This window comes from Melozone crissalis, unplaced genomic scaffold, assembly GCF_028551555.1.
Source record: "Melozone crissalis strain CALT ecotype California unplaced genomic scaffold, PUWL_Pcris_2 ptg000172l_1, whole genome shotgun sequence".
NCBI lineage: Eukaryota > Metazoa > Chordata > Aves > Passeriformes > Passerellidae > Melozone > Melozone crissalis.
Genome location: NW_026535940.1, coordinates 182,538 through 254,388, shown reverse-complemented (window position 1 = coordinate 254,388; position 71,851 = coordinate 182,538).

Sequence of the window (71,851 nt, the reverse complement as noted above, 5' to 3'; positions counted from 1 at the left end):
AACTAACTACAACACATAATTGGAGGCCATGACTGCACAAAGCTGTCAGAGACTCCAAAGCAAAAGCAAAACTCCAAGTCCTTTGAAAAGCCTGAAGTCCCTGCAGGGAGCATTCAGGAGCCCCCAGGGCCATTGCTGAGCAAGGCTCCCCAGGGACTCCTTCCAGCAGATCCTTGAGGCCACTGGGATGTGGGCTAGGGGGAGATGCTGAGGACAGGACAAGGGGGTGACAGTGCCCAGCCTGGCTGGGGCTGTGCCAGGAGGCCCCAGTGCCTCAGGACAAGGTGTCTCCTCCCAGCCCTTGGTGACACAGACCCTGCTGCTGTGCCCCAGGGCACCAAGACTTGGCTTCTCTTTGTCCGCAGCTGCCATCAGTGCCTGCAGTTCTCTGCTCTGCCTGGGGCCTGGGGACACTTTCCCTGTCGTGTCCCTTACAGGGATCTCTTCAAAGTACAAGAAACTTCAGTGTTTCAATAGAACTGAGTTCTTGAGGGTTCTTGAAGGTTCTGTGACATCCCAGAGCTGGCTGTGACATCACAGAGTAGGGTCTGAGGCCATAGAACACAGTCTGCCATCATAGAGGGTGGCTCTGTGGCATCAGAGAGTGGGTTGTGACATCACCTGGTGGCTGTGGAACATCATAGAGCAGGCTGTGACATCACAGAACAGATTGTGACATCAGAGGGTGACTTTGTGACATCAGTCTTTTGTGATGTCACAGCACTGCTGTATGACATCGCAAGGTGACATCGAGTTGGCTCTGTGACATCAAAGGGGCAGTGTCACATCACAGAGAAGGCTGTGTGACATAACAGGGGCTCTGTGACATCACAGGGGCAGTGTGACATCACGGGGGCTGTGTGACATCACGGGAGCTGTGTGAGGTCACTGGGAAGGTCACTCTGCCCCGGCCCCCCTCACAGCTCCCCCCAGAGCAGTCCAACCCTGCTCGTGCACAGCGGGGTCCCCTGTCCTCCCGGGTCCCCCCACCCCTGGCCCTGCAGCCTCCCCCAGAGGATGTTCCACGAGATCGACCCCAGAGCCTGACACGGGGATGGGGGCCGGGGCCCTGGGGGTGGCACAGGGGGACAGGGACCTCCCGGCAGGGTCCCTGTGTCCCCCAGAGCCAGAGCCTGGGCCAGGGCTCCTTCACCCTGTTACGAACGAGGGCTTGAGAGCGCTAAAAAAATCCCCAGCAAGGGATCAGCAAAAATCAGATTTAATATTAACCAACAGCAGCACAAAGTTCCTTGGCAAGAGTCGCTCTGCTCCTGACTGGACTCTTCAGGCACACCAGGGAAACAAAGCAACAACAAAACCAAACAGAATCCAGGAAATCAAACCAGAAATTAACTCAGAACTGTCCCTCTGTGTGTGTGTGTGTGTGACACAAGGACAGCAAGGGCAAGGATAAAAGGAACACAGCCTGAAAGCTTAACAGAGCTCAAACTTAACCGGACATTACTTATACATTAACCTTAACTGATAGTTTCAACCTCACAATTTAGCAAAAGAGCAGAGCGTAACAGCATGTAACCTAACTTAAACCTATGACTTCACAATTTAACAGAGGAATAACATTTAACAATATTGAACTTAACATAAAACTTATATTAAAGGTAACCACTTAGCAAAAGAAAAACTCTCAGCAGCATTTAATTTAACTTTGGCCTTGTGATTTAACCTTCCCTACAGGCCTGACTGACTCAGCTATCCAAGGCACAACAACCCCTCAGACAGCAGCATTTCTGCCACATTTCCCCAGCACAGGCACTCCTGTGTGCACACAGACAGCAAGAGTCAGTGCAAGGCACCTGTGAGAAATTCCCCTGAGGGCAGGAAATGCTCACTGTGGATGCTTTGGCATCTTCCCAGTGGGCAGAGTGCTGAGCCTGGAGGAGTTGGGGGATCGGCCCAGGCTCTGTCATTGTTCAGGATCCCCGAGTGCAGCAAACAGGAGAGTTCCCGGCTGGGAAAGGCCCCACCCAGAGGGAGTCGCTGGCCCAGGAGAGCTCCAAGGGCTCCTTTTGGAGCGCTGTTTGCAGGGCCCCAAGAGAGAGGCTTCAGTCCCAGCAATGGTTCATCCTGGCCGCACTTGGCATCAACAGCTTTCTTTGGCAGTGTGAGAACAGGGATGTTGTGCCACTGAGGGAACAAAAACAGTTCCCAGGGCTGCTGCTAAAGGAACCAGGAGCTGGTTGGGCAGCAGCAGTGGCTGGAGCAGTGTTTGTGATGAGCTGCAGAGGAGCTGAGCCCAGGGGCTGTTGGCCAAGGTTGAGGCCCACGGAGCATTTCTCAGCTGGCAGGGCGGCCTGAGAAGGGGAGGGGGGAATGCAGCAGCACAGGGCCATGGAACCAAGGGACCATTGTGACACTGTGGAGCCTTGTGAGACCAAGGGACCATTGTGACACTGTGGGGCCCTGTGACACCAAGGGACCATTGTGACACTGTGGGGCCCTGTGAGACCAAGGGACCATTTTGGCAATGTGAGGCCTCATGGTGTCAAGGAGACCACTTTGACATTGCTGGGCCTCATGGAACCAAGGGGACTGTACTGACGCTGTGTGACTCCATGGAATGTAGGGATCATCGTGACATTGAGAGGCCCCATCGGACCAAGGGTTCGTTGTGACACCACCGGGCCTCATGGAACCATGGAGACCATTATGACACTTTGTGGTGTCATGGAACCAGGCAGCCATTGTGACACTGTGGGACTCCATGGAACCAAAGGTTCACTTTGACATTGCAAGGCCTCGTGGAACCATGAAAAGACAATTAAGACACTTTACAGCCTCATGGAACCAAAGGGCTATTGTGACACTGAGGGGCCCATGGAATCACAGAGACCATTGTGACACTCAGGGGACTCATGGAGACCATTGTGACACTATGAGGCCCCATGGAATAAGCAAAGCATTGTGAGACTGTGAAGCCTCATGGAACCAGTGAGACCATTGTGACCCTGGGAGGAGCATTGTGATATTGTGGGGCCACGTGAAACCAAGACGCCTTTGTGACACTGCAGGGCTGCATGGAACCAAAGGTCCATTGTGACACTGCATGGTCTCATGTCATCAGTGGTCCTTTGTGACACTGGGCAACCAAAGGAGACCATTGTGACACTGCAGGGCTGCATGGAACCAAAGCTCCAGGGCGACACAGAGTGGCCTCCTGTCATCAATGGTCCATTGTGACACTGTGGAGCCAGAGGAGACCATTGTGACACAGCAAAGCCCCAGGGTCCAAAGGTTCATTGAGACATTGCAGACTTCATGGAACAGAGGAGTCACATGACATTGTGGGGCCTGGGGAACCACGGAGACCATTGTGACATTGCAAGGGCTCATGGAATCCTTGGGACCATTGTGACACTGCGGGGTCTTATGACACCTGGGGGCCAGTGACACTGCAGGTCTTCTTGCAATCAAGGGGCCATTGTGACACTGCTGGAACCCATGGAATCAAGTCACCATTATGACACTGCGGGGCCCCATGGATCCAAGGAACCATTTTGACAATATGGAGCCCCATAAAACCAAGGGAAAACAGAACAGGTCTGGCTGCTTTGGCTTCCAATGGACTGCCTGACTGGTCCAACTGACCTTTGCATGTTGAGTGTCACTTCTCATCTGCTGCTGAAACACTGGGGCTCTGTGCTTTCCTTCCCAATGGAAAAGAACTATCCTTCTGCTCCAGACACCCATGGCCAGAATTGGGATTTCACCTCCAAAGTTCCTTATATCCAGAGATTGTTCCCATAGGCATATTGCCAGGATAAGTCTGGCTGGCAGTAGTTTCACAAGGGTCACCTCTCATCCGTCCCCAAAACATTGGGAAAGGCTCCATGCTCTCCTTCCTAAGGAAAGAACTGTCCTGCTTCTCCAGGTGCCCATGGCCGAGATTGGGTTTCCACCTGCAAATTCCCTAAATCCAAACTCTGCAATTACTGACAAGTCTAGCTGGCCTTGGCCTACTGCGGCTCTCACCTGCCTTCCAAATCTTGGGGCTCTGTGCTTTCCTTCCCATGGAAAGAACTGTCCTTCTCAGCCAGGTGCTTGTGGGCACAATTGGGATTTCACCTCCAGCATTGCCTGTTGTGATAGACTGGAGGAGATTGTTGGCTCTAAACATTTTGTGTGGGGGGGGGGGAGGGGCAGGTCCAGCCTTGCCCTGCCCTGTAAGCCCAGCCCTGCCCTGCCCTGCGACCCCAATCCCCCCAGGGACCTCCAGTGGGTTTATGGTTTCTACCTGACCTGCGGCACACTGAACCCCCAGCACCGCCGTTCCACCCTGGGCACTGGGGCCCTCTTGGCTCTACTCAGTGCTGCTGCTGTACTCAGGGCACCCTAAACCCCGCTAGGGACCCGTGTCCCTGCACTCCAGGGATTGTGTGCGACTCACACTGCCCCGATCCTCCACGCACCCAGAGCTCCGTTTGGGGTTTGCGTGCCAATTCACCAATTCATCTGCCACCTTTACTCGAGTTTGGTGCACAGGAAAAACACCAAGCAGATATTCGTAAGAGGTCAAAATGACACAAAATTCTACTGACAAAGTGCAAAAAATCAAGAACTTTGGAAGAGGATTTAACGCAACATCAAATTACACATAAAACACTTATCATAGCAGTAACTTCATTAACTTAGCCCATTTATCCTGGAAACATTAAAACACGCAAGCTGTTAGGGTATCCAAAAATGTTCCATATAAAGAGCATTAGAAGGAGAAGAAAGAGAGAGAGACAGAAAGACAGAAGCTCTATAGAAAGACACACATATGACTAACAGCTCCTAGGGTTCCAGTGTGGGTGAGACACAAACCCCAGGAGAAGGCAGAGTCCATGCCAGGGGCTGACCTTGCACTCCATGTTTTTAAGCCTCCAGGCCTTTGTGGGCCTCCCCCCAGGTGGGATTTCTGATCACACAGGCAATCAGGGCTGGGTTAGCACTGTACCCACTGTGTGACTGATTGACAGCTCATCCCAGGGTGTCTCAGGACATTGATCTCATCCATCCTCTGATAGTGACTATTGTGACACTGGGGAACCTCATGGAACCATGGGTCAGTTGTGACCAGGTGTGTCCAAGGACACCATGGTGACATCAGGGAATCTCGTGGGAACAAGTGGCCATTGTGATGCTGTGGATCCCCATGGAACCAAGGGAACATGGAACAGGCTGATGCCTTCAGTTTTAGCTGTCATATTTCCAGATTCTCTACTGCATTAGTCTGTAACTCTGGACTTCATACACAGTGTTAGCAAGTTCTCTTCACAGTGTAGTCAGACAAAACAATCCTTTTCCAGCCCCAGAACCGGACACTGTTGCAGCTTCAGGCACAAAAAGTGCAAATAACAGCGAATTGAGGAAAGCAAACTGGGAGGATGGGACTGCATAATCTGAGGCTGTAACTGGACAACTAACTCCAATATTTAAATGGACCAAACCTTATAAAAGTGTGAAAACTCCTGACCAGTCATCCATTTTGAGTGTAGCCTCAACTGGGATCTTGTCCTGCTCAAGGTGAATCCTTTGAAGGCCTTTTAATAAATCCCAGCAAGAGGAAGAAGCCATGAGAAAGCTGACAACTCTTTGTGAGAACCGAGTTGTGGAGCAGTGAAAAACAACTTGTTTTTCCTGAGAAAGAGCTCTAGGACTGTAGAAAACAACCTATTTTCCCTGAAAAAGAGCTGTAAGACTGTGATAAACACCAGCCACCCGTATAAACTGTATTTTCCCTCTTAGACAGAAAAATGAAAACTATCTCTCACAAACAACTTTTCTTGCACATACACACCAGGGGTTTGAGTGACCAATCAATACTGGGTAACAACTTGTTGCTGACCAACTGGGGATAGACACGGGATGTTCTTAAAACCCTACGAAAAGGCCTATAAAAAGACCGTATAAAAATAGCACAGGATCGATCCTTTCTTTTTGCACCATAAAACATGTCCTGCATCCCTCTATATCGGGCGCTGTTGCAGTGCCCTTTTATTTCATAGCTTTTTGGATGGTCTGTTCCAGTTCACCCCCTGTGTGTTGTCTTTCCCCAAGCTGGGATATTCCCAGGTTATATCCCTCCCCTTTTACCCTTCAATCATTATAATCCCCACCTTGTATTCCAGTGCCTTCCCTATCCATCCCTGTAAACTCTGCCCCTGTTCTGGACCCTTCCCTGTCAGTCTCCTGTAAACCCCTCCCCTGCAGGTTCCGCCCCTCGGGAATTCCCCTCATGGATGATGCCCCATTGGCCCATGTGACCTGCCCTCTCCACCCCCTTATCCCATTGGTCCCTGAGATGTATTCCCCTCCTTTTGCTCCTCCCTCCCTGATTCCCTATTGGCTCAGCGATCATGCCCACCCACAGTTCTAGTGCTCTATAAAATCCTGAGCACACTGGTGCTTGAAGCTCTTTGGTGCCTGTTCCCCCTGATGAGTAAAGCTTCCTCAGAATCTCACACCAAAGGCCTCCCTCTCCTCTTTAGTCTGCTCCCTGACGCTGACACCATTCCAGCTGTGGAGCAGGTGGCTCCAAGGTTCAGCTCTCCCTGTTTCAGGGGAAGCTGTTCCCCACTCATGGCACACGGCACCCCTGAGCCAGCTGTGTAGTCCATCGCGGTGTCAGTCCGGGGCTCCTGCTGGGCTGAGTCTGCCCTCAGGCAGGGCTCAGCTCCCCCACAGCATCTCGGTGTCACCTGTGAGCCCCGAGGAGAAGACACCTCTGTGCCCTCTGCTCAGAATTTCACTGCCAGGACAGCAGGAATGCAACCCAAACCTGCCTTCAATCTGCTGGGGTGGGCAACTCCTGCACCAGCAGCTTTCTGGCCATTCTGCTGCTCATGGCCAAGACATTTTCCCTGCCCCTCTGCCAGGGGAATGCCCTGTGCCAGTTCTGCTGTGAGGCTTCCTTGGGGCGATGCTGGCACCAGTGGTTTCTTTCAGTATTGGAACTGGAGTCAGCGAACATGACTGGTGAGCTCTCAGGATGGCCGGGGACAACTGATCCACCTGGCCCACCCTAAAATTCACCCAAGTCCTGCTGGAGCCGATGGACCCAGCGGCCAAGAACGACCCAAGAGCCAGGTAGAACCACTCACCCTTTTCCAGGACACTGCGGTGGCTCTACCCCACCGTGGCCAGGCATTACAGGTGACCGTGTAGGGCCCCTCACCCAGGAAACCCCAGAGCCCCACAGTGCCCCGTAGACAGGTAGACCCAGCAGCCCCATCCCGCCAGGAAACCAAATTTCAAGACCAATAAATAATTTCAACATACTTTTGACATAGAAAGATTTTTTTTTGGCATTTAAATTCTTTTGAGTAAATCAAGAATTTTGGGGGTGTAATATTCTATTTGCAGGGTTGCCCAACAAAGGCAGGAATGATGCATTTAACTCCATGTTCTCAGAAGGCTAATTTATTACTTTATAATACTATCTTATAATAAAGTATACTATACTATACTATACTATACTATACTATACTGAAGAACAGAGAAAGGATTCTTAGTGAATGTTCAAAAGATAATGATGAAAACTCGTGACTCTTTCCAGAGTCTCGACACAGCTTGGCCATAATTGGCCAATGAGTCAAAATAACTCACACCAGAATCCAGTTAAACAATCACCTGTGGGTAAACAATCTCCAAACACATTCTGCACATGAGCACAACACAGGAAAAGCAAATGAGATAAGAATTGTTTTCCTTTTTCTCTGAGGCTTCTCAGCTTCCCAGGAGAAAAATCCTGGGCAAAGGGATTTTTTCAGAGAATGTGAATGCCACAATGTTTGAGATGAGTAATGAGATGGTTGGCTCTCCCAGTTAAAGGGTGAACATGATAAGTATGTTAAGAGAAGTTGTACAGATGTATAGTTATGTTACTGCAATGTGTCCTCCCCACCCAGCATTGTTATCCCGGGCTGATATTGGTAGTCCGGGCATTTGGGGAGGGGCAGATTGTTCCTAAGAGGCACGGCCTAGCAACACCTGCCCTCCAATGCAGTTCCACGAAAGCAGTCTACACCAATGGATAGTGACCAAGAGTCAACAGACAGCCTTTGGAAGGAGCTAGGGCTGCCTGTTGCAGCAGCAAGGATATAAAAGGGAGAGCAGCCATTGTGTGGATGAGCCAGCCACGTGGTTACCAGCCACCAAGTGGGGGAGGCTCCCAGCGCTGTAACTTTTTCCTTATTTAGTCCTTTTGTTGTAAGTTTTATTAAGTTTTTAATAGACCTTTCAAAATATTGAGAAGTAAATGGTGATTTCTCACGGGGAGAAAAAGTTGTGAAAGAAAGTTTCTTTGAAATTACTTCTTTTTCTTTTAAACCCAGGTCATTCCTACCATGCTGACAGTGAACCACTGCCTTTCTCACCACTTGGACATCCACCCCCCCCATCAACCCACTCCCCCTGGACTCTGCACAACTCCCAACACACCATTTGTCTGGGGGAAGGCACAGACTGTGTAAAGGCAGCAAAGCCCAGACCTGGCCTGACTTCCCTGGACCACTGGAAAGGAGGAAATCCAGATCCATGGACACACATGGACACAGAGCAAAGCTTTGCTCAAAGGATTTATTGATTCTTGATGATTGATTCTTCAGGGGAAATGGCCCAGGGCTCAAAGAGTTCAGGGGTTTCCTCCAGCGATGATCATTTCCTCATGCCACTGGAGGAAAAAGTACACTGGTCCTTCACACCCTAAAAGACAAACCCCAGAACGTGACCTCTGGAGCCCACTGGGACATGGATGGGCTTTGTCTCCAGCCCTGTCCCTGCAGGCACGGCTCACCTAGGCATCCAGAGAGGCAGCCAGGCGCTTCTGCCGCAGGAGAGCCCGCAGCTCTTCAGCCACAGGGGCTGGGGAAAAGGCAGCGTTAGAGACACAATGGGGGCAGCGGGCTGCACTGGGAGGCAGGGGAGAGCAGGGGGGCCTTGGGGAAGGGGCTGTGGCAGCAATGGGGTGCAGGAGCTGCTGTGCTGCTGCCCAGAAGCACTGGGCTCCTGGCCAAGAGCCACAGCTGGGGCAGGGGCTGCGTCCTGGCTCATCCAGGGGGTCCTGGGGTGACAGGGGTGGAATGCAGCAGGGCCCTGGGCAAAGGCTTCACTGGGGAGGAGCCCTGGGGCAGGGCATTGTCTGGGCTGTCAGGAGGGGTGCACTGGGCTGTGCTGGGACACACTGGGATGGCCTGGGCTGTGGTGGCCATGCAATGGGAGGGTCTGGCACCGGCAGAACTCGTGGTACCCACCAGAGGTGTCTCCAGGACTGCAACATTGTCTAAATCCAACTGCAGAGAGACCAGGTGACCTCGCTGGTCACTGGGATGTCCCCGGTGCCAGCAAGGGATGGGGGGACAGCACTGCCCCCCAATTCCCTGAGGGGATGTCCTCCAATGCCAGCAGCCCACTCACCTCCCGCAGATCATCTTGGGTTCCTTCCAGGAGTGCCTGGAAAGGAGAACAAAGGCTGGGTCCGGACTGGAGCTTGTGGGGCTGGGGTGACACACGGGTGCAGGGAGCAGGGTGCAGGCAGAGGGATGGGAATTCAGGGCCTCCAAAAAGATCTGTTTGAGGTGGGGGGAGACCCAAAAACATTGAGAGTCCAAGAGACAGGGCTGGGGGTGTGGAAGGAGCAGCGTGTGAGGTACAGGGGAGGAGAAAGGAATTGAGGTGTAGGGACATGGGAGTGCAAGGGAGGGGCTTGGTGGGGACAGGAGAATGAGGACAGGTGGGGACAAAACCAACAGGACTGGGAGATGGTGTGGGATTGGGGAGTGAGTCAGGGAATTGTACAAGGGGACCCCTCTGCAGTGGCCAGGAAGAAAGGCGAAGGATTGAGGGGGGACATGAAAAGAAAGGCCTCAGGAATGGTCAGTGGGAGGGCAGCTGGGGACCCTGAATGGGACACAGAGGAGGGACCAAAAGGGTGGGATGGGAGGCCAGAAAGGGCAGGATGTGGGGACAGCGTTTGGCTGGTGCCTTACCTTGGCCTGTGGATGGAGGAGGATGGAGAAGAGCAGGGCCAAGCTGAGTACAGCCACCTTCATCTTCCTCTCGCTCAGGGCAGCGCTGCCTGAGGCTGCAGCAGGTGAGGAGCACCTTTATCCCTGCCGGGACTCCTCCCCGCACCCTCCCTGCCAGCCCCCAGGCCAAAGCCCAGCTTGGCACAGCCCCCAGCCCTGGCCACAAGCCCAGCCCTGGCACAGAGTCCATCCCACCCCACCCGTGGCACGGATCCAGCCCCCTTGCTCGGCATCCCTCCAGCTTCCTGCACGGGGCAGCTGCCCCTGGAAGGGCCCAGGCACCTGGGGGGCCAAGGGGGGCAGGCAGGGAGCCAAAGGCACCTGGGGACCCTGTGGGGACAACCCCCAGTCCAACACAATCCATCCTCCAACAGCCCCCAGTGCCAGATCCCCCATCTCCTGCTGCCCCTCCCCTCCCAGAGCTTTCCCTGGGGGACACCCCAGAGCTGAGCCCGGCCGCAAACCCAACACGTGGGAGAACAAGGGGAACAAGGGACATGTGATCAGATGGCTGATTGGCATCTCAGGCACTGCAGACACTGGGGAGCACTGGGCAATGCTGATCACCTGCAGACAAGGCTGAGGGCTGGGGAATGCCTCAGCAGTGACAATGCCCACATCCACACAACCCGATACCCCTTTCCCCGCAGATGCCAAACCCGACCAAGCTCCATGCCCAGAGCACTGTCCAGAGGAGAATATGCCCTTCCCTGCCCCTCATCCTGTCACACCCGCAGCCACGGAGCCCTTCAGAGCACCTGGGTCATGGCCCTGGCTCTGGGCCCAGGCCAGCACTGGCCCCGAGCAGGATGTGCCCATCCCAGGCACATGGGGAAGTGGGCGCCTGTCCCCAGGCAGCCACTCGGAGCTAATTGGGGTAACAGAGGTGCCCTGTGAGGAGGAGCCCTGTTGAGCCTGGTGCACACTGGGCAGTGTGGGGTGATCCCCTGCTGGTGTCCCAGCTCTCAGTGCAATACCACCGCTCTGATGGACTGGATCCTTAAGAAACAAAAGACGTGATCAAGCTCAGGGGAGGAGGGGATCTGGTCGCACTTCTCTTGTCTGGGAGTTTCTCTGCGAGGGGGGACATTCCATGAGAATTGGGATGCGGTAAAGGACAGGGCTGAGGGCAGCTGCTCCCTCTCTCTCTGGGCTTCGGAGGAGGACGCTGGGAGCTGCTGCTTGGAAAAAGGAATTGGTTGCTGCGGGTGGCCAGAGCAGCTTCCCCAGGCAGGTGCTGTCAGGTGCCTGCAGCACCGAAAGCGTCTCCACTTGGGGCTGCCTTGACAACTCCCCCAGCCCAGCAGACCCTGAGCCCGGATGGTGCAATCAAAGCCTCAGCAGAGGGACGAGAGGACTCCTCGCAGAGCAGATCCAGCTGGGTTTATTAAGGGAAAATCCAAGGGTCCAGGGGAAGTGAGGGTGCAGAGGGAAACAGGAGCAAGCAGGAGCACAACATCTGCTGAAGGGAACCAGAGGCGAAGAGCCAGGAGCAGGACTGGGACCAGGGTATATAACTGGAGGAAGGCAGGAGGGGTCAGGGTACAAATGATCCAATGGAGAAGGGAGCCAGAGCTGGAGATAAGGTGGGGTGCCACAGGATGCACCAATAGGGGAGCAGCAATTTTTTGGAAAAAGAAGACAAAACACAGCAATTTCCAAGTCTGTCACCACCCAGACCTTGTATTTGATGGCACCGCCCATGCCCAGATCTGGACATTTCCCTGTGCCACCACAGCCCAAGTGCAGCAATTTGCTGGCAATGAAAGCCAAACCAGGCAAATACCTGGTGCCTACACCAGCCCAATCTTGTGTTTGCTGACACCACCAGTGCCCAGATCTGGATTTTTTCAGATGCCTGCACAGCATAATTCCAGCAGTTTGCTGGCACAGAAACATTTGACAATTTCTCAGTGTCAGCACATTCCCTTCCAAGATCTGGTGTGCACTGGTGTTGAAGATTGCAATGCAAGATGTTTTCCATTACCATCTGTATGGCAGATTACCTTTGTCAAGTAGGCAGTTTGCTTTATCTCTCTCTTTGAGTGACCACATTCACACCTCCCTCGAGAGGGGACATCTGCTGATAACAGACTATTGAATGTCACTGCATGACTGATAAGAACTATAACATCCCATTGTGAGATGTTCCGCCCAGAGGGAGGAGCCAAGCATTGCTACCCAGATATAATCCAGAGGTTTTTGAGACACCGGCACGGCTTTCTCCACGGGATTCCCCAGAGGAACAGCAGTTGTCTCTTCTCCCACTGGGTTTTCAGAGGAAGAACACATCCTTCTCTACAGATCCCCCCCCCGCTCCAGCAGAAGCACATCTGACGCTTCAGGAGGGCGTCAGCCACATTTCCAATTGGACTGCCACCAACACCCTGACCCACAGGGTGTCAGGTTGGGTTCTGACTCTGTCAGTGTTGTTCTAGTGTACTGCATTGTTAATTTTATATTTTTTTTTTCCTATTAAAGAACTGTTATTTCCTGCTCCCATATTTTTGCCTGAGAGCCCCTTAATTTAAAATTGATAGCAATTCGGAGTAGTGGGGAGGGTTTACATTCTCCATTTCAGGGGAAGCTCTTGCCTTCCTTAGCAGGCTCCTGTCTTTCCAAACCAAGACAGATTTTGGCGCCTAACGTGCGGCTGGAGGGCACAGAAACAAAAAAGGAATAACAGTTCTTGAGTAATCTAATTTTTGTGTGTAGCTATAGAAACCTCATTATGCGACGCCATGTGGTCCAGCTGGCCCTGGTTTGGGTGGCACGTGATCATGGCTGTATTTCTCCCATTTATAGGCCCTTATCTAAACATTGGTCCTATAACCAAGGCTGCTGTGTCTGTTATCCGGTTTGTTTTATGGGTGAAAAAGGTGAGGAATTAATGGATTTTTAACTTCCTCTGGAAAGCAGGCACACAGATTCACAGCTATCAAACACTAACAGTATGTTTTTGAGGTTACTTTAATAATGGCACCTGCTATAAGGAAATGACACCAGGTGAAATCTTCTCCAAACCCTTTAGCCATCTCTTTGGGTCCGCCCCACCAGTTTTTGAAGGGTTCAGATCCACTCTAAATATTAATGATATCATACAGTGGCTGGTGTTGCTGATAGGCCTGCTCTATTTAGCATTTAGAGAGAAGGGGTGACTAACCCGGATAAGCACCCTGACACCAACCCCAGAATCTAATACGCCACCAGAGTCTAGGGATGCTGCTGCCCCAGAGCCTGACCCTGCCCCACATCCCACCCCAGATGTGAACTACCCAGATTGGCGGGGGGTCTGGTGAAGGAGATACGTGAGATGGGCCGGATGCTGAAGGAATACACTTCCCCAGCTGGTGAGAAGCCCTTCCTCTGCCTTGAAGAGGGAAAGTCTAATAGTGCGGCAGCAGAACCCACAGATGTTACAACTGTCCAGGTTCCAGCTGAATTGCAAAGGCAGACACAGCCAGCAGCAGTTGCCCCTCTAGAAACAAAGAGATCTAAGACAAAATCAGAGCACCCAGATAAAAGAAGGCCCTCACAACCCACAGGGGAGCCAGAGGTTGCGATCATCACCGAGTCCCTGACGTACAAAAGTCTCTGTAATCTGCGCAAAGACATTGTATGACAGGGACGTGAGGCTTATACAACCTGGCTACTTCGCATCTGAGATCTTATGAGTACAAGCGTCCAGCTGGATGATGGTGAGGCAAGGAATTTGGGACCCTTGACCCACGACTCAGGTATCAATCAGATTGTTGTAAAGGAGCCAGGGTCTCTTTCCCTCTGGGAGTGGCTTTTAATGAGTGTCAGAGAGAGGTTTGTTCACAGGGAGAGAATGCAGGACCAGCACCATAGAATGTGCTGGAAGACCCTTGAGGAAGGGATTCAACAGCTGAGAGAAGTGGCAGTATTGGAGGGACTCTTTGGAAGGGATGGACAGCATGATAATGACCCCAACAAAGTCAGGTGCACAGGGCAAATGTTGTGGAGACTGGCAAACCTGGGACCATCCCAATACACCACCTTTATTGCAACAATTAATGCTGATAACAACCAAGAGACAGTGGGTTCTGTAGCTAACAAGCTTAAGAATTATGAAAGTATGATCAATGGACTGATGCAGGCTCATATCTCTGCTGTGATTAAGGATATCAAAGAGGAGATGAGGGAGGTGGTGAGGGAAGAGGTGAGGAGGAGCAATTCCCACATTGCACCGCTGTGAGTCACAGGCCCCAGAGTCAGAGCCCAACGTTCCCCAGCTAGAGAGACGGGGGGTACACCCCACGGGCTGACCTGTGGTTTTTTCTGTGTGACCATGGGGAAGACATGGGAAGGTGGGATGGAAAACGCACTTCTGTCCTGGCAGCACGGGTGCGTCAGCTCAAGGAGGGGAACACAAATCAAGGGAACTCCAGTAAAGCGAAGGTAGCCTCAACCTCCCATGACCGAGCTGCTGAGTATGATCTGTCAGATCCCCTGGAAGGTACCTCTACCATGAATACCCAGGGTTAGAGGGATCCTGCCTCCAGCCAGTGAGAGGCACGGGAAAACTGGATTTTCTGGATGGTGTGGATCCGATGGCCGGGCACATCAGAACCACAAAAGTACAATGCTTTAGTTGATACTGGTGCACAGTGTACCCTAATACCATTGGGACATGTGGCGGCAGAACCTATTTCCATTGCCAGGGTGACGGGGGGATCACAGCAATTGACCCTGTTAGAAGCTGAGGTGAGCCTGACTGGGAAAGAGTGGATAAAACATCCTATTGTGACTGGCCCAGAGGCCCCGTGTATTCTGGGCATAGGTTTCCTCCTGAACGGCTATTACAAAGACCAAAGGGACTCAGATGGGCTTTTGGCATAGCTGCTGTGGAGGCAGAAAACACCAAGCAGTTGAACACTTTGCCTGGACTATCAGAAAACCCGTCTGCAGTAGGACTCCTGAAGGTGGAAGAGCAAAGACCACCAATTGCCACCTAGACAGTGCATCGCCGGCAGTATCAGATGAATCAAGATGCCATGATCCCCATCCACAAAATGATCCGTGAGCTGGAGAGCCAAGGGGTGGTCAGCAAGACCCACTCACCCTTCAACAGCGCCACTTGGCCTGTGCACAAGTCTGACAAAGAATGGAGATTGACAGTGGACTATCGTGGCTTGAATGAAGTGACTCCACCACTGAGCGCTGCTGTGCCGGACATGCTGGAACTCCAGTACGAGCTTGAGTCCAAGGCAGCAAAGTGCTTTGCCACCATTGACATTGCTAACACATTTTTCTCCATTCCTTTGGCAGCAGAATGCAGGCCTCAGTTTGCTTTCACCGTGAGGGGAGTGCAGTATACCTGGAACCGACTGCCCCAGGGGTGGAAGCACAGCCCCACCATCTGCCATGGACTGATCCAGGCTGCACTGGAAAAGGGTGAGGCTCCAGAGCACCTGCAGTACATCGATGACATCATTGTGTGGGGGAACACGGCAATGGAAGTATTTGAGAAAGGAGAGAGGATCATCAGGATTCTGCTAGAAGCCAGCTTTGCTATCAAGAAGAACAAAGTCAAGGGATGGGCCTGAGAGACCCAGTTCCTGGGAGTAAAGTGCCAAGACGGACTGCATCAGATTCCCACTGAGGTCATCAACAAAATCACCGCGATGTCTCCACCAACTAGCAAGATGGAAACACAAGCTTTCCTGGGTGCCATAGGTTTTGGAGAATGCACATTCCTGAATACAGTCAGATTGTGAGCCCTCTTTACCTGCAAGAGGAACGAGTTCCACTGGGGTCCTGAACAGCAACAAGCCTTTGCCCAGATCAAGCAGGAGATCGCTCATGTGATTGCCCTTGGCCCAGTCAGGACAGGAGCAGAGGTGAAGAACGTGCTCTACTCTGCAGCTGGGAACCATGGCTTGTCCTGGAGCCTTTGGCAGAAGGTGCCTGGGGAGACTCGAGGCCAACCACTGGGATTTTGGAGTCAAAGATACAGAGGGTCTGAAGCCAACTCCACTCCCACAGAGAAGGAAATCTTGGCTGCCTATGAAGGAGTCCAGGCTGCCTCAGAGGTGACTGGTACAGAAGCACAACTCCTCCTGGCACCCTGACTACTGGGGCTGGGGTGGATGTTCAAAGGCGAGGTTCCTTCCACCCACCACGCCACTGACACGACATGGAGTAAATGAATTGCTGTTATCACACAGTGCTCCTGTGTTGGAAACCTGAATCGCCCTGGGATTCTGGAAATAATTACAAACTAGCCCAAAGGTGAGAACTTTTGTCTGACTGATGAAGAGGAACAAGGACCAGTGACACGTGCTGAAGAAGCTCCTCCCTAAAACCAACTGCCACAAGAGGAAACACGCTACGCTCTTTTCACTGATGGTTCCTGTCTCATCACAGGCATGAACCAGAAGTGGAAAGCAGCCGTATGGAGCCCCACCCGACAGGTTGCACAAGCTACCAAAGGAGAGGGTGGATCAAGTCAACTTGCAGAACTCAAAGCTCTTCAGCTGGCCCTGGACATTGCTGAGAGAGAGAAATGGCCAAAGCTCTACCTTTATACTGATCCATGGATGGTAGCCAATGCTCTTTGGGGCTGGTTGGAAAGGTGAAAAAAAGCCAACTGGCAGCCTAGGGGAAAACCCATCTGAGCTGCTGATGAGTGGAGAGACGTTGCCGCTCGGTTAGAGAAGCTACCTGTGAAAGTCCACCATGTGGATGCTCATGTTCCCAAGAGTCGGGCTAATGAGGAACACCGAAACAACGAGCAGGTAAATCAGGCAGCAAAGATAGAGGTGTCAAAGATAGACTTAGATTGGCAACATAAGGGGGAGTTGTTCTTAGCTCAATGGGCCCATGATGCCTCAGGTCATCAGGGTAGAGATGCCACCTATATGTGGGCACGAGACCAAGGGGTGGATCTAACCGTGGACAGTATTTCTCAGGTTATCCATGACTGAGACGTGTGCTGCCATCAAGCAGGCCAAGCGAGTGAAGCTGCTCTGGTAAGGTGGGCGGTGGTCCAAGTACAAGTATGGGGAGGCCTGGCAGATTGACTCCATCACACTGCCCCAGACACGCTAGGGCAAGCGCTACGTGCTGACCATGGTGCAAGCCACCACTGGATGGTTGGAAACCTACCCTGTGCTTCACGCCACTGCATGGAACACCATCCTGGGCCTGGAAAAGCAAATCCTGTTGAGACATGTCACCCCTGAGTGAATTGAGTCAGAAAATGAGACCCATTTCAAGAATGGCCTTATCAATGCTTGGGCCAGGGTACATGGTATTGAATATATCATATTCCTTATCATGCACCAGCTGCCAGGAAAGTTGAACAGTGTAACAGACTACTTCAAACAACCCTGAAGGCACTCGGGGGGGGACTTTTAGAAATTGGGAAATGAACTCAGCAAAAGCCAGCTGGACGGTCAACACCAGAAGCTCCAGAAATCAAGCTGGTCCTGCCCAGTCTGAACCCCTGCACACAGTGGATGGAAATAAAGTCCCTGTTGTACACATGAAAGGTATTTTAGGAAGGACTGTTTGGATTGATCCCATCTCAGGCAAAGACAAAACCATCCATGGAATTGTTTTTGCTCAATGACCTGTTTACACATGGTGGGTAATGCAGAAAGATGGAGAAAGCCATTGTGTACAACAGGGAGACCTAGTCTTAAGTGAGAACTGTGTGAAATTTTTTTGTTGTTGTTGTTTTTGTTTTTGTTTTTGTGGTGCAGATGGAAATAGAAAAAGGGGTGGATAATGTTGAAGATTGCATGCAAGATGTTTTCCATTACCATCTGTATGGCAGATTACCTTTGTCAAGTAGGCAGTTTGCTTTATCTTTCTCTTTGAGTGACCACATTCACACCTCCCTCGGGAGGGGACATCTGCTGATAACAGACTATTGAATGTCACTGCAGGACTAATAAGAACTATAACATCCCATTGTGAGATGTTGCGCCCAGAGCGAGGAGCCAAGCATTGCTACCCAGATATAATCCAGAGGTTTTTGAGACACCGGCATGGCTTTCTCCATGGGATTCCCCAGAGGAACAGCAGTTGTCTCTTCTCCCACTGGGTCTTCAGAGGAAGAACACATCCTTCTCTACAGATCCCCCCTGCTCCAGCAGAACCACAAATGATACTTCAGGAAGTCTGCGGTCACATTTTCAATTGGACTGTCACCAACACTGTGACCCACAGGGCGTCAGGTTGGGTTCTGACTCTGTCAGTGTTGTTCTGGTGTACTGCATTGTTTTATTTCATCCTTTAATTTTTTTCTTTTCCCCCTTAAAGAACTGTTATTTCCTGCTCCCATATTTTTGCCTGAGAGCCCCTTAATTTAAAATTGATAGCAATTCGGAGGGGTGGGTAGGATTTACATTCTCCATTTCAGGGGAGGCTCCTGCCTTCCTTAGCAGACTCCTGTCTTTCCAAACCAAGTCACCAATGAACTCCTACCAAATTCGGTGAAACAAATTCCTTGGTAAAGGCCGCCTGGCTTATTGCTTGAAACCTGGCTCCCCGGTTGCAGACGGGGCAAAGAGCTCCGGAGTGGAGTGACCACCCACTCCGTTCTCGCCGTAAATGTGGCCCCAATTCAATGGCTCAAAATCCGGATTTTGTCCTTAGGGGGGCAGGGGTGGGTGGTCTGGGGGCTGCCAGTACGCCTGTCCAGGGTATCGGTGGGCACTCAGACTTAGATCCTAGCCTCCCACGAGACACTGAACCGTTTGTGCTTGGTGAGGGAAGCAGCAAAAAGGTGAGTGAAGGCACACCAGAGGCATTGCCTCCAGTGCCTGGGGAACACGGAGGGCAATCACCGGATAACATGGTGAAGGTGACTGTTCCTGACAAAAATCCACCTTGTCCCTGTTGTGTGGTACCCGGGTAAACTCTGTGTTAAGCCTGATTGAACATCTAAAGGAGTCGCACTGGAAAAGGAGGGTTTGCTTTCGGTGTGCCAAGTGTGTAAAGGAAAATATTAACTATCATAGTGTTATTTGTCATTTTGCAAAATGCAGAGGTCCAGAAACTGAAAGGGTTCCAGCTGCAGAGTGGATCTGTGAAGTATGCGTCAGAGACTTCAGAACCAAAATTGGCCTGGGACAACACAAAAGATTGGCACATCCATTGATAAGAAACCAAGAAAGGATCATTACTTCCCAACTGAAAGAAACATCAAATCCAGGAGCCCACAAAAGATGCTGGACAAAAGAGGAGGAAGAACTGCTGATAAGACTGGAGGCACAGTTCGAGGGAAACAAAAACATTAATAAACCTATCGCCGAACACGTAACAACAGAAACAGCTAAGCAAATTAGTTACAAAAGAAGATTGCTGCCTAGGAAACCAACAGATGGAGCTGACAGAGGAACTGAGGTGAGTCATCACACCAGGAGAGCAGCTGAGGGCATGGGAATGGAACCTGGGTTGAGTCAGCAATCCCAGGCAAGAACCGTGGACAATGGACCTGGGGAGAACCATCCGCCAGGGAGGCCAGCTGCCAGAGAGAAAACAATGGATAAATTAAGACGACGCCCTGATAAGGACAACCACCGCCAGAAACCAGCAGAGGGACGGGCAGCTGCAGGCTCATTACCAAAAGACAGTCAAGGAACGCTTATCAGCTGGAGCAATTAACCACTTCCCCAGAGCATTCAAGCAATTGATGGACGGCCAGGAGATGCTGACAATGATTAATCAGGCAGTGCAGGACTGCTTTGGATGCCTAGAATCAATAAGCCAGATAAGAACTGCTACACGTGGTAAAATGGGAAGGAGACCCAGGAGAAGCAACCAAGAAAGCCATTTCAGAAGTGGATGAAGGACAGAGCGATCAAAAAAGGTAATTACCTTTGCTTTCAGCATTTATTCCATCTTGACAGGGGGAAACTAGCAAAAATTATTTTGGATGAGGTAGAGTGTTTGTCCTGGGATATATCATCCAGTGAAATTTACTCGGTATTTAAAGCCAGATGGGAAACACCTGGTACTTTTGCTGGCATCAGGGACTTTGAAATTAATGGGAAGGCAGACAACGGCACCTTCAGAGGCTTAATCACGGCCAAAGAAATTGAAAGATATGTGCAGGAAATGAGCAAGGGCTCAGCTCCAGGTCCAGATAGGGTTACTCTTGGGGACATCAAAAGATGGATCCCAGGTATTCCTGGACGGCTGAGCTCTTCAACTTATGGTTAACATCTGGGGAGATCCCAGACATGGTGAGGGGGTGCAGAACTGTTTTGATTCCCAAATCTACAAAACCGGAACATTTAAAGGACATTAATAACTGGAGGCCTATCACAATCAATTCCATCTTGTTGAGACTGTTCTCCAGGATTGTAAAAGCAAGGCTGAGCAAAGCGTGCCCCCTCAACCCAAGGCAAAGAGGCTTTATTAGAGCAGCAGGATGCTCTGAAAACCTGAAACTCCTGCAAACTATACTTCAGACTGCCTAAAGTGAACACAGACCACTGGGTGTTGTATTTGTGGATATCGCCAAGGCTTTTGACACCATAAGCCATCATCACATCATACATGCTTTGCAGCTGAGGGGAGTGGATCCCCACATCATTGGCCTGATGAACAATATGTACAAAGACGTCAATATGTATGTCACCACAAAAATGAACACACACACAGACAAAATCCAGATCCGGGTTGGAGTAAAGCAGGGTGACCCGCTGTCACCCCTTTTATTTAACCTGGCAATAGACCCCCTGTTGTGCAAGCTGGAAGAGAGTGGTAAAGGATTCCACCGAGGACAGAGTAGTATAACAGCAGTGGCATTCGCTGACGATCTGGTCTTGTTGAGCGACTCCTGGGAAAACATGAAAACAAATATCAAGATATTAGAGACCTTCTGCGATTTCACCGGTCTCAAAACACAAGGGGAAAAGTGCCACGGCTTCTACATCAAGCCCACAAAAGACTCTTACACCTTCAATAACTGCGCTGCATGGACCATCAACAGCGCACCCCTGAACATGATCAACCCCAGGGAATATGAGAAATACCTTGGCCTACACTTTGACCCCTGGACTGGGATAGCAAAAGCCAACCTCCCCACAAAACTAGAATTCTGGCTTGAATGAATTGATCAAGCTCCACTTAAACCTCTGCAAATACTTGATATCCTCAAAACATACACCATCCCTCGACTGACCTACCTGGCTGACCATTCACAAATGAAACAGGGGCCCTTGAAGCCCTTGACCAGAAGATCTGAACAGCGGTCAAGGACTGACTGCAACTACCTCCGTGCACCTGCAGTGCCATCTTGTACTAGAGCACGAAGGACGGCGGTTTGGGCGTCACCAAGTTGGCGGGATTGATCCCCAGTGTACAGGCCCGGAGACTGCACTGGATTGCACAGTCCTCGGATGAAACAATGAAGGAGTTCCTAGAGAAAGATCAAATGGAACAACTGTATAAGAAATTGTGGATTCAAGCTGGAGGGGAAAGCGAGAAGATACCCTCAATTTGGGAAGCACTACTGGCGAATGAACCATCCAACAGTGCAGACACAACCTCGGAGTGGGAAGCACCGACCCTTAAAACTAAATTTCCTAAACCTTGTGATTGACGGAGAAAAGAATTCAAGAAATGGACCAAATTAGTATCCCAAGGCCGTGGAATTAAAAGCTTTGAAGGTGATAAAATTAGTAGTGATTGGCTCCAATACTATAGATGCATTCCTCACAGGAAACTCCTCACTACACTACAACTTAGGGCCAACTTCTACCCCACAAGAGAATTTCTCTCCTGGGGTAGAGAGGAAAATTACATCAAGGCCTGTAGGCACTGTGATGCGGACAACGAAACCTGCGCCCTAATCCTCGGCTACTGCCCAGTGATTCAGGACGCTCGAATCAAGAGGCACAATCATATCTGTGAAAGGCTTATTGAGGAGGCGACGAAGAGGGACTGGGTAATGTTCAAAGAACCACCCATAAGGGAAACCATCAAGAAGCTGTACAAACCAGATCTGATATCTGTTAAGGACGGACGTGCATTCATCGTGAAAGTGACAGTACGATACGAAGCCTCCAGAACATCTCTGGAAGAAGTGGCTGCAGAGAAAGTTAACAAGTGCAAACATTTGGAAACCAAGGTGCAAAGCCTCACCAACGCAAAGGACGTTGTTTCTATGGGCTTTCCCCTTGGAGCGCGGGGGAAATGGTACAAGGGGAACTTTGAACTTTTAGGTACACTTGGCCTCTCCAAATCGAGGCAAGCGATGGTTGCAAAGACTTTATCCACAGAAGCACTCCTATCGTCTGTGGAGATTGTACATATGTTCACCAGTAGGGCCAGAAGATTACACGATTCAGGGTAGTGAATTTTTGCATTTTTTGTACTTTGTAATGTTTTGTAGATTTTTATTGCTGTTTTAATATGTTGATTTTTGTATGCAATTTTTTTTTTGTATCACTTTTACATTTTAATAAACTAGAGAGTAGCTAGGTTCGTAAGGAAGCCACAAGCCAGTTAGGTAGCTCATAGTGAGTAGGGACAAAGACTTTAATTCATAACGCATCAATTACCACCCGATTCAGACCAATTTACTGTATTTGAAACAATTTACCGGATTTGTTCAAGGTGGACGGGCCACCTTTATTTAACCCGGAAAAGGAACATATATTATTTATATGTGTTTGAAAAATAGCCAAATGCCTCGTCATCTAATTAGTGACGTGCATGAATGGATGAATGGATTCCCACTGTCCCTACCTACTATCCAGCGAAACCAGAGCAAAGGGAACGGGCTTGGCAGGATCAGCGGGGAAAGAAGACCCTGTTGAGCTTGACTCTAGTCTGGCACTGTGAAGAGACATGAGAGGTGTAGAATAAGTGGGAGGCCGGGCATGCGCACGGCAGTGCGGGGTGACCTGCCCGCTGGCGTCCCAGCCGTTGGTGAAATACCACTACTCTGATTGTTTTTTCACTTACCCGGTGAGGCGGGGGGGCAAACCCTGAGGGGGGCTCTCGCTTCTGGCGCCCACCCCCAGGGTGGCTAACGGCCACTCTATTGGATAGTGAACCCCCATCTCCCAGTCGCTCTATCGACTGATCTGCCTGCAGGCACAGGAATGAGGCTGAGCACTCAGACATCTCTTAGTGGGCAGCAGAGGGCACAGCCGCACAGCAGCCAGTCCTTTCAGGAGTCTTGGCAGCCACGGCAGGGCACGGAGGGGCTGCAGGGTGCTCATTTAACACAGCCAGGCTGCTCCGGGCACCTCCACCACCGACTCCAGGGACGGCACACTCAGCTGACGGCGCCCTCCCGCCGGGGGCAGCGGCACGGCCCCAGGTGACCAGGGGACATCCTGCTGGGAAAACACCTCTGCCAAGGGTGGCAGCACAGTCCTGAGGGCAGCAGGGCACTCCCTGGGCAGGTCACTCTCACCTGGGGAGGCTCCACGGCTCTGCCTGGTGGCCTCCTGGTGGGCTGTGCCTTCTGCACTCATCCTCTTCCCTCGCTCATCCAGCACAGCGTCTGCTCTCCCTGCTGCCTCCCCCAGTGCCCTGCTTTCTCCGTTAGCCTTGGTGGAGAGCCAGTGAATGCCCCGTCCTTGGAAATATTCCAGCTTGGATGGGCTCTGAGCAACATAATGGAGTGAAAGATGCCTCTGCCCCCACCCCACAGGAGGCCCTGTGGTGTCAGCTACTGGAGTGGTCAGTGTCTCTTGCAGGATGCAATTCCCCCAGAGAGCAGAGAGAACACAAACACCACAGCTGGCAGGAACACCCTCCATGGAGATAGGAATATTCTGGATCAACAGGCTCAGGCTGCTGAGTTTTGCCCCCTTGTAGATGGACACAAGTGTCTGAAGTTACTGAGAGCCAGGAGGCCCCACAGTGTCTCTGAGTCCCCTTGGTTCCCTGCGATCACACAGTGTCCCAGTGTCCCTTTGGTTCCATGAGGCCCCACAATGTCACAAGAATCCAGGGACACAACAAGGTTCTGGGGGATCCCAATGGATTGTTGGTTCCAACTGGCCTCACTGAGTCACAAGGGCCTCTGGACTCCTTGAGACTCCACAGTGCTACAGTGTCCCTTTGGTTCCACAAGCGACAGCTTCACAATGGTTCCTGAGCATCTTTAGGCACCAGTGTCTCAGAGCATCCCCTCAGTTCCATGAACTCCACAGTGTCACAATGTCCCCTTTGTTCCATTTAGTTCTGCAGTGTCACAAGGATTCCTGGAAAGAATGAGGCCCTGAGGTATCACAATGGATGGTTCCATGAAGTCCCAGAGTTTCACAGTCTCCTCTTGCTTCCATGGATTCTACAAGACCCTGGAGTGTCACAGGGCCCCTACAGTCCTATGAGTCTTCACAGTGTGACAATGTCCCCAGGAGGCAGTGCAGTGTCACAGAGGAGCAGCACTGGAGTGGGCACAGCACCAGGGGAGGTTTGGCAGTGCTTCCATATCTGTGACACAACAGTGGTGGCAACACCAACGTTCCCATCTCTAAGATAACACAGATGTTCAAGACCGAGCATTCCCCTGTCAGTGACACCCCAGTGGTGGCAACCTCAAAGTTCCCCTGTCTGTGACATGACAGCAGTGGCAATACCAATGTGCCCCTGTATATGACACCAAAGCAATTGCAAGCCCAGTGTTCCCCTCTCTGTGACACCACAGAGGTGGCACCCGCAGCATTCTCCTCTTTATGACAGCACCACAGTGGCAAGCCCAACATTGCCCTCTCAGTGACACTGCAGGGGTGGCAGCCCCAAATGCTCCCCTGTGACACCACAGCAGTGACTCCCCCAACATTCCCCTCTCTGTGATACCACTGAGTTGGCAGTTCCAGCATTGACTTCTGCAGGACATCACAGGGGCAGCAGCCCCAAGATTACCCTGTCTTTGAGCCCACAAGGATGGCAGCCCCAACATTCCTCTCTCTATGATACCACAACAGTGGGAGCCCCAGAATTCCCCTGTCTGTGGAACCCTAGCAGTGTCAGCCCCAACATTTCCCTCTCTGTGACATCATAGTTGTGGCAGCCCCAAGTCCCCCTCTCTGTGACACCAGAGCAGTGGAAGGCCCAGAGTTCCCTGTCTGTGACGCCACAGCTTTGGCAGCCCCAACATTCTCCTCTCTATGACTCCACAGCAGAGGCAGCCCCAATGTTCTCCTCTCTATGACTCCACAGCAGAGGCAGCCCCCAGCCCCCAGCATTCTCATGTGTATGATACCATTGTGGGGGCAGCCACAACGTTCCTCTCTCTGTGACGCCTCAGTGGTGGCAGCCCCAGTTGTCCCTTCTATGACACTACAGCAGCAGCCACCCCAACATTCCCCTCTCCATGACACCTGAGCTGTGGCAGCCCCAGTGTTCCCCTCTCTGTGACACCACAGCTGTGGCAGTCCCGTTGTCCCGGTTTCTGCGACACCACAGCGGTTGCTGCCCGAACGTTCCCCTCTCTGTGACACTGCAGCTGTGGCAGCAGAACTAAAACAGAAGCAGCAGCCGTGGAAGAACAGGGGAGCAGGGGAGGAGCAGAGAAGGAGCAGTGGAACAGTGGTAAATGAGCAGTGTTGGAGCAGCAGTGGAGCAGTGGTGGAGGAACTGAGGAACCGTGCTGAAACTGCACCACACAGCTTTTGAACAGCAGTGGAGTGAGCATGGAAAAGGAGGAACAGTGGTGGCACAGGAACTACAGCCATGGAACAGTGGTTACACAGGAACTACAGCCATGGAACAGTGGTGGCACAGGAACTGCAGCCGTGGAAAAGTGGTGGCACAGCCCCACAGCTGTGGAGCGGTGCCTGAGATGCTGAAGCTGTGGGACACAGAGCGGCTCCCAGCGCTGTGTCCTGCAGGAGCCGGTCCCGCACACACCAGAGCGATGCCCCTCTGGCTGAGCCAGAGCTGGGGACACAGGTAGGAATTGCTGCTGGGCTGTGCAAGGCGTTGATCGAGTGCAATTAATGGTGACCTGGGCATTTGATCCTGCTCATTGTGGCTGCTTTTGTGCAGTCAGGACTATTCCAGTTCATCTGAAGTCATGAGTCATGAACTCAGGAGAAACTTGGGACATAAGGAATCAAAGTGCCTTCTGTCCTGCTGTCTTGGTTTGAAAGACAGGTGCCTGCTAAGGAAGGCAGGAGCCTCCCATGAAATGGAGAATGTGAACCCTCCCCCTCTGAATTGCTATAATTTTAAATTAAGGGGCTCTCAGGCAAAAAATAAAAAGTATAGGAGCCGGAAATAACAGTTATTAAATAGGGAAGAAAATAAAAGGATAAAATCAACAATGCAGTACAGTCAAACAACACTGACAGAGTCAGAACACAACCTGACACCCTGTTGGTCAGGCTGTTGGTAGCAATCCAATTGGAAATGTGGCTGCAGTCCTCCTGGAGTGGCAGGTGTGGTTCTGTTGGTGCAGGGGCTCCCGTAGAAAAGGGTGTAGTCTTTCTCTGAGGATCCAGTGGAGGAACAGGCAGCTGCTATTCCACTGGGAAATCCAGTGGAGAAGTTGTGCTGCTATTCCAGAATCTCCAGATTCTATCCAGTTAGGAATGCTTGGCTCTTCCCTCTGGGCGGAGAATCTCCCAATGGGATGCTGTAATTCTTATCAGCCATGCAGTGACATCCAATAGGCTGTTATCAGCAGATGCCTTCACCCCTGGAGGGAGGAGTGGTTGTGGAAGAGATAAGGAAAACTGCCATACAGATGGCAAATAAAATCCATTTTGCCTTGCAATCTGGGACACCTCCAGAGGAAGACATCTTGGTAGAAGTTGAATGATTTCTGATTTGGGAACCAAAGTGGGTCAATTATTGGCCTGTGGTTTGTTCTCATCCAGAAAGATAATCCAAAGTACTGCAATTTGGAAATAAAACCAGGAACGTGCTTCTTCATCTGGATATTGCATATGGACTATAGAGCTATTTGTGGTCAATATGATAAGAAAACAACTGGAAATCTTTTCTTGATTTCACTCTTTCTTCCAGTCTCTGGGATTAGGCCTCCAACACTCCCTGCAGGTCTTCTTTCCATAATCTGCTCCTCCGGAGTTGGGATGTGACAAATCAGCAGTGGGAAGAGGGAGGACAATGGACCATTACAACTGCAAACTCCGGTTTTTATAGTCTTTGGATTTCCAGTGCTTAGAAATTGTCATATTTTCAACTGTCTGAACAAATCCCACATTTCTCACTTTTTCCGTGGCAGAAAACCTTCCTTTGGCCTTATTTAGGAACCGACCCTGGGAAACACCTCAGTGCAGATGCTTTTTTGTTGGTTTTGCTAAGAGATGACAAGAAAATGAGCACACAGGGCACGGATGAAAGAAAGGGAAGAAACAGTTCCTTTCTTTTCTCTTCCTTGTGGAAACTCTCCTTAAGAGGTTGTGCTCCAGCCGGAGACTTCCTGGGCCAAGGGCTGAGGGAAGCAATTCAGCTGAGGCAGTTGAGGCATCTCCTCCCTAGTCTGTAGCCCTGGGGCTGTGAGGGGACATGGGTGCCCCCCTTGCAGCCCTTGCAGCCCCTGGAATGGGGGATTCCTCCTGCCTCTGCCAGGTGCTCCTGGTCCTGGCACTAGCCCTGGCCTGGGTGCTCCTGCTCTGAGCTCCCTGCCATGGTCATTGCTGGTGCTGGAGGGCAGGAGGGAGGGATTCAGTGCAAACCTTGGAGGCGCCAGTGGGCTCAGAGATGGCTGGAGGTGACAGTGACAGAGTGACGGGAGGTGCAGATGGACACAGGGGCAAGACAACACCCCAAAGAAAACCTCTTGGAAATTTGGGGGACTTTGAGTGTAAAATACACATGAACACAGACACACAGACAAAGAATACTGCAAAGCATTTCCCAGCTATCTTAAGTTGGACAGTGGGGGTGTATTCTATTCCTATCTGATGGGGCAGTTATCTTATGTTAATTGGGCAGTTTTCTTTATCTCTTTCACAACCCAACCTCCCTCCCAGGAGATATCTTTTGTTAATGGGCCATTGAGTGCCACTGCATGACTGATAAAATTCCATCATCCCATTGTGAGAAGCTCCCCCCAGAGGGAGGAGCCAAGCATTCCTACCTGGATATAATCAGAGGGCTGGAAGACCAGAGTCAGCCTTTTCCACTGGATTGCCAGAGGAAGACCAGGCCCAACACCACCACCACTGGATCTTCAGAGGAAAACCCCACTGTTCTGCAGGATCCCTGCCACTGCCACTGTGACCCACAGGGTGTCAGGTCGTATTCTGAATCTGTCAGTGTTTTTTCTTTGTACTATTGTGTTTATATTTTAATTTTCCTGCTAAATAGCTGTTATTCCTATTCCTATATCTGTTTCCTTAGAGCCCCATAATTTCAAAATTATAACTGTTCGGAAGGAGGTTGTTTACATTTTCCATTTCAAGGGAGGCTCTTGCCTTCCTTAGCAGACACCTGTCTATTCAAACCGAGACAATGCCCCAGGACACCCAGGCGGGTGAGGAGGAAGTCAGTGCCCCTTTCCCCCTTTCTCCTGCTCCATCTCCCAGCCCAGCACAGCCCCCAGCTGCAGGACAACCTCACTGCCAATGCCGTCCTGCCAGGGAAGCACTGGGGAGATCTCCTTCCCCTTCCTTTTGTCACAGAGGCACATCTCATCCTCTCTTTGTCCTTCCTGCCCCAGACAAGGAGCTGAGGATGGAAACCAGGGGGGACAAATCCCCACAGCAGAACCTCGTGGAGGAGGCTGTTTTGCGCAGCTCCATGGCACAAGAATCCAATGGAGAGGAAAAGCCCTGGAGATCCCACAGGAAGAGGGGCTGCAAACCCAGCCCGGTGTGCTCTGAGGAGGAAAGACCCACCCTGGGCCAGGAAGGTGGACGGAACTTCAGCCAGAGCTCGGAGCTGGTGGTGCATGAGCAGCTTCACAATGGGGAGAATCCCTACAAGTGCTTGGAGTGTGGGAAGAGCTTCAGGCAGAGCAGCACCCTGATCCGCCACCAGGTGATCCACACCGGGCAATGGCCCTACAAGTGTGAGGAATGTAAGAAGGGCTTCAGCTGCAGCTCAGAACTCATCAGGAACCAACGCATCCACACTGGGGAGAGGCCCTATGAGTGTTCCCATTGTGGGAAGAGGTTTCGGATCAGCTCCCATCTCCTCCTGCATGAGCGGATTCACACTGAGGAGAGGCCCTTCCACTGCCCTGAGTGCGGGGAGGGATTCCAACACAACTCCCACCTCAGCATCCACCAGCGCACCCACACCGGGGAGAGGCCCTACAAATGTCCCCAGCGTGGGAAGAGCTTCTCAAACAGCTCTACCTTGTCCCGACACCAACAGAGGCACCGGTAAGGGAAGCCCTGCGTCTGCTCCAACTACAGGAGGAGCTTTGTGCACTGGCGCAGCTTCATCCCCCATGGGAGGACCCACATTGGTCAGAACACTGGTGACCCACATTCCCAGTGATCCATGTTGGGAGGAGACCTGGCTGGTTATCCTTTTGGCCCTAATTTTCTTCTGATTTGTCTTTATCACTTAAAAACACCTGAAACAGGACTAAAATGAAAGTAATTGATCAAGGATGTCTGAAGTCCCACCATTTAACAGGTATTTGAGGTGGAATTTATGGTTTGTGAACATTTGTTCTGTAGGATTTGTGGGTTCTTGGGGGATTTCAGCAAGTGTTCTCCATATCTTTGCACTCCAGAATTCCAGATAGATTGGTCTGTCACCTCAAAATGATTCAATCCCATTGAAAACACCTCAATTTTACCCCAAAATTGACCAATCCATGTCAAAATGCCTTATTCCCACCTAGGAAAAATTCAGTCCCATGACAAATCTACTTGATTCCACAGTGTCCAGGGTGAGAGGGGGTTGGAAGGAGATTGGGAGAAGTGGCATCCAAATTTGAGGGTGTGGGATTGGAATTGTGTGGGGCTGGGTGTGTGACCTGTATTTTGATAGTAAATAAAACTTCCAGAATGACTGATTTCTGTCCCATTCATTTTTTGTCGGTTCCAGTTTGTTTTTCAGAGTGCCACCTTCGCAGCTGTTTGTGTTTGTGCCCTTCTTTCTCTCCTGCCTTTCTTTGCCTGCTCTGTTTCTCTCTCAGTGTCTCTCTTGACCCAGGGCAGCTCCCACCAAAGACCCTGCCCTGATTTTTTTCCCACTCCCGGAGCTACAACAACCACAGGTGAAGCTATGAAGGCTGGCAGTGAAATGTCACTGTAAGATCGTGCTCCACTTGGAGCATCTTTTCCTGCCTGGGAATGGGAATTCCAGCCCCTGGCAGTGTGTGCCATGGATCCCAGAGGGGCATTCCCGAGGCTTCCAGGGTGCTGCTCCTGCCGTGCCTCCCAAGGAGCTCTGCAGGGCCAGTGGACAAGGTCCAGCAGCTCTGTTGGTTCTGCAGTGCCACAAGGGCCCCTGGGTCCATGAGTGTCCTTACTGCCAACAGCGGTTCCTTGGTTCCCATGATGCCCTGCTGTGTCACCATGGATATTTGGTGCCATGAAGTTCTTCAGTGTCACAATGGCCTCCCTCACTCCATGAGCTTCCACAGTGTCACAATGGCCTCCTTGGATGGGCAGTGTTACCATGGGCCATTGGCTCCATGCAGCCCCGCTGGGTCACCATGGACTCCTTGGTTCCACGAGGTTCTGGGGGTGTCTCCATTGTCTCCTGGGATCCACAGTGTCACCATGGACCACTGGATCCACGTGGCCCTGCTGTGTCACCATGGCCCCTTGGTTCCATGGGACCCCAGGGTCATAATTGACTCCTTGCTTCCACGTCACCTCCTCAGTGCCAAAATGGTCCCTTCGCTCCATGAGGAACAAAAAAGTTTTGTAGAAACTTTGAAAAATCAATACACCTGGGAACATCTGTTTGCATTCAAGACAGAGGTAAAAGGTGAGGATGGCAGGAGCAGCTTCATCTGCAACAGAGATCCAGGGAAACGACAGGGACAGAGAATTCAGGTGCAAGACTCAGAGAATTCTGCTCCCAGAGATCATTTCTGCTCACACTGTCCCTCCTAGAAAGGTGACATCATTCCAGGCAGTCTGGACTGAGCAGGTTGTTTCTGAGGTGGGTTTGTTTTTCAGGAAACCCACTCAGGGTTTTCCATTTGTTCTGGTTTGAAAGCAAAACCAGAGAGAGACTCGATGTCAGAAATACAATTTATTAGGAAAAAAAAATCAAAAATCATGCAATAATACATAAGAAAAAACACTGATAAAGTCAGAATATAACCTGTCACTCTCTTGGTCAGGGTGCTGATAGCAGTCCAGTTGGAATGGTGGCTGCAGTCCTCCTGGAGTGGCAGATGTGGTTATGTTGGAGCAGTGATCCTGTAGCAGGGTGTAGCCTACCTCTGAAGTTCCAGTGGAAATGGCAGCTGTTACTCTGAGGAATCCAGTGGAAAGGCAGCTTGTTTTGTCCCAAAGCCCAGATAATATCCAGGGGGGCATGCTTAGCTCTTCCCCCCTGGGTGGAGCATCTCACAATGGGCTGATATCATTCTATGAGTCATGAGGTGGGTCCATTAAACAGAAATGGCTCCTGGAGGGCATTATCTCTGAGTCATGCAGAAAGGCATTGATAGGCCTATTAACAGGAGATAAGGAATAAAACAATACCCCTCCTGTTTCAACAGCTCTTGAGGATGGGAATAGAGTACAGCTTTATATTGTAACCTAGGTCATCTCTCACCAATGGAAGGGTGGGACCGAATAACTTCATATTTGGTGTCATTTTGTGCTCTGCTGGGAGTTTCCCGAGGGCTGGTAGTGCTGTTGGCTTCAGGAACAGTTTGGGTAATGGCTGTAGGACTGAGGGTTGGGTAAAAAACCAGAACAGTATTCTTGTATTTATAGTCTTTTGTTACATGTCCAGTTTTCCTGCAGTTATAACAGTTTCCACTGCCTTTATTACATTCTGTATTGTGGGGAAGCACATTTGCTGCAACCAGCATTTCAATTGCACCCTGGCTGGCGGCCTTGGCTAGGCTGGAGTCACGGTCTGAGACCGCTTGGAATATGCAAGCATCAACCATCTGAGCAATGGTAGGCTCAGGGTCAAGGGGGAGGCTGTGAAGAACCTTTCTGCAGTCAATACTGGCATTATAGAAAGCTAATTTGCTAATAAGATCATCCTGGACCTTTTGATCATCTACCTGTTTTTCCAGGGCTTTCATAAGGTGCTTTATGAACTTGATATAGTTCTCATCCGGGCCCTGGTGAATGTCAGTGAAGTCAGTGTGGGGTGTAGAATTATCAGGTGTTTGGAGGAGGGTGGACCATGCAGCGCCTTTGAGATCTTCCAGTATTGACTGGGGGAAGACTTCAGCCTGATACTGCAGTCTAGTATAGTCTCCTTCCCTGGTAATGCGGTCCATTGTGAGGTGTTGTCGCCCTTCTTCCTCAACATAACCTTTTGGTGACTCATGAACTTTTTTTATCCAAACTCCTTTCCAGAAAATAAATTCATCGGGTGACAATATAATTTTCATACACCATTTTAAATTTTGTGATACCATTGTGTGGGCAGTAAATGGCACGTCCAGCAAATTGTTAAAATAGGGAGAACCCCTCCCATAATCCTTGGCAGCCTTTACTAAGTCATTCATTTCCCTATGGAGGTAGGGAATCCACGATTCAGGTGGCACCTGTGCAGTATAAGCAGGGGCCAAAACCTAAATGGGAATCTATTCCCTATGGATTCCCAGGGGCCAAAGCCTAAATGGGAATCTATTCCCTATGGATTCCCATTTAGGTTTTGGCCCCTGCTTATACTGCACACCACCTGAATCTTGGATATCACCTCCCAGTCCCCCTCCTTTGCAGCTTTTCTCCGCATCCTCTGCCAAGAATCCTTGGGCTCATCCTCACTCTCAGATAAGCTATCACTCTTTTCCTCTGTAGAGGAGGCAGGTCTGCTGGCAGAGGCGCAGGCCTTTCTGCCAACCAGCAATGCCTGGCATTGAAGGCCTTTGGTAGCCCAAATGGCTTCCTTCCAGTTGGCCCCATGTCCGGTTCCAGTGATGTGGGAACTGGAAGAAGCTGGACTGGAGAAGGGGTCTGGAAGTGGAGAGGTGGAGCCTGCGCCGGGGAGGAGCTTTCTGATGACAGGGGAGGGACCCAATGCAGCGGTGGAATTCAACATTAAGGTGAGACCCGTCACAGAGGAGGCACCTGAAGCAAAGGTGGGAAATGGGGATGAAGGTGGGAGGGAATCTAAAATGGCGGTCGCTCTAACAGGAGTATTGCCGTCTTGTGATTTCTAGGAAGGAGGATTAGAACTAGGGAATGAAGGAATGTGGGTGAGGGAATATCTCAAGGCAGTATGGCCACTACCACCCTGAGGAGAGGACAGAAAAGGAGGGGAGATGGCAGACAGCAGATGGCTTGTCTGTGCCAAAGGGCGGGTGCCATCTCCCATCCTGTTCTCAGGGAACCTGGGTTCGGGAACGTGAAGGGCGGGTTGAATAAACCAGGGAAAAGGGTTGGAACCATGAACTCTTTAAATGATCCTATAAATTGAATGAAACAACAGATAAAATTTCCCAACTTTTAAAACCCCTTGTGTTTGTAAAATATAAAACTTTTCCCCAACAGCATCCCAAAACGATAAGTGATAGACAGAATCAACAGAGATATCAGGAAGCTCCTCAAATAACCATGAACAATCCCTTTTAAACTCCCTTCAGAAATATAACTCCCCTCTAAATTTAAAACTCTCCAAAACTTAACAAAAACATCCTTTTCAGCTTGGGAATGAGTATTTCCCGTAGCTGCCCCCAATGGAAGAGGGAATGCACACCCACAGGAACAGAAAATCAGACGCCCAAACCCCTGGGACCTCTCTGCCACTCAGTCACTCACTCTCAGTCTCACAGGCACAATCTCCAGCCAACGTGGGGCTTGTGGGGAGCACCAGAGACAGCGTTCCCTTGCTTGTCCCCACCTGGCATCACTGCCTGCAGGGTTCTGTTCTAGCTGGAACCTGGGGACACTTTCTCAGCTGTGTCCCTGACAGGGATCTCTTCAAAGTACAAGAAACTTCAGGGTTTCAACAGAACTGAGTTCTTGAGGGTTCTGTGACATCACTGAGGGGATGGTGACATCACAGAGCTGGCTGTAACATCCCAGAGCTGGCTGTGACATCCCAGAGTAGGATGTGAAGCCATAGAGCAGAGTCTGCCATGAGAGAGGGTGGCTCTGTGGCATCAGGGAGTGGGTTGTGACATCACCGGGTAGCTGTGTAACATCACAGAGAAGGCTGTGACATCACAGAACAGATTGTGACATCACAGGGTGACTTTGTGACATCAGACTTCTGTGGCATCACAGCACTGCTGTATGACATCACAAGGGGACATAGAGTTGGTTCTGTGACATCACAGGGTCAGTGTGACATCACAGGGTCAGTGTGACATCACAAGGGCTGTGTGACATCACAGGTGGCAGTGTGACATCACAGGGTCAGTGCGACATCACAGGGTCAGTGCGACATCACAGGGGCTGTGTGACATCACAGGGGCTGTGTGAGGTCACTGGGAAGGTCACTCTGCCCCGGCTCCCCTCACAGCTCCCCCCAGAGCAGTCCAACCCTGCTCGTGCACAGCGGGGTCCCCTGTCCTCCCGGGTCCCCCCACCCCTGGCCCTGCAGCCTCCCCCAGAGGATGTTCCACGAGATCGACCCCCGAGCCTGACACGGGGTCGGGGGGCCGGGGCCCTGGGGGTGGCACAGGGGGACAGGGACCCCCCGGCAGTGTCCCTGTGTCGTCCAGGGCCAGAGCCTGGGCCAGGGCTCCTTCACCCTGTTACGAATGAGGGCTTGAGAGCGCTAAAAAAATCCCCAGCAAGGGAGCAGCAAAAACCAGATTTAATATTAACCAACAGCAGCACAAAGTTCCTTGGCAAGAGTCGCTCTGCTCCTGACTGGACTCTTCAGGCACACCAGGGAAACAAAGCAACAACAAAACCAAACAGAATCCAGGCAATCAAACCAGAAATTAACCCAGAACTGTCCCTCTGTGTGTGTGTGACACAAGGACAGTGAGGGCAAGGATCAAAGGAATATGGCCTAAAAGCTTAACAGAGCTCAAACTTAACAGGACTTAACTTATATCTTAACCTTAACTGATACTTTCAACTTCACAATTTAGCAAAAGAGCAGAGCGTAACAGCATTCAACCTAAATAAAACCTTTTGACTTTGCAATTTTACAAAGGAATAAAACTTTACAATATTTTGCTTAGTTTATAACTTACACTAAAGGTAGCAACTTAGCAAAAGAACAACTCTTAGCAGCAATTAACTTCACTTAGGCCTTGTGATTTAACCTTCCCTACAGGCCTGACTGACTCAGCTATCCAAGGCGCTCAAACTCCTCAGAGAGCAGCATTTCTGCCACATTTCCCCAGCACAAGCACTCGTGTGTGCACACTGACACCAAGAGTCAGTGCAAGGCACCTGTGAGCAATTCCCCTGAGGGCACGGAATGCTCACGGAGGATGCTTTGGCATCTTCCCAGTGGGCAGAGTGCTGAGCCTGGAGGAGTGGGGGGATCGGCCCAGGCTCCGTCGTTGTTCAGGATCCCCGAGTGCAGCAAACAGGAGAGTTCCCAGCTGGGAGAGGCCCCACTCAGAGGGAGTCGCTGGCCCAGGAGAGCTCCAAGGGCTCCTTTTGGAGCGCTGTTTGCAGGGCCCCAAGAGAGGGGCTGCAGTCCCAGCAATGGTTCATCCTGGCCGCACTTGGCATCAACAGCTTTCTTTGGCAGTGTGAGAACAGGGATGTTTTGCCACTGAGGGAACAAAAACAGTTCCCAGGGCTGCTGCTAAAGGAACCAGGAGCTGGTTGGGCAGCAGCAGTGGCTGGAGCAGTGTTTGTGATGAGCTGCAGAGGAGCTGAGCCCAGGGGCTGTTGGCCAAGGCCGAGGCCCAAGTAGCATTTCTCAGCTGGCAGGGCGGCCTGAGAAGGGGAGGGGGGAATGCAGCAGCACAGGGCCATGGAACCAAGGGAGCATTGTGACCCTGTGGAGCCTTGTGACACCAAGGGACCATTGTGACACTGTGGGGCCCTGTGACACCAAGGGACCATTGTGACACTGTGGGGCCCTGTGAGACCAAGGGACCATTGTGACACTGTGGGGCCTCATGGAATCATGGAGAGCACTGTGACATTGCTGGGCCTCATGGATCCAAGGGGACTGTACTGACGCTGTGTGGCTCCATGGAATGTAGGGATCATTGTGACACTGAGAGGCCTCATCAAAACAAGGGGCCATTGTGACAGCGTGGGGCTGCATGGAACCATGGAGACCATTTGGACACTTTGGGGTGTTATGGAACCAAGGGGCCATGGTGACACTGAGGGGCACCATGGAAACACAGAGACCATTGTGACACTCAGGGGACTCATGGAAATATGGAGACCATTGTGACGCTGTGAGGCCTCATGGAATCAGTGAGACCATTGTGATCCTGGGAGGACCATTGTGATATTGTGGAGCCTCATGAAACCAAGAGGCCTTTGTGACACTGCAGGGCTGCATGGAACCAAAGGTCCATTGTGACACTGCAGGGCCTCCTGCCATCAGTGGTCCATTGTGACATTGGGCAACCAAAGGAGACCATTGTGACACTGCAGGGCTGCATGGAACCAAAGCTCCAGGGTGACACAGAGTAGCCTCCTGTCATCAGTGGTCCATAGTGACACTGTGGAGCCAAAGGAGACCATTGTGACACAGCAAAACCCCAGGGTCCAAAGGTCCATTGTGACATTCCAGACCTCATGGAACAGAGGAGTCCTGTGACATTGTGGGGCCTGGGGAGCCACAGAGACCATTGTGACACTGCAAGGGCTCATGGAATTCTTGGGACCATTGTGACACTGCAGGGCCTTATGACACCTGGGGGCCACTGTGACATTGTGGGACCCAATGGAACCTAGGGGCCAGTGTGACACTGCAAGTCTTCTTTTAATCAAGGAGACATTGTGACACTGCTGGAACCCATGGAATCAAGTCACCATTATGACACTGCGGGGCCCCATGGATCCAAGGAACCATTGTGACAATATGGAGCCCCATAAAACCAAGGGAAAACAGAACAGGTCTGGCTGCTTTGGCCTCCCATAGACTGCCTGACTGGTCCAACTGACCTTTGCATGTTGAGTGTCACTTCTCATCTGCTGCTGAAACACTGAGGCTCTGTGTTTTCCTTCCCAATGGAAAAGAACTGTCCTTCTGCTCCAGGCGCCCATGGCCAGAATTGGGATTTCACCTCCAAAGGTCCTTATATCCAGGGATTCTTCCAATAGGAATATTGCCAGGACAAGTCTGGCAGGCAGTGGTTTCACAAGGGTCACCTCTCATCCGTCCCCAAAACATTGGGAAAGGCTCCATGCTCTCCTTCCCATGGGAAAGAACTGTCCTGCTTCTCCAGGTGCCCATGGCTGAGATTGGGTTTCCACCTCCAAAATTCCCTAAATCCAAACCCTGCAATTACTGACAAGTCTAGCTGGCCTTGGCCTGCTGAGGCTCTCACTTGCCTTCCAAACCTTGAGGCTCTGTGCTTTCCTTCCCATGGAAAAGAACTGTCCTTCTCAGCCAGGTGCCCATGGCCACAATTGGGATTTCACCTCCAACACTGCCTGTTGTGACAGACTGGAGGAGATCGTCTCCTCTAAACATTTTGTGTGTGGGGGGGGGAGGAAGGGGCAGGTCCAGCCTTGCCCTGCCCTGTAAGCACAGCCCTTCCCTGCCCTGTGACCCCAAGGGGCCTCCAGTGGGTTTACGGTTTCTACCTGAACCGCGGCACACTGAACCCCCAGCACCGCCGTTCCACCCTGGGCACTGGGGCCCTCTTGGCTCTACTCAGTGCTGCTGCTGTACTCGGGGCACCCTAAACCCCGCTAGGGACCCGTGTCCCCGCACTCCAGGGATTGTGTGTGACTCACACTGCCCCGATCCTCCACGCACCCAGAGCTGCGTTTGGGGTTTGCGTGCCAACTCACCAATTCATCTGCCATCTTTACTCGAGTTTGGTGCACAGGAAAAACACCAAGCAGATATTCGTAAGAGGTCAAAATGACACAAAATTCTACTGGCAAAGTGCAAAAAATCAAGAACTTTGGAAGAGGATTTAACGCAACATCAAATCACACATAAAACACTTATCATAGCAGTAACTTCATTAACTTAGCCCATTTATCCTGGAAACATTAAAACACGCAAGCTGTTAGGGTATCCAAAAATGTTCCATATAAAGAGCATTAGAAGGAGAAGAAAGAGAGAGAGACAGAAAGACAGAAGCTCTATAGAAAGACACACATATGACTAACAGCTCCTAGGGTTCCAGTGTGGGTGAGACACAAACCCCAGGAGAAGGCAGAGTCCATACCAGGGGCTCACCTTGTGCTCTATGTTTTTAAGCCCCCGGGCCCTTGTGAGCCTCTCCCAGGTGGGATTTCTGATCACACAGGCAATCAGGGCTGGGTTAGCACTGTACCCACTGTGTGACTGATTGACAGCTCATCCCAGGGTGTCTCAGGACATTGATCTCATCCAGCCTCTGACAGTGACCATGGTGACACAGGGGAACCTCATGGAACCGTGGGTCAGTTGTGACAATGTGGGTCCAAGGACACCACGGGAGATGTCATAGACAGGTAGAATAATGATAAAAGAAAAGCCTTTTGAAATGCAGCCTTGTTCAGCCATATCAATAGCTGGCCTATCATCTCTTCTGTGTGCAACTAAGCAGTTACAAGTTCTCATGTGAAGCTATTTTGAGAATGAGACTTTGTGACCATTCTGTTCTGAGGGTGAAAAACAAATGCACCTGCAATAACAAGTAATTTGTCCCATGAGAATCAGTGAAGAGGTAAACAATACAATAGAGAGATTTGATGCACAAGTAAAATCTATTTTATTAACCAATAATCAACTAACTGATAAGAAATCTTTGAACGAACTAAAGGTGCACACAAGGTCAGTTAAACTTTGTAAAATGAGTTGTATGAATAAAGAATAAAGAGTTCTTCTCCATCTTAGCTTAGTCCTTTGGGATTTCAGTTCCCCCCTTCTTGACGGCTTTGGGTTCTCCCTTCTTTGGAGCTTTGGGCTCCACCTTCTTTGGGTCTTTGTCTTCCTTCTTCTCTGAGATTTTGGTTTCCTTCCTCTCTGATGCTTTGGTGTCCTTCTTCTCTGATGCTTTGATTTTCTTCCCTTCTGATGCTTTGCTTTCCTTCCTCTCTGGGATTTTGATTTCCTTCCTCTCTGGGATATTGGTTTCCTTTTTTGGGATTTTGGTTTCCTTATTCTCTCGGGTCTTGGTTTTCCCCTTTGCTGGTATTGGAGGTTGCTTGCCAACAGAGACACTCTTCTTTCCCTTCTTCTGCCTCTCTTCCTCCTTCCTCCTCTCTTCCTTCTCTAAGGCTTTTGCCTCCTCCTGCTCAAGCTTTTGAGCTGGCTGCTTCAGCTCCCTTCTGCAGACAAAACAGAAAACATGGCTGCGAGTCCCACCAGAACCTTGGGCTCCCTAGTCCTGACTGGCCCTGCACTTCATTCCTTGACCCTGAGGCCATTTCCGTGAATTCTCCTCAACCCACAGAGGTTGGGAACATCCCAAGTGAGGGCATGGGTGGAAGGGGACCTCCAGGACCAGCCAAACCTGAGCTTTGCCATCATAAGGTGTTGACTGTGCAAGCTCCCTCTGAAGGCACAGCCAGACCCCTCCAGCCCCTGCCAAAGGCTGATCCAACAGCTCTCTGCGCTGGTGCCTGGAAACGCCCTTTGTCTCTTGGCTTCCCAGTTTAAAGCAGAGCACAGATTGCTGACATCTGCTTAGCTCTCCTACAGTTCTTACTCAGCTCATTCAGCCCCCTTCTCCCTGGGCATAGCTGAAGCATGATTTTAAAGAGTTCAGATTTCAGCTGAGGGTTAGAAGCAATTCCCATTGATCAGGATGTAGGTTAGATAGGCAGACCATAGGTTAATGATTATGAGATGCTTAAGCTGGAGCTGATTGTTCTATTGTTTACCATTAGGAGCTTCTTTCTAGAGGGAAGTGGAGGAAGTGAACTGTTATAAGAACATCTTGAAACCAGTAGAACAATGGTTAGCACCTGGGCTTGATGTCAATCAATCACTAAGCAGGGGACCTTGGATGGTGCCAGAGGGTCACAGAGACCTGATGAAGACATTCCTGACTTCATCCCTTAAGACCACTGACCCAATTCGAGACCACCAACCCAATTCAAGGGAAGAATTGCACAGGAGTGAAGGACCAATGACCTCATTTGAATACAGAGCAGGGATGGGAGGTGCTGGGGTTGTGCAGATGTATTTTATGTAAGATCTTGGGAAATAAAGAGACGGCAAAGAACCTTGGACAACGCGGGCACGCCTTTTAGGGACGGCTCTGGTGCCGCCCGCCGGTGTTAATAAACATCCCACTGTCTAACTTTAATAAGTTAGAGAGTCTCTGTCCGTGATCTTTGGTTTTAACGACTCCTAGCCTGCTCCTTCATGAGAACAATCCTATCAGTCAGAAAGCAAAGGCTGCAGGAACTCCTCTCCTGCAAGACAGGCTCTTGTCAGGCAGATTTCCTGCTGGAACCCAGCTGGGACCAAGCAAACCAGTGCTGGCTGCCATGGAAACCATTGGAAGCAGCCTCGTCCGTCTCCTCCCCATGAAACCAACTTCAGCCTGGCCTGAAGAAGTCCTGCTGCACAGGCTTGCTTTAAGCAGCCTCCACTCCCAGCTCCACACTTGTGCCTGTGTGTCCTGAGCTGGGCTGCCTTGCTGGAGCTGAGCTTCTCCTGTGCTTGCCTACGGCTGCAGCTGCAGGGGAGCCTAAAGGACAGGAGCTTTTCTGGCTGCTCTGCCACCATAAGGAGAACCCTGGCAAATCAGCAGTGCAAGGACTTCATCTGTGGCAGGAGCAGGACCCAAAGCAAGGTTTGCTCTGTGCCCCACGCCTGCCCATACCACAATCCCACTGTTCTGGTGAAGAAGGCAGATGATGAAGAAGATGCCACTCAACACCATGGACTTCAAGACACCTCTAGATGCGGTGCCAAGGCAAGCCTAGAGCCCAGATCTCCACAGACAGCAGCTAAGCCAGGAGGGCTCGGCACTCAAATAGAGAAGAAGATGTTCTGTCTCAACAGAAGAAGGTCCTTCCTCTCTTGGCAGCCAGGGAGCTCAGAGTGGCCATCCCTGTGTTGCTGCTGGCCTTTGCTCTGCAGCTCCTCTGAGCTCAGAGGCCTTGGAGCAGGGAAGCCCTGCAGGGACAATAACCCATGGCAGAGCAGGAACCCACGGAAGGCTGACTCACCTGTCCCTGAGAGGGGCCTGTGAGCCACAGTTGATCTCCTGGGGGCTCAGGGAGGAGCTGACACGTGAGGCCGCCCTGGGCACCAGCACCTCGGAGGTGGAGCCTCCCTCCATGTGGCACAGCTCCGGGACATTGCAGGTGGTGTTGAGGTGGGCAGAGAAGGTGGAGGAGACCTGCTGACTCTCTCCTGGCTGCAGCACACCTGGCAGTGGCAGGATATTGAAAGCCTGGATGGAAGACAGGAGAGATTGAGGTGTTGAGCATGGAAATGGATCCAATGGAGCATCTTGGAGCAAAGTGCAGCTGTAGCCAGAGGGGCCTATTCCCCAAACACTGCCAGAATCACCCTCACCTCATCCTGCATCCATGCCACTGACCAGTGCAGGGACCATGGGGAAAATCTTCTCCCATACTCATGGGTCAATGCATTAATTAGTACATGACATGAAAGTGAACTGGGATGGCTCCTGGCAGTAGAAATTCTCTCTGATGCCCAACTTGCCTTTAAAAAGTTTCAAAACTTCCTGCTTTTAGAAAAGGAGGAGACTCAGAGTGAGAGCTCTTGGAGCTGAGGGAAGGAGTCCAGCCCAGCTCATCTGACTCCTGAGGCTCTTCCCCTCTCTCTCTGATTTAAATGCTTCTTTCTCAAGGTGCTACAGCAAAAGCTCCTGCAAAAATTTCCTATGGAGCACCTGAGGAGTTCCAGGGGGAGCAGTGCCCTCCACAGGTGCCGCACAGCGTCCTTGGGCAGCCCTGCAACGTGTCCTGCACGGCCTCTCCAACAAGCAGCTGCTCTGGCAGCACTTTGTGATGGGCCTGCAGGGATGGGAGGCCCCTCTGTGGCCAATGCTGAGGGCCCCCAGTGGCACTGGCAGCTCCAGCCCTGCTTGCCACACTGACAATGGGCAAGGGAGACAGATTCCCTCTTGCCTTCTCTGCTCCCAGGGCAGTGTGTGCCACGTCCAGGGAGCACCTGAATCCCTCCAAGCCTCGAGGCAGGTGAGGATGCTCAGCAGTTGGTGCTGGCACCCAAAAAACAAGCCACTTTCTATGCTGGGAGGAAGAGACAGCCCCTCTGCAAAGTCTCCCTTTGTCAGACAGCTCCAGGGCCAGCAGTGCAATAGCAGCTCTGGGTGAAAGCAGAGCCCTGCAAACAGGCAGTCTGGCTGCTTTGGGAAGAGGCTCCATGGAGATCAGGATCATCCCAGCTTCCTCTGGGAGGGAAGCTGGAGGTGTTACCATGATGATGCAGAGAAAAGCCTCATCTTACATTGGGAAGGAAACAAGGCAAAAAATCCCACACTCAGCACAGGCCTGTAGGATCTGAGTCAGCTTCTCCAAGGAAAACTCTCCTATTTCTCCCTCCCCCTCAGCCCATGTCCAGCCACTGGCCCTGCTGCCCAGCCCACTGTCAGGGCACAGCACAGCAGGGCAGCAAAAAGGGAGCTCAGCATGAGCAGGACTTGGTGCTGGCAGGCTGGGGAGGCAAAGCAAGCAGTAGGTGCACAAGAAAATCCACCTCTGCTCCTGAAGATTGGCTAAAATCCTGCACTTCTTTCAGGGCTCTGGCTGCCTCCTCCTGTCCAGCCCTGAAGTGCCTCCATCGAGTTGCTGCACAATCCAGACTGGTTCTTCTCTCCTTCGGTGGCTGGGGTTTGAATTTAGGTGGGTGGAGCTCATCTCTGGAAAATAAATAACTATGAACAGGGACCTGCAGTGGGAGGGAGGGAGGGACACCTGCACGAGCAGCTCCTGGCCAGGATGCAGCCCCTGGCTGAGTGCTCGCACGTTGAACTGAGAAATGGTTTGATCCAGCCCTTCCCAATCCAGGCTGGGGCAGGTCTGTTCTAAAGGCAGCCCAGGGATGACACTGAGGTGCTGCAGCAGCTGTACCTGCTTGCATTGAGCAACTACAGAGGACAGGCATTTACACCTGGTGGGGATGCAAAAAGCACAGTGGGAGAGGAAAAGACAGAGAAGGCAGCAAAAAGGTGAGATTTGAGACACCGAGGGGCAGACCCAGCCAGTGCCAAGCCAGCACAGCCCACCCAGTGCCCAAGGCCAGAAACTCGGCAGCTCCACCTGGGATTTATCAGGAATGCTCCCCTGACAGCGCTGGGGGGTTGGTTGACATTTTCCAACACTCCCAGGTGACTCAGGTCGCATTCCCCATCCATCCATCCATCCTTCCATCCATACATACACAGGCTGTGGTGCTGGGATCCTGCCAAGCTCTGCCAGCCTTGGGCTTGGGGAGATTTCTGCCAGCTGTCCTGAGCTCCATAATTGTGCCCTCTGTTCCAGGAAGCAAGCAAGAAAGATTTTAAAAAACCCAAAACAAACCACAACAGACAAACCTAAAAAGCCTTCAACAGCTCAACCCTGCTCAAGGTTTTTCTTTAGGGACAGCTACCACTCTCCAGCTGAAATGCTGGGCTTTTGGGGAAAAAGAAAATTACATGTTCACCTCCAAATTGAAAAGGATTAAGGTAAGAGAACCTTTCCAACTAAAAATTATTGGCCCAAAGCTTTTATTTTTGCAAGAAATCTCTAGGTAAGACCACCCTGACAGTTAAACAACTGGTTCTTCTGGTGGGGAGAAACCCTCCTCTTTAAGGAAAGCAGCCTGATAGTTGAAAGCAACTGTTTGGTCAAACTTCAGGCTCCCTGGCACAGCCTGCATTGCCTTTCCTTCCTGTTCACTGATTTACAGGCAGTGCCATGATGGCCCGGGTTCAGATGTTTGGTGCCATCCAGGGAATTTGGCATTGCCATTTCCATATGTTTTAATCGAAGTTTCAGTCCTTGCAAACACTCTTCAAATGCCAGCTTTCCTTTCTTTTACAGAAAGCTCAAGGCTCCCACAAGTCTTCTGACATCCTCTTTTGAGCTCAGAGAGATGACATTTTCAAACAGATGTTTCCAAAGTTAACAGCATTTGAAAGAATAATGAACTCAAATGCCCCTGGATTCCAGCTTAGCCCAACTCCATTCTGTGTCAGACACTGGGATTCCCACCTCTAAGGCAGGAGCTGTTTGTGCCCCCATCCCTCCTGTCCTTCTCCCCAGCAGCCTGTGCCTGTTTTCCCCGGCAGAATCCCTGTCCCTGTGCACCCTGCCAGGAGCAGCTGCACACAGGCTCACATCTCCCCTTGCCCTCACCAGGGGGTTTCTCTCATCCCCGAACACGCCGATGAGAACGTTGGTGCGATGAGTGCCCAGGGCCTGCACTTCCACCACAACTGGGATCTCTGCTGTGCTCTGGGGCTGCACAATCCCACAGGGCCTGGGGCTGGAGTAGAGCACAGCAGAGTCCTCCTTGCGTTTCTGGAAGGGACACAATGAAACGCAGATTCAGAGGGACCTCTCAAGAAACTTTAGGCTCCTTAACATCCACCACAACAGACACTTACACACACCTTTAAAACTCCCCAGGACAAAGGTCAAAGGCACAAACAAGATGCCAGAATTGTAGGGTTAGCACTCCCAGGGCATCCTGCAAGGAGGCTGCCAGCACAGGCACTGGTGTCTGTGGGTGCAGCAGCTTTTCACAACCCTCTAAGATCTCCCACAGGAAAACGCCCTGAGGACTGGAACATCAACTGTTTCCTCAGGAGCTTAAACTGCCTCCTAAAGTTTACAGTAGGGTAGGATCCTGTTCTCAGCAGATCTTTAGGACTGATTAGAAACCAGCAAGGTCTTATCCAAACCCTTTTTTCCCTTAACAATCTCCTCAGGATTATTTGACAGGAGGAGGTGGATGTGATGCCAAACCTGGGGAATAAGCCCGTAGCAGCCAGGAAGGTGGCTGGGATTCCTAATGAAGATCTTCCTCTCATAGGGCACCTTCAGGTGGCACTCATCACACAGCAGCACTTGGGGGGACACTTGGAGCTCAGGAACGAGACATCTGGGCAAAGAGATGACCCCAGGACAATCAGAGATACTGAGAGAATGGAGAATGCCTACCCCCAAAGATTGTGAAATGGAGCAGAACACATTGGTCACTGTCAAATGCACATTGAAGAGCCCTACAGGGATAAATTGCCTTCTACCTCTTCCCACTCCAACATGTCTTGTCAAGGAGGGGCAAACCCTGAGAGGCAGCACCCAGAGGCTGCCAAGTGCCCCAGGCAGAGCACTTTGCCCCACAGCTGCCTCAGCCCCTCCTTTACACAAGAAGGCTTGCAAGGACTCCTGGAAGAGTCCCAGTGACCCACGAGCTCTGGGGGAGCCTTCCCAACAAGGATCAGTGCTCCCTAAGGCTCAAGGAACACACAGCTCCAGGGTCTCAGTAAAAATGACTCCCTTCTCTGCCATGGTGCTGTTGCCCTGCCTGAGAACTCAGCTCTTTGCCCCAGCCCTGGAGGGTACGAGACAGCAGCTGCCCCACAGAGGGGCTGATCAGCCCCTGCCAGGCCCTGCAGCTCCCTGGCTCCTTCACTGCACAGCTCCAGGCACTGCCTGGCCCCAGCTCCACCTGCTGTACACAATGGCAGCCCAGGCACTGCCTGGATGGCTCTGCCTGGCACAGGGAACAGCACCAGGGAGCTGCATCCCTCTGGGCATCACACTGACACCCACAGCAGCACAGCAGCATGGAATTCTGCTGCAGCAACGACGACTTTTGCTCTCAACTCTGACAACATTAAAGCTCAAAATGGGAAGCAGAGGGAAGGACAAAAACTGGAGCTGACCTGCCACATCAAGGGCTGCTTTCCCCTTGTCAGACCTTGCCCTCCCCACTCTTGCTGGGAGCCACTTCCCCCCTGCCATGTGCCCTCACGGACAGAGCCAGAGCCTGACTCTCAGCAGCTGCTTGGTGTGGCCCAAACCAGTGCACGGTGCTCACAACCAGCACAACCCCACCTCTTGCAGCCTGAAGGAGAGGAGGCCCTTGGGAAATTTGTTCCACCTCAAGCACCAAAAACAAGGCCAATCAATGATATCATTCCTGGTGCCTTTAGAAGAGGGCCCAGGACCATGCTGAGCTGTGAGCAAACGTGCTTTTCACCACGGGCTGCTGCCCAAGCACTGCTGTTCTCGTGTCCAGCTGGCACAACATGAGGGCATTCAGCAGCACTTCTCCTTGGCAGCTGCAGCCAGCACAGCCTGGGCAAGGCAGTGCCTGCGGGAGGCCAGGCAAGGGCTGGTACCTGGCTGTGATGATCAGGGCTGCCACTCCCTTGCCAATACCCTCCAGGTCCACCAGCAATCTCCGGTAGAACTCCATCACCGTGTTGGAGCACAGGGTCACCTGGTGGAAGAGAAGAACAGTCAATTCTTCCTTCCAAAAGCTCATTACCCACGGGTGATATCCTCCAGTTCCTGAGGGAGGATTTGCCCTTCATTCTTCTGCTGCTCCATATGTAGAGCACAGTCTCAGAGTAACAAAAGCCTTCTGGCAATACCAGATTTGTTAAACACACCTTGCTATCAGGGCACAGGACAGCTACATTAAAACATTAGACTACAGCTCCATGCACCACTGCATTCAAATTAAGGGGCCAATTGCTCATCTGACTACAAAGACATCCATGCAGAGGAAATCTGACTTGACCACAATGAGTTCAGCTTTGCAGCAGGAGGCTGAGGGCAAAGTGTGGCCCAGCAGGTGCTGGGCAGTTCATGGCTGCCCTGGGACCCCGAGCCCAGGCTGGCTCTAAGAACCCCAGCCCCACGCCAGGAGTGGGGAACTGTGCTGGGGTGGGCATTGACCAGAGGCAGAACCCTCAGAACTGCCCCAGGGTGGGCATTGACCACAGGCAGAACCCTCAGAGCCTCTTGCTCAACACCGCAAGAGACAAGCCACCAACGGGACCAGGCAGAGAAGAAAGGAGAAGGATCTCTATCTTGAAGTTCCACAAGGAAGGGTTTATTCCAAGCAAAAGGATCAGAGCCAAAAGAGCCCTGCACACTCCGGTGCAAGGAATTTTGTACAGACACAAAGCAGGGGGTGGATACAAACAGCAAACCAAAAGAGAATCCTCAGCAGAGCACTGAGGGGATTACATCAAGTGTCTGGGGCCACTTTGGATAGGAGGGTGGGGAGGATGGCTCACATGGGCCAATGGGGCCTCCAGGAATAGGGGAATTCCAAAGGGGTGTTGCAGACAGGGATTGGCTCCAGGTTAAATTGGCAAAGAAGGTTGGGGAACAAAAGGGGCTGGGTTTGACAGGAAGGAAGAGAGCTGGAACAAGGGGCAGGGAATGGCATGAGGGACAGCTTTGTGGGAGGGTAAAACCCAGGGGTAAACCAACTCGGGGAGAACACGGGGTACAACAGAACAAACCACTTAACAAGGAATCAATACAATAAATTTGAACCGCTACACATGGCTGCAGATTTTTTTGTCTCCACTGGAGTTTCCTGCAGTGAACACAAATCATTCTGCTCCCCAGGAGGAGGGAAATGACACCACGAAGAAAAGCTAACTGCTTTATACAATGACATCGCTCTAACAGCCACCTTCTGCCCTCATCCTTGCTCTGCCCCGTTGCAATCAAATCAATCGCTCTCAAAAACACAAGAATGGCTTCAGGCCTTGGCCATAAGGTCTGTGAGCTCAGCATATGATTTTGGAAAGCAAACAGTGCTCCCTGAGGAACATCCCGAGTAAGCCAGCTAGCAGAGGCCTCCCAGCAGTGCAGATCTCTCAGTGCCAGGATGCTCCAAGCTGGCACCAGAGCTAAAGCCCTCCCACCCTGCAGTGCAGCTCCAGCCCTGGTGCTGCAGCGGCTGTGGCTGGGCTCTTGCCGTACCTCGATGTCCTGGTGTCCCTGGGGGAGGATGGTGCCTTGGCTGGGATTCATGGTGAACTCCCTGGGCTCCACATGGAAATGGATTCCCTTCCTCCAGGCCGGGTCGGTGTCCCTGCGGATCTGATCCACGCTGTCCACAGCCGGCTGCGTGCCATCGTCCGACATGCGGAGCTGGAACGCCAGGGGCACCGCGGAGCTGTTGGTGAGGCGGCAGCGCTGCGTGTAGGGAAAGCCTTGGCAAGGACACAAATATCCATTCAGGCACCCAGCAGGGCATGATCCTGGGGGCAAGATACTACAGCTCACCTAGAAGCTGCATAAGGAACTAATCGTCACTTAGTTCCCTTTGACACAGATTCCAGACTGCAGCCTTGAAAATGCCCACTCCTAGCCCTGCTGAACACTGCAAGCTTCTCTCTTTGGGATGGGAACCAGCTCCCTCACCTGCCCCAAACCAGCACCAGTTCTCTCTCAGTGATGAGTGTGCACCCAGACCCAGCATTTACTCTGAGAATTCAAGCTGTCCAATTCCGTGCTCAGCCTGCCAACACTCCCACCTTTTTCAAGACTTATAAACAGTGAGTTGTCAGTGAGAAGAAGCTACAGCGAAAGAAAGTAAGGATGGAATCAGGAACTACAACGTGATGCAAAGCACCCTAATGCAGCTTCTCTCTGCAGGACCCTTAAGGCATCTCTTGCTTTGGGCCAAACAGACTGAGCACATGACAGCTCAGAGCCCACTCAACTGGGGACACAGCCAAGCCTTGCTTTGAGATTAGCAATTAGGAACCAGGTCCCACCTCAGCCCACAAACAGGGACATCACAGCCATGCTGCTCACTGAGAGTGCTGCCTGCAAGGCTTCACCCCACTTTGGCTCTGAGATTTGCTTTCCATCCTGCAAAGCCAGAGATACAGCCACTCATAGTGGGGATGTCCTGCAGAGCGCGCAGAGCAGCCACAGCCTGCTCTGCACTGCACATCTGGCTGGGCTGACCAGCTCTGTGGGGAGGAGACTTCTCCCCAGGCCTGCTCACCAAGAGTCACTGGGACACAGATGGGGAGAAAAAACAACTGCAGCTGCAGCCCAGAGCTTCTCTGTGCCCATCCAAGTGACCACTGCCAGCTCCAGCAGGGACTCCAGCAGGGAGGCAAGAGAGGCACAAAAAGGACAAACCCAGATGTCAAAACCTCCAATGAGACTGAGGCCAGCACATGCAGACAACAGTCAACAGTTACAAAGAAGCAAAGATACAACAGCTGCCTTCAGCCAAAGAGCCCTTAGGAATGAAATTGGATTCAGCAGGATCTGAATCTCCTGCTTCAGACCCATATTTCCATCTCTTGCCTTTCGTGTTTCATTCCTTCCAAAGGCAACTTGACAAGCGCCTCCGTGGTGATGCAGGCTGGGGAAGAAGCAGCTCAGAAAAGGCAATGAGTTTCCTTCAGAAGTTCATGAACTTCATTGTTCTGGGTTTAGGCTTGGCAGTGAATGTTGCCCTTGGTCTGGGAAGGGGGATAGCAGTTCTGGGAGGTTCTGGGGGGGTTTGGCCCTGGGCTAGGCTTTTCCCTTGGGGTTTTTTGGCAGTTGTGGCGTGATGCCGTGGGCGGCTGTGCAGTGGGAGCTGAGGCTGGGCAGGGAGCGGAGCTTCCCTTCCTCCCGCTCCGGGGTCGCAGCTCGGCCGCTGCTGCTGCGGGAGGTTTGTGCTTGGCCCGGGGCTGCCCTGGCTGCAGCTCAGCGCTGGCACCGACCCTGCCTGCCTGCCCCGCAGCTACTGCTGCTGCTGGGCACTGCCCACATCCCCCTGCCCTCTGGGGCTGTGCAAAAGGAGCATTTCCTCCTTCCCTTCCCTTCCCTTCCCTTCCCTTCCCGCACCGGCTGGGGGGGGATCACTGCCCTGCCAGAGCCCACAGCTCCTCCTGCTGTGACCACAACTCCACCAAAGGGGAAAAACAGGACTTGGCATCTGGGAAATGTCTGTTCTTGTCTTGTCTGTGCTCTCCTGAGATAGTCTAGCAAAGAACTGTTATTCCTTTTCCCACAGTTTTGCCTGGGAGCCCTGTCATTTCAAAGGGATAATCATTTGGGGGGAGGGGCTCATCTTTCCATTGCAGCAAGATTCCCACCTTCCTTGGCAGACATCTGTCTTTTAAAGCAGCACAGAGACACCAGAAAATACTGCCTTTCTATTCCTTGCTTCCATTGGATCTCACAATGGCAAAATGCCCCCTGAGGCAGCAGCAGCAGCAGCAGCCCTGCAGTTCACAGCCTGAAGAGGCTGCTGGGGCAGAGCAGGAGTGAGGGATGCTTTTCTGTTGGAAGGCACAGAGCCCTGAGGCTGTGTCCCAGCCCAGGGAACACTCACCAAAGGAGATGTCCCCGAAGTCGAGCTCAGCCAGGTCGAAGTGTAAACTCGGTGCAGTGACGCTGCCCCTGGAGGCCGAGGACAGAGCAGGCAATGGCTCGGTTAAAGGCACAAGACTCTGTGCTTTGATGCTCAGGGACAGCTCAGGGGAAATGTGCTTCTGCCCAGCAGCTGCTGGGCTTTGTGCCCTTCTACAGCCCCAGTGAGGAAACAAAAGTTCCTGGCCCTGGTGCTTTGTTGCTGGTCAATCTGTCACTTCAAATGTGTTCTGGGGACTTTGCTGATGAATGCATCACACACAAAAACAAAGAGAACATCTGCCAAGCTGAACTTTGTTCATGTCAGTAGTAACAGCTGATGAACTCGCTTCAGGTTCTGCTCATTAGGGACCTCTTGCTGTAATTATGGGCTGACCTGTTCCCATTGCCACTGGTGAGAACATCACTGCTGGCTGATGGAGAAGCCTTGGGCCAGCAATGTTCATGTGCTGGACGTGAGACTTTGGAGGCAGGGGAGGAAAGACAAGGCCCCAGCAGCCCCAGAGCCAGATCAGTGCTCGTGCTCCTGCATCTGCCCCGGGGCTGATGCCAGCACGGCTGCAGCTCTGCTGGGGCTGGGGGGATCAGGGCCTGCTGGGGGCAAGGCACAGCATTCTGTTCTTAGTCTTTGGCCAGAAATTTCACCACAATAGAGAAGCTGCCAGTTAGGGGAATCCCTGGCCACGCTTCAGCACTACCTTCCATTCCATTCCCTTCCCACTCCTGCCCCATGTTACATGCTCCTGCCTTCAGGTGGCAGGATGGGAATAACATTCCAGGGATGACTTCAGGGCTTGCCTGAGAAAGAAGGTGTCTTCTTCTTTTCAAATTATCAGGAGAAGAGGATCCAGCCAAGTTCAGGACTCAGCTGTCAGCACTGAAAAACTGAGTGCAAATCAGCCTGCACATCTCTTCAATCCCTGGGCGGTACCCACCAGACTCCTCCGTTCCTGCTGTAGCAGTCATCTCTCACACACACCTGGCTCCCCAAGACCCAAAGACACAAGCTCTACAAGTCTACAGCTAAACGTAACTCCTCTGAATTTCAGCCAACACCACTAAACTGTTCCATGAGCCCACAGCTAGAAGAGCTGTGAAGGAGACATCCCTGACACTGTAAGAACCAAAGGAAAATCACTGCCAAGAGATAGGCCTGGAAAGCTAAATTTTGGGCTTTTCTCTGTTAATTGTGAGCTGCTCCTTAAGACACTTCTCATCCTGTTAGATCCATCCTCTCAATGAAACACTGCTGCACCTGACAGGCAGAAAAGATAAGGTATGGAGGGGTTTTAAAAGGTTGTTTTCTTCTGCTTTTATAACTAGGTCCATTGACATGTTTGTTTTCTTGTATGGCATCTAAAGACAGGTCCATGTCTCCCAATGGCACCTTGCAACCCCCAGACACTGCTCTTGCTTTGAGCAGTGTGTTTGCTCAGATGATTTCCAGAGGCCCCCTCCAGGACCATGCAAAGCCACGTGCCTGTGGCCTCCCAGAGAATGGCTCTGTTTGGCTGACAGTGCTGAGGAAGCATTTCAGAAGCTGCTTGTGCTCAGCAGGGTGCAAGCCAGCTCCCAACATGTTCCAGCAGCCTCCAGGGAATCTGGGACACAGAAAGCTCCAAGGCCACTGAAAGCAAGAGCAGATGCCTTCCATCCTGCTCACTTCCAGCCAGGCTGCAGGGCAGCAGATCCGATGCTTGGTTCCGTCTGTAGCTCTTTCCCAACTCTGCTCTCACCCAAAGGTGTTTGCACAGTGACAGATGAGCTGCCTCACCTCTGGGTGCTCAGCTGGTACCGAGCTGCCCGGGCACCGACATTGCGCACCAGCCGAGTCTGCTGGGCGCTGACCTTGACTGGACACTTGGAGAAGTCCAGCTGGGCAGGGAAGTCCAGCACAGCTCGGGCACCAATGGCCCGAATTGGCACAACAATCCTTTCCCTTGCAGTGAGGATCACAAGCTCGTGGCAATAATCCTGCAGGAAAAGAAACTGGCTCAGCACAGGACATTTAGTGCCATCCCCACGGCAGAAGAAAAACCATTTCCTATACCCCTTCAAGGCCATCAATTTACCTATTGCACCCTCAAATGAACACGAAGTTCTACTACTATGTCACATTTTAAAGGCACCAGTGCACTTTGCAAAATCTGTCTCAGTGGCATTAAGCTCTTGTGTCACTTGGCTCATAGAGATAACAGCCCTAGGCCACCATCATTCCTACTCTAAACTTTAATGATGTTAAAGAATTCCTAAGCCCCTTCTAAGCAACATGGAGCTGGGGAACACAGGACATTGCTCTTTAGGCTTCTATATTCCCACTGTCTGAGAATAGGACAAAGTGTTCAACTGACTCTAAGCAGCAAAAGGAAGAGGAGAAAACAGCTGCACCCAAAGACATCCTGCACCTCTGGCCTGGTGCAGAAACATCAGTTGGCTCACAACTCCCCTCTAACTTTGCCTGTCCAACCAAGTCAGGAGAAGAACAGTGCTAAGAGGTAGCAGGATGCTGTTGGAAAGGGCCTCTCTTTGTTTCCCTGCCAGGCTTCCTCCCTTCCATGCCATGCCCTCAACCCTTCTGTATGAACAAGCCTCCAGATCAGAACATGAACCCTCCAGATCCCAGCACTGAGATCAGACTTGCCAGGGCCTCAGCACTGCCGTTCAAACCTCCCCACAAAAGCACCTTTGGCACAGAATGGGTGCCAGCTGACAGAGCAAGCACAGCGACAGGCATGAAGACAGAGCCCCAGCAGTGTCACTGCCACGGGCTCTGGGCTCACAGCTCTGCCTGCAGCTTGTACCTGCCCTACACCAGCTCCTTCAGGCAAGTGTTCAAGTCCCCTGCAGCTCAGCAACCTCCTGCTGACCAAGGGCACCCAGAGCCCAGTGTGCCTGTGCCAGGCCGGGCTCACAGGCACAGCACATCCTCTGCCCTGGCCCTGCAGCTGTGCCATGCTCATTTGTGCTCTGGGACAGCACAGCTGCAAGGCTGCACAACAGAGGGAGTGAAAAAGCACCGGCTTTGCTCCAGCCCAGGGGCAGGCAGGGAAGCTGTTGGCAGTCCAGGAAGGAGGAAAGCTCTCTGACCTCTTTGTTCCTCTGGTGTTTTCCATCAGAATGAAACCCCTTCCACTGCACCTAGAGATGGCCCAACATCTATCAGCAGCCCTCTGTCATTTTCATCCTGTTTCCTGTGCATCTTCCCTTGGCAATGCTCAGCAATGTGCATGGAGGGGAAGTAGAGCCTCTCAGGCCTGGCTGCAGTGCCTGCCAGCAGTGCCAAGGTGTGACTGGCTGCAGGCTGCCTGCCCACGCCTGGAGCCCAGCTCACAGCATGCAATGGGCTGGAGCCAGAGTGCAGGGAAAACAATGGCTGTGGAGATCATTGTGTGCTGTGGCTCCTCCAGCCTCACCTCGTTCTTGCTGGGGGTGAAGCGGATGTGCACAGGGGCAGAGGCGCCCGGCGGCACGGCACGGTACACATCGCTGGAGCTCACCAGCTGGAAGTAAGGTGAGCTCTCCATGGAGAGCTTCACCACGTGAAGAAACTGCAGCAAAGACATGAAATTTGATTTTGCCACTTGTGGAAACAGGACGAGAGGAGACCTGTCCATGCCCTGCTACCATCCCTCCCTTGCCCCTTTTCCAAAGCACTTTCCGCTGAGCAGGCACAGGCACATCATTCACAAGGCTGAACTTGAATCCCTTCTCTCTGGCTCCCGCATTTTGGCCAGGGGCAGTAGGGCAGTGCCTGCTGGGAAGGAAGGGCCGAGCAGGTCAGCACCAGCAGGATGGAGACACAGCACCTGAACCAAGTCACCTGCGTATTCAACAAGGCCAAAAACCTGTTGGCTTCTGCCTGCACACAGCCATGAAGTTGTCATGTTCCAGAGGGGGAATGTGCTACCTAAAAGCAAACCAGCACATTACTGTGGGGCAAGGAAGAAATTCCCTTCCAGCAGATCAGGTTTGGGTAGGGACCTTCTGGGGATACAGTCAGGCAGGCAGAGCAGCAAGACAGGAGACCAAACACTGGGGTCTTACTGGGAATAAAAGCAAACCTGAAAAGCAAAAGAAGGAATGAACACAGCAAGACAATCCCTAAAACAAGGAGATGGCAAAGAGAATTTAAATGGGCAGTAAAGCAGCAAGGAAGAATCATAAAACCATGAGAGCAACCAGCTTGCCAAAAGTAACAGAAACACAGACAGGCGGTGTCTATTGACCATGGGGCTTCAGAGGCATTTTCTGCCTGGAGAAACAGGACCAGCACTGACTGACAGTGTGGTTCCAGTATGCAAAGCCAATCTTGGCTCTCCAGGGCTTCCTGCTGCCTGTGAAGGCAAGCTGGGCTGCTGGGCATTCCTGCCTGCAGCCAGGAGGCCAGGTTCTGCCCTCTGGGGTACCCATGCACAGCACACATGCATTTTCTAACACACTGATATCATAACCCCTGAGCACCAAAATGCTCTCCAAAAGTCTAAACCAGATGATTTGGACTCCCTCCTGTCTCCTCCCACCAGCCCACTCTTGGCACAAGCCTCACTTGAGAAAATGTTTCCCTGACTGAAATTCAAATGGTCTCAAGTTTTCCTCTTTACAGTGGAACACAACTGACATTTTTCAACTTTTTCCCTCTCAGCTCTCTTGGGAAACTGCAAAACAATCCCAATTTCTTCAGCTGAAGGTGGAAACCTCCAGGAGCACATGGCTTTGGATGTGCTGTGCTTCTGCAAAGGGAAAGCAGAGCACCGTGTTGCTTTTGGAAAAGCTGAGCAGAGCTGGATGAAGCTGAGCAGGAGCCTCAAGTGGCACCTAAAGGCCTCTCACTGCTTCTGCTCCATCACTCTGATTGCAGGGCTCTTGCAGAACACGGTTCCTGCAGGGCCAATGCCATTAATGAGAAGTGATTCCAGCATAAAGTGCAGGAGGCTCAGCCCCTGAGCTTTGCCTGTGAACTGCATAAAGGGAGCCAAACTGGTTGAGAGAGGCAGAGATTCCTACCAGGAGCCAAGATTAACCAAGGACACACAGGGTGTGCTATAGACCCAAGGCAAAGCATGAGAGCAGGTAAGAACTGTACAGCACTCAACATTCCTGTCAATCCAGAGCTTTCGAGAGAAGGAAACTCCTTTGGGATAAACACCATCATCGCCTGGCAAAAATCTGGGCACAATTCCCAGCACAGGAAGATTTCCACCATCTTGTAGAAGAAGGTGCTGAGACATTTTCTTCTGCATGTGCTGCAGCAGATAACTTGCTTTGCTCTACACTGAGGGAATGACAGCACTCTCCTCTTCCAGCACAGTGTTAAAGCTCTGGGTGCCAGCACTTACCTTGTCCTTATTCATGAGAGACAGCACCATTTCAGAGACCTCCCGAGCGACGAAGTTCTGAAATACCAGCTCTGGTGGGGAAACCCCAAACCAGCTCTGTTTCGGGGCAGCTGACGGCAGCTGGAGAGGAGAGAGAGCAGGGAGAGCTTCAGCTGCTGGGAGGAAGGTTCATGCAGGAGAATCTTCCACTGATCCCCAGTGAAGTACAGACTCTGGGGGAGCACTTCTGCCCAGCCCACACTGGGCAAACAGTGGCTCACCCACCTCTGCTCTGAGCTGATCCACAGCTGCTGGGCCACACAGAGCAGGCTCAAGCCAAGCTGCTCTTCTGGCATGGATTTCTCCAGGTCTCTTTCTCCAGAATGCCAGGCAGCACTTTCCTAAAACACAGCCCTGTGCCCACGTCGTCACAGAGCTCTGGGGCACTGACTGAGCACTCATGGAGTAAGTAAAACCCATGAATTTACAGGAGACTCCATGGGAAAGGATTTGGGATGTCTTTTACTCTGAGACAGGGAAACCGAGGCCCACACAACTGCAAATATCTTTTCTGCTCTAGAACTTAGACATCAGTAAGAAGAGCACAGGACCAGAGGAGGTTTGAGAGATGAGGTGACATTTGGCTGAAGCCAAAAGGTTATTAAGCAAAAAAATGGAATTTGTTGGTTCTGTGTGTTATTTTTGGTTTGCATTTGTTCAGGTTGGTTTGTTGAGTGTCACAGTGAGAGGGACAGGGTTGAAGACCTGACCAAAAGGAAGGAGGACGAGAAGGGAGGGCACAGAAAAGTTGGTGCTCAGTAGAGAATGGAAGCTCCTGAGTAGCCATCCAATGGCAAAGGGCACAGGGACCGCCCCAGCCGGGTATAAAGGGGATACAAAGATTGCCATTTTCTCAGAGGGTGTGTGTGTGCGCTTGGCTCTCAGGGAGGGAGACATCCCCGGCTCAGCTGAATCCTTACTAAGAAACACTTTTCCTTTGCTTTGATGATTTTGTTCCTTTTCATTGTATTTAAAAATTAGTGTGTTCCAAAGAGAGGAAAAGGCAAAAATAAAAAGACAAATGAGCTGAAAATAAAAAGACAAGTGAGGTGAATGCTGAATGAGGATAAGTTTCAGTTATTTTCTCAGCAACTCGGGTAAAAGTAGAGTTGGTATCTCCTTTTTCAGTGGCCTTTAAATGGGTGCTTTCTTGTCATTACTGCGATCTTATTTCATGCCATTGCAGAGGCACGTCTGGAATGACACAACAACAGCAAATGCTTCTGGAGCAGAGACATTGCTTGGAGAAAACTCTGCCCTGCTTTCTCTGCCTTCTCCAGCCACACTGCTGTCACTGCAGAGACACAAGCAGGTCTCCTCTGTGACTTCACAGCAGACACATTCTGCTGAAGGGAGTGGCTGCAGCACACTGTCCCTTAGCTGTGCCCTTCCCTGAGGTGTTCCCAAGGCCCCTCTCCAGGACAATCCTTTACCTGGATTGTGTTCTGTGTCTCTTGCTTCCAATTTCCTACTCAACAGCCCACCTCAGTCACCTACCTGTTTGGACTGTGCTTTATACCAAACTAGTCCTGCCAGAAAAGCAGCTTTAAACACACCTCTGAGAAGGCACTGATCCAGACAAAGCACATCCATTCCCCTCTGCCCAGAGCCAGTTCCCTGTACATCTGGCAGCCTGCAAAATCTAACACCCCGTCAGGGTCCAACACATTGTTCCAGCCCAAAGCAGAAATGCAATTTGTTGTGTTCAATCTGAAGTAATTCCTGCAGATCCTTGGCCTTCAAAGGCCAACGCTGCCACTCTGCAGCGAATCCTGTGACCCCGAGCATTTGATGGTGACCACACCAAAGCAAGAGGTGGCTCCTTCAGCAGGAGAATGGCAAGGGGCAATTTTGGGCCTCTGTGTCCCCAGCCTTCCTCCCATTGTTTTAGCAATGGCAGCTGCGCTCCAGCACACCCCAGCAGCTTCAGCAGAGGGTATTTGTGTTGGCTTAGTGCAGATCAGGACTCCCAGTCCACCACTCCCAGCACTTTGCAATGACAGCAGGACCTGGACACTGAGGTATTTTGCTGGAGGCAAGCCTGTCACGAACACACACCCTCTTCAAACTTCATGTGAAACAGAAAGGAAAAGAGCAGGAAAAGGCTACCTTTGGGCGAGTCTCACTCCTGTCTAGAAATGGGCCAATTCTGGGCAGAATACTCCCCCCAGTGCTGGCCTCCTTCTTCCTGCTGAGAAACTTCTCCCTCTGGAACTTAGAGGGAAGCAGCTGAAAGGCAAAAGTAAACCAGCTAGAGCCTCAGAGTTGTGCTTGTTCAGAAAGGCTTTTCTTGAACAAGTGGCACTGCTGAATAACTTGTGATCACAGCCACTAGGACATTCCTGGAAGCCCTGGGGGTTTCCTGCTGAAATACTTAGCATCAGTGAATTAATACAATTAATAATACAGAGTGGAACACACATACTCCAGCCATATGGCTCTGTCCCATTGCCTTCTCCATGATTGGATGGGACATGGTTGGGGATTTCTGCTCTTTGGGCATTTGTTTCCTCTTACGTGCCATTGGACTGAGGCAGTGACCTTTCCAGAGAATGGGGAGGAGCTCTCAGAACTGCCTGAACTCCATCCCTGCACAACGCTCAGAACTCACAGCAAGGAGATATCGCTGCTGGATGAGTCCAAGAGATGCAAGAAGGGAACACTGTACCAAGAGTGAGGTGCACAGGAATGTGTCCAGGTTTTAGTTCTCCCTGTTGATTGTTTTCTCTGTTTGGGCTGACAGAGCCCTCCACACAAGAAAACAGAGGCATCTCCTTGACAGAGCCTCAGCAGTGGGGCATCTTCAGCCAAGTGAGCTTTGTGGCCCTGGCTCCAGCGCTGCCTGCAGGGCTGCATCTGTGCCCACACAGGAGCTGGGAGAGAACAGCTGCTTTGGAAGCTCTTCCAGCTGGGACCAGCCGTGGCTCTCAAGGCTTTGGGCAGAGTTTGAGCTTCCCCCCGCAACATGCCCAAGTGCCCAAGGGCAGGATGGTCAGAGCAGCACAGGTGAGTGCCCAGCCTGACAGAAGGAATTCCTGTGGCAAAGGGAAAGGGACAGAACACATGCTCAGGCCTTCAGCTGTGCATTGGTTTCACTTGGCTCTGCTGGCACAGCCAGGCAAGACACAGCTGAAGCATCCCACAGTGTTCCCTATTGCACCAGGACAGCCCCAGCAACAGCAGCACAGCACAAAGGGCTGGGCAGGGGCTCTGCAGCTTCACAGCACTGCTGGACAACAGGGGCAGGGAGAGCAGGGACACCAGGGCAGTGCCAGCCTTAACACAGCCACAGTGGGTACTCACAGTATGAGGCTTCAGCCCTTCCCTGGACAAAAGACGAGGTGTTGGTGTCTTCTTTGGCAATCCAGACGCCATTTCCAAGGGACGATGTCGCAGGTGAGCGACAATGCCTCAACAAAACTGGAAGGAGCAACAATGGAACTCTGAAAATCCACAACCCAATTCATGGCAGCTTCAAGGCATATTTTGGTGCTAAAAATGGTACATTACTTGAAAGTAGCTAAGTGCTTGTTTGGTGTAAGTAGCTAGTATAGTTAGGCCACTAGTTGGACTTTATTTGAACTATATGGCTACCTTGTGCAATTCAAAGTTAGATCATACTGAAACCTGGAGCTAAAAATCTGAACATTAATAACAGTTCGAAGAGACAAAACTGTAGCCTAAATATTACTCAAAAATAGCTAGAGTGGGCCTCCTCTTCTTTAGGCTAAAGCACCCTTGCTCTATCAGCTGCTCCTCACAGCTGAGAGACTAATGAGAGACTGGAATGTTATGGCTAATGGCTTAAATATCATTATAAAGGACTTTCTGTCCATTGTGACAAAACTGTATAAAGAAGCTGCGACCACCCAAGCCCACCCCTGCTGACTGGAACTTGGCACTGTGAGTTAAGCTGCCTAAGGGAACTTGAGACAAGATCAAGGTGACACTATTGTCCCATTAGCTCAGGTCTGGGGAGAAGTAAACAAGGCTGAGGAGAAAAACCTATCCACAACAAAGCCAAACCCAGCAGCTGTCCTGAAAATCAGCTCTGTCTGGGTTCAGGCTGGGGAAGTCATAGCCACAGACTCTTCTGCTGAGGCCAGGTTTGCACACAAACCTCCCAGCTAAGACCTCCACAGTGCCTCCAGACCCATTCCTGAGGCCTTGCACCAGACGACTGCAGGGCATGCAAAGCAACACAACAAATCTGAAAATCCAGAACCCAACTCATGGCAGACTCAAAGGATATATGGGTGCTAAAGATTTTATATTATTTGAAAGTAGCAAGAGACAGATTCCAACTTGCCCCACCCCTGGGAGGTACCTGGGCAAGGTATCACCTTGCCCAAATCTGCATTAACCCAGTGGAGTCTTACATTTTGCCAGACCTCACCACAGAGAAGACCAGAAGAGGATTTAATGGTAGGCCAATGGGATCCATGGAATGGTGATATTTTCTACTAAATCTCTCTGTCACTCTCTTTCTCCTCCCCCCCTTCCCAACCTCCATTCCACTCCCACTTTTTCTTTTCTTTCTCTCTCTTTCTCCCTCACATTTACTGTTCCATAAAATCCAGACCATTGGCTTTGGCATATGGTCTCGTCTGCACCTCAATACAGAGGCATCTCCCTAAAAATTTTAAAACCCAGATGATACAAACCCACTGAAACTTGAACAGAACTCATTCACCTTTAAGCAGTTTAAGCAGTTACTATAGGGAAAAAATGTATAGACTACTATCTTTAGAAAATGTTGCACTTCTTCAGTAAAAAAAGCACAATCAGTAGTCCATTTATTGTTCATCCTCTCAGGTGTACATGTCACTGAACTACTGCGCCAGAAGACTGGCATGATCACATTCTCTGTATCCCTTTGGCACTCTCTTTCAGAGCACAGATGAAACAAAACCAAAAAGTTCAACTTTAGTCGGTCTTTACCTTCAAATGAAATTCAGGACTCCCTAGCAGACACCAGTGTTCTGCACGCTGAGGAGCTTTTCGCAGAGGCCAATGCTCTGCACCTTTAGCAATTCTCTACGCCGATAGTTCCCCTGGCGAATGGCCCGGTGCAGCCGCCTGCAGGAGCCCAGGCTGCGCACACCCAGCCAGGGCCGCGCTCTCAGGCAACTGAGGCCGCGCCGCTGTCACAGACGCTGAGGGCCCGGGCGCGGTTACCGGGCAACCGCGGCACCGAGTGCGGGGCCGGGCGGGGCCGGGTGGGGCCGCAGGGATTTGCAAAGGAGATTGGCACTGCAGCGACGGACTGCAGTTTGGGGCTTCCCAAGAGTCTTTCTGTAACTAATGAAAGGTTAAAATGTGCGGATAAAGGCACCTATGCCAGGTCTGTACATTGCTCTTTGCAGCACTAGTATCCGACTCTGGCTGGAACAGCAGGAGGGGCTGAGGCAGCAGGGAAGGGGGCTCAGCCTGGAGGAAAGGAGGCTCAGGGGGGACCTTCTGGCTCTGCACAACTCCCTGAAAGGAGGGGACAAGAGGCTGCTGCAAGTTCAGGCAGCGCCGGAGCCGCCTGGCTCCCCCTCTCCTCCCCCGCTCCGCCTCTTCCTCCCTCCCTCCTCCTCCTCCTCCGCTCCCGCAGCCCTCGCAGCCCCCGGGAGGGGCGGGGATGGAGCCGGGACAGGTCGGAAAGCAGAGAGGCCTGGGGAGATGCCAGGACTGGGAGTGACTGGGCTGTACTGGGATCATCCTGGGAGCAGCTCCTGGGTGACTGAGTTCTACTGGGATCATCCTGGGATCACACTGGCAGTGAGGAGGAGCAGCGCGATGGCTCCAGCACTGGGGCTGAGGGCGCTCCTGGGGGGAGTATTTTCTTGTTGGGAAAATTAATCCAGAAACACCAGAGGTTTATGTTCACAAAGGAGACAGAGGAGTCCTTTCTGGCTTTATTCCAATAAAGGGAGAGGCCATGGGGCATTCCCCTGGGATCTCTTGAAATTTTGGAGGATGCAACCTTCTTTTTATCCTAATTTCCTGGCCACATTTCCCTTCTCTCTTTCCCCTTGGCTGAGGTGCTTGAGAGGTACAGATGCCCTGATACGCCTGACACCGAAGATTTCCCAAAGATTTCCCTCTAATGTATAACCCTCCCTTTTAGTTTTTAATTCTTACGGAGTTTAGGGGTTTTTCTTCCCCATTGTTTCTTTCATTTCTGTCGTGGTTTGACCGGAAATGGGACATCTGGGATATTTTGTTTTGCTGTGATTACCAATGGGTAATTGGAATTTAAGATGGGCACTTAGTTTGACCAGTGGGACATTTGGATCCGCCTCTTGAGACTACGAACTCAAGGGGTTAAAAGCAGGGCTCTTGGCCTTCGGAGCCCTCTTGGGATTTCCGGCGTGAAGAAGTCTCTCCCCCGGCCCAGTTGCTGGCTGGGCTGGGGGAGGGGAAAGCCACGTGGCCCATCTATGGTAGGCCCGGGTTCGGAGGAAGGGTGGCGGGCCCTTGAGCGACCTGTTTATTCCCCCCCCAGAGAATGCAGCCCGTGCTCGAACTGTATATCTTGAAACTTGATATCATGTGCCGGCAGGCAGCACGGCTGGGAGGAGAAAGGGGGGGGCAGCGGGCAGTCCGGCCGCCTGGGAGAACTTTTAACCCTTTGGGGAATGAAGGCTTCGCAGAACATTGCCTTTCCTGGGAAAGGGACAGGAGTGGAAGATGAAGGAAGAAAATTAGGCCAGTAAGGAGGGTCTGGCAAAGGGAGAAGAGAGATGTTGAAGGAATGGAGGAAGATGGAGTGGCAGTTTTTGCTGGACTCTTTTTTGTTGTATTTCCATGGACTGTTTCCTGGTGATACAGAGGCTGCATTGCAGGGGGAAGCGGAGGCTCGGCGTCAAGAGAGTTTGGTTTTGAGACCCCTCGGCCCCAGGGGGTATAGAAGATATGGGGGGGGGACAGAGGTCCCAGGGATGTGACTGTACTCTGCTTGGAACGAGACGAGGCATTCTTAAAAGGCCCTGAAGGCAGGCCCCTGCCCCATCCCATGCCAGGTGGTGAGAGCACCTCGGCATGGAAAGGAGATGTCACGAGATAGCAAGATACCGGGCGGATTGCTGATTGTGACAAGAAGTCCGTGGCACAAGGAAGGACTCCGTCTATCCCTTATGAGCTGAAGATTTGATTTTTTTTCCAAAGGGTGGTGCCAGACCGAGTGTGGATAATTTTTTGGGAAATGTAAATGTGTTTGGGAATTTGGTGGGAGGAGGATAAGGAAGTGTTTCTGTGTAGTTTCCATTCTCCTTGTTTTTTTCCCTGTGTGTGTGTAGGTTAGTAATTGTGTGTGTAGTTTAGTTAATAAACTTCTCTTTATGTTTAAGTTGGAGCCTGCTTTGCTTATTTCCTGGCCACATCTCACAGCAGATATCAGGTAAAAGGTATATTTATGGGGGCCTTGGCTTTGCCAGGCCTAAACCATAACAATTTCTCAATGGCTTATTTTGTTTATCTGCAAACCTAAAGTGTATTTGTAAAAGCAAATATCTTTTCCCAATCATCAATCAGTGGAATCCTTCCCATTGTTTCTTTTATCTTCCAGAGCTGGTTTTATCTACGAGCAGACCCACAGATTGTTAGTAAAAACAAATCCACTATTCCTCTCCTTTACAGCTTACAAGAAGATTTCAGCTCTAAAAACAAAGCATCTTCTCAGCCCTCTCATCTAAGACTTAACTTCTTCTTTATTGACTTTAGTGTCTTCATGTTGTTTTTTATATACTTGCATTTTGTTCTTTTCTCTCACTCAGAAGAAGACTGAAGTACTGAAAAACTTAACATCACGCATGAGGCCTACCTAACCCACCAATTACTACTAACAGAAAGCTGTGGCTCAGTTGTGTTCAGATCAGCTTTATAGTTAGTGTTTAGTTTTCTACACCAGCCACAGAAGTCTCTGGTCTCAGCCACGCTAAGAAGAAGAAGAAGCAGCCTGACAGCGAGATCTTCACAGCCACAGCCAGCCCTGCTCTGGCTAAAGCTCCGCAGCCTCCCCTGTCTCCTTGCCCAGCAGCTGCTGAGGCCCAGCGTGGCCAAACCAGAGCCCATGGAGAGAGAAGCCAGCAAGCAGCCCAGAAAATAGAAAAGAAGCTCAGCCTGCAGCAAGACTGCCCAGCCCAGCCCAGACACAGAGCAGAAGCCAAAACCCAGCAGCTCCCTGCTGACCAACAAAGAAAAAAAGTTTCTGAATTTTTTCATCTTTACCATGTGTGTTTCACAAAAGCACATCTAGCTTTTCAGTAGCTCAACAGACTGTCAGATACACAAAAAACTTTGCATCACTTCCCTAAATTTCCTCCCACTCCAAAGCATAACACAGGGCCGCTGGGAGCAACTGGGATCGGACTGGGAGCAACTGGGAGCAACCAGGACCATACTAGGAGCAACTGGGATCATCATGGCATCAGAGAAGGATCATATTGAGAGGGACTGGGTCTGTGCTAGAGGCAACTGGGATCACACTGGGAGGAAATGGGGACATGCTGGGGACCAAAGGGATCATACTGGGAGCAACTGGCACCACACTGAGGGTGACTGGGATCCTTCTGGAATCATACTGGAAGTGATTGGGAACAGGCTGAGGGCAACTGGGACCATGCTGGGGCAACTGGGGTATACAGGAAGTGACAGGAATCATGTTGGAGGTTACTGGGAGTGGTTATGAGCAACTGGAATAATGCTAGAAACTACTGGGAGCAACTGGGAGTGAGTGGAAACACATTAAGGACAACTGGGATATACTGGGGGAGACCAGGAGTGACTGGGATCACAGAGGAAGCTTAAAGTTACTGGAATAATACTGGGAGTATCTGGGAGTGACTGGAATCATACTGGAGGCAAATGGCACTGTACTGAGAGTGACTGGGTTCATATTGGAATCATACTGGGAAGGACTGGAACCATACTGGGAGTGCCTGGAGCTATGGTAGGGGTGAATGGGAACAGCTGGGACTGTGCTGGGACCATGCTGGGATCATACTGGGATCATACTGGGAGTGACTGGGATGATACTGGGATCACACTGAGTGTAACTGGAAGTGACTGGGAGCCACAGGGCCCATGCTGGGAGTGACCTGGGGGGAACTGGGGGAACTGGCCCAGCTGGGGCTGAGGGTTGTTCTCCCCTTGGGCTGCCCTGCGTCCTGCTGCTGTCCCTGGCCTCACAGAGCCGAGGGACAGGGGACAGCTGAGGGACAGGAGACAGGGGCAGGGACGTGGAGAGGTAGAAGGGAATTCCAGGGGGTCCTTGAGCCCAGGAAATGGGAGTCCAGGGTTTCCCAAAAAGGGGGGACCAGGGTGGGAACACTCGGGATGGGATGTTCGGGAAGGGGGAGTTTAGAGGGTCTCTGTTTTTGCAGAAAGGTGGGGCTGGGGGCTGGGAAAGGCAGGAATGGGGATCCAAGGTGCTCCAGGGCATCCTAGGGTGACGCCCATGGCAAGTCTGGAGGTTGGGAGCCATGGGATGGCCAGGAAAAGGGGAGCAGGGGGTCCTGATGTCCAGAATGGGGGATTCAGGGGGTCCCTGTGCAGGATAAGAGGAGCAGGGGGGTCCCGGTGCCGGGGGTCCCACTCCCCCCTGGGCCCCCAGGAGCGCCCCCAGCCCCAGCGCTGGAGCCATCGCGCTGCTCCTCCTCACTGCCAGGATGATCCCAGTAGAACTCAGTCACCCAGGAGCTGCTCCTAGTATGATCCCAGTTGCTCCCAGTCATTCTTTATTATGATGCAATTTGCCCCTGGCACAGTTCCAGTTGGTCTCAGTTGCTCCCTCTTTGATCCAGTGTGTTCCCAGTTCTCCCAGTTACCCCTAGTGTAGCCCCAAGTAACTCCCAGTATGATGCCAGTCTCTCCCAGCAGGGCCGCAGTCATTCACACTTGCCCCCAGTTGCCCCCAGCATGGTCCCAGTTCCCCGCAGCACACTCCCAGTGGCTCCCAGTCGCTCCTAGTCCAGTCCCAGTCATTGCCTGCATGGTCTCAGGCACTCCCAGTATATCCCAGCTGCCCTGAACATTCTCGTAGTCATTGCCAGGCACTCCCAGTTACCTCAGCATGGTTCAGCTGCCCCCAGTTTTATCCCAGTCACTGCCAGGACATCCCAGTTGTCACTAGCATGCATCCTGTCATTCCCAGTTGCTCCCAGTTCCTCCCACTGTGTGCACAGAGAGCTCCCAGCATGGGCCTGGTAGCTCCCAGTAACCCCAGTGTCACAATCCATCCTTATGAACGGGTTTCGTGATTGTTCATGGATTGATCTCAGGGTGCAAAAAGCCGACACAGTACAGGGGGATTTGCAGTAATAATCAAAACAAATGCACCTTTATTGAATGACCACAGCAAAATGCGATAGAGGGATTAAGGGAGAGAAAAATACAGAGAAAGAGAGAGAAAAGAGAGAGAGAGAGGGAGGTATAGCTACCAAACGTAAAGATGAAGTCCTTTGGTCCAGTCCAGTTGAGGATCCGCCTGTTACGTCAGGGAGATCTCAGAGGCACAGTTCATCTGGACCCCAATTATACTCTTTTTCAATGGGGGAAGGGAGAATGAATTTTGCAACTGAATCAAAGGTAGTTTTGGGGAAAGAATGGTGTTTCGAAAGGGTACACACAGTCCATGTTCGGCAGTGGGCGTGAGCCATTGTTTTTGTGGTCCAATGCTCACACCTGCAACATCCATCTTGCTTTGGTCAGCTTGCCTCTCCCCACACACCTCCCCCGGGTTGGGGGTCTCAGTCCCAGTCCTTGGAAAGTATAAGAGGGGGCTTTCTCACATGGGGGTTTGATGTCTTGGTCTCTTGATGAAGAGGCTTCTTACATCTCAGTCTGTGTGTCACGGTGGTTGCAAATGAGTGAGAGGGGTCTTCGGCAGGGTTCCACCACTCAGGAGAAGTCCAGCCAGACCGAGAGGTGGGGCAGCTTCCAAGGCTGTTGATGCAAAAAGAGCACGGTGCCCCCTTCTTGTCATTGGGCTCAGTGTAGCATACAGCAAACAACACCTGTGGAAACAGTAGCTTAGCAATGCTCTCAGGTCTCAGGGCCTTGTGGCATATGACTTTCTCCTACAGAGGAGACGGGGGGATCTTCTCTTCAGTGGTCCTCAAATGACGATCGTGAGGCAGATGAGGGAAAATTCGGACAGACTCTTACACCTGCTCAAGGGGAGGTCTCTGTCCCTGTCACTCCCTTGCTCTCCTCCCCTTTTCTCTTTTTTTCCATCTCTCTCTCTACCTCACATTTACTGTTCAATGAAATCCACTTTGGATTTGGTCTCGTTAGTGCCTTAATTGGGGCTGAGGCATCTCTCTAACAATTTTCTTAACCAGATTGCGACATGATTTTGGCCCAGTGAGTTCAGGGCACTGTTGTCTGTCCCCAAGTGCCTTTGACAACAGCATGGTTCCCGTCCTCTGAGGAGGTTGTGGTTCTCTCTGGAGGAACTCTTGGAAACTTGGATGCAGCTTCCTCTGAGCAACTTACGGGAGAACTGATGAGGAAAATGGCTGTTGTGGGTGGCCAGTGAAAAGAAAATATTTTGTTGTCCTTCCTTGAAAAGTGTGTTAAAATCATTGGAGGAAAGGGAGCAAATGTTACCAGCGAGACTGACAAGGTTCATTCACCCCACGGTGAGGAACACAAGGCTGCTGAAAGTCCTACAAGAAGCCCAGCTCAAGTACCTAAATTCCCGAATATCTCCTGAATTCCCAGGCTTGGGTTCTTTGCCAAATGTGAGAATGAATCATTTTTCTCTTGATCCCTGTTACCTTTGTGGCAGCTACACAGAACTTCCCCTTCCTTTTAATAATCTGTATTGGGCCAAATTTTCTCTTTTCTTCTATCAGAAGCTGCCAGCAGCTGAGCTGGAGCTGTGCAGGAACCAATGAAACTTGGAATTGCCACATCAATGCTTGGATTGTCGGTTTATTCATATTTGGGATTTGTTTGCATTTCCATCACAAGTTACTTGTGGGAAGAGCAAATATTCTTCAAAGTGATTTATGCAGAGTTCAGTTTGATTCCTGCCAAGTTTATTTTGTCCAGTGCCCAGGAGATGCTCAAGGGGTCTCTGTGCCTCTCGCCCTGGGAGATGCTTGGGAGGGGCTTGGGAGGGTTGTCCCTGTCCCTGTCACCCCAGGCCATTCCCCAGGGGACAATGAAACCTCACTGAAACTGTAGCAAATTTTGCAAAAGTGGCAGTTAATGGAACAGTCAGCGCTACCTTGAGAGCTCAGTAACAAATCAAGGCGGCCCAAGGTAATTATGGGGCTCTGTGGACACCTAAAGTAGAACATATAGTAAATGGCAGGTATTGAAGGGAAGAACTTGATCTGTCTTCCCCAACAGTCTTGGGGACATTGGCAGGAGCAATTATGTCATTGTCTTCTTTATGGACTGTCAAGCTGACATAAAACCTGACTTGGAGGAAAATGTCCAAAGGCTTCACCCACAGAGACTTTTTGCCCTGAACTCCTGAGAAGAAAGGATTCTGTGCCCCAACAACCCCATAGCTCAGCCAGGGGCTCATGCACAGCCCCCCTGGCAAAGGCTGATCCCAATGGATGCTCCAAACCAGGCTGAGGGTTTGCAGCAGTGGGGGAACTGGCTCAGATGTGATGCACATCTTAAACTGATCAAAAGAAAAACAATGCGGCTGTACTCTCCTGGGAGAACTTTGAGCACTTTATGGGAATTAAAAGGACTATAAAAGGGCTGGAGGTGGACTTTGTACAAGGGCTTGGCATGGAAATGGCGTCACAATGACAGAGGGGAGAGATAGGTGGGATATTGGGAAGAAATTCTTCCCTGTGAGCATGGTGATGCCTTAACAGAGCCTGCCCCATTCCTGGAAGTGTCCAAGAGCAGCTTAGATGGGATCTTGTCGCAACCAGGTCTAGTGGAAAATGTTCCTTTACCTGTCCCTGACAGGGGGTGAAACGAGATGATTTTTTAGGTCCCTTCCAGCCCATGCCATTCCAAGACTCCATTATCTATGACTTAATGGGACCCACTGGCTCCCAGGAGTGGAGTGGGATGCGTTGCCTGGCAACAGGAGTTGTGTTGAGGAGGGCCTCAGTCCTGCAAGGGATTTGGAAGGAGAAGGAGCCTGCTGGCTGCTCGTCCTTTTTATCATTGCTTTGCTTATTGCTTCTATCAACCCTTTTGTTCACCCTGTTTGTCGTCCATTTTGCTCGTCTCTAACAGACCCAACTGGGCAGAAGGCTTGTGACAAATCAGGGACAGAGTGTGTGCAGACAGGGGGAGAGGAGTGTGCTCCTACATCCTGGGGTGTGCCCCAACCTTGCTGTGGTGTCATGGGTTCCTTTCTGTGCTGAAAGATGCTGTCCCAGCCTCTGGAGAAGCTGCAGAAGGAGAAAGCAGATCAGCAGGACATGATGGCTGCCATGGACATGGGCCTCTGTGCCAGCCCAGGGCTTCCCAGGCAGGGTGACAAATGCCCCTTGTCCCTTGGGGGCTGGGTGGCAGAAATTGTCCCCTTGAGAGGGGGAATTTCCTGAGTTCATGGGGTCTCTCACCCTTCACATGGTGGGACCAAGCTCACCAGGGTGATGGGGCAAATGGGGCCACAGCACCCTGAAAGGGGCGTGATGGCCTGGAGGAAGCACTCCTCCCTCTGCCCCTCACATGCTGGCCCTGCCTGGCATTCCTCATCCCTTTCCCCGCCGCTCTCCTGCCGTTCCCCTCTGCTAGAAGGTGGACAAAGCTGCCTTGGACAGCAAAGTCGATTGCAGCCAGTTTGAAGAGAACATAGAGGAGCTGGATGGGAGAATGCAGGAGTTGCAGAGCCAGATTTCAGGCCAGGAGCAGCACTGGAACAATATGCAGCAGCAGTTCAGCAATGCAATTGAAGACAAGGTGAGGGGTATTTCGTCCCCACCGTGAGGAACTGGCACCTTTGGGACTTGACAGCCTGCGGCAGCATCCCTCTGAGGATCCCCCTCCAGGCTTTTCCCTGGAGAGCTCCATGTCACATCCTGGAGCAGCTGGCTGAGGCTGTGCACCTGTTCACAGCTGGATCGCCTGGAGCTGAAGACTTTCCGTAAACACCTGGAAGACTCCTGGAACAGGAGCATGGAGGAACTCGAGGATAGGCTGTTGCGTGAAAACGCCGCTGGGATTAAGAAATGAGTGCAATGGAGATTCTGATGGCTTTGGGAACAGAGATGGCAACTGCTCCTCCCAGGCAGGGCTGTCACACACCATGCCCCTGAGCTGGGCCGTGTCCTGCCCTCCTGGCCATGCACACGGGGGGACTTTGGTGCCAGAGAGGGGCTGAAAGCGCTGCAGGGGCTGCTTGAGATGGTGGCATGGGTGCCTGTGCCCTTCACCTGGCATCAGCCAGCACCTTGGGGATGGGGAGAAACAGGCTCAACAGGCCACGGTTCACCCTGCAATGGCTGTGAGCCTGTGCAGTGACCTGCCCAGCAGCTGGCTGCTGCAGGGAGCTGCTGCCTGTGTGCTGCAGGCCTGTGGCCTCAGGAGCTCAGCCGGCCCTCTTCCCTCACCCTCCTTAGGCAGCTGCCAGTCCCTTTCATGTGTCTGTCGTGTGACCGCATGCTCAGCGTGCAGGTTCCTGGCCAGTGAGTAGCACCAGTGCATCGAGGGCAGCAGGGCTGGCATGGGGGAAGATGGGTGCCAGCAGTGACCCACTGTGCTGGGCACAGGGGTGACAGTGTCTGCTTGGGAGGGGCTGATGTGGGGAGCCCCCTCTGCAGCCCTGCCCTTCAGCAGGGCCTATGGGGGCTCATCCCAAGGGCTACAGGCAGCGAGATGCCATGGGCTACAATCCCATGGCCTTGGGGGTGCTGCCTCCAACAGGAACAGGTTCGTTGTCCCCTGCCACACACCTGTGACCCCTGCCCTCCCCAGGTACCCCGAAAAACTCCTGTATTTGCAGCCAATGCCCCCTAGCAAGGAGCCACCGCCCAGCCAAAGGTAAGGGCTCTGAGGACACATTCCCCGTGCCTGGGGTGCAGGGTAGCCCTGACACAGCAAGGAGGGCTCTGCACCTGGGCTGGGGCAGAGGAGCCTGGGGGGACGGGGCAGGGTAGGGGAGCAGAAGGCAGCTGTGGAGGGCCAGTGCTTGCCCCAGGGCTGGGGGCTTTTGCATTCCTTGCCTTGCACTGCCCTGTCCGGCCCACCTCTCTGTCCCAAGGTTGCTGAAAGCACATCTGATGAGCTGTGTCTGTTTTCAGTCTGAGCTCAGGCTTGGTGGGGAATTGTGTGCCTCCTGTGAAAGGAGTTCCCAAAACCAATCCCTGCCAGCTGGTGTCCTGTGCACAGGGACCTGCCATGGCCATGGCCAGCACACCTTGTTGTGGGGACAGAGCCAGCAGATCAAGCCTGGTGGGATGGGCTTGGGGCTCCTGCAGCAGGTGGACAGGAGCTGGCAGGGACATGCCCCTGCAAGCAGCACTGCTAGTGCCCTCCCTGGCACAGCAGGGTGATGCCCTGCATGCCACAGGGCTGGGCACTGAGCCTCCTCTGTCCCATCCCACAGGAGGCCGCTGGTCTGTGCCAGTGTCCCCCGTATGCCTCAGATCTCTGGGGACCATCAAAGCAGCAGTTTCACGATGCAGAACATCAAGACTTCCCCACATACAAGTACACAGCTGCAGCGTCTCCTGGTACACCACAACAAGGTAGGTGTGATGAAGGTAGAGACACAGAATGGTGACTGAGGCTTTAAGCATTGCTGACTATCCAGGAGGAATCTGTGCCTTCAGTCCCCAGGGAGACCTGGGTTGGGAGGATTATTGGGGGGTGCTGGATTGGGCCCTGCATTGCAGCCAGCTGCCCTCTCCTCCTCAGCCTAGTGTGACCCTGCTGCACGGTGATGGACACATCTCGAGGGGCCGTAATGACTAGCATCGCACAGCAATCAGGACACAGGATGCGTCAGATATGGCCCTGTCAGGGCGAGGGGGTCAGTGACGACAGGGGGCTGATTATCTGC